Source organism: Anomaloglossus baeobatrachus, chromosome 2 (genome assembly GCF_048569485.1).
Source record: "Anomaloglossus baeobatrachus isolate aAnoBae1 chromosome 2, aAnoBae1.hap1, whole genome shotgun sequence".
NCBI classification, from domain to species: Eukaryota; Metazoa; Chordata; class Amphibia; order Anura; family Aromobatidae; genus Anomaloglossus; species Anomaloglossus baeobatrachus.
The window spans coordinates 341,742,937-341,815,025 of NC_134354.1; positions in this window are offsets into that span (position 1 = coordinate 341,742,937).

Here is a 72,089-nt window from a genome sequence, read left to right on the forward strand (position 1 = left end):
TTGTGCGGCTATGTTACCTGCAGGTTCCACCTACCCTCACTGTGAGCAATGCTCGGCCCCTGTTGCACTCGCTCAGCCGGAGCCTCGGGCACTGGTGGGACCCTCGGCTCAGGTAGAACCGCCGGCTTCCCCTGTCCAGGTGGCAGGGACAGAGTTTGCAGTTTTGGCTGAGAAACTCTGAGTCTCTTTCACAATCCATGGCTCAGTCTATGGACAGATGGTCTGCTAAGATACTAGAAGCCTTTCAGTCCAGATCGGTCCTTACACAGGCCCCGGGCACTGTGGGATCATCGCCCCCAGGCCCCTCTCGGTCTGCGCCGCAGCGTGCTCCTGGGGTGGCACCTAGGTCTCACGGGGAGGACTCCGACACGGACCGCAGTTCCAGACCGGCTAAGCGGGCTCGCTGGGATTCTTCCCCGACTTCATCACGCTGTTCGGGGTCTCAGCTTGAGGACTCTCTGGAGGATGAAGCGGACGTCGCAGCTCAGGGCTCGGACCCTGACGTTGCTCTCAATCTTGATACACCTGAAGGTGACGCCATAGTAAATGACCTTATAGCGTCCATCAACCAGGTGCTAGATCTTTCTCCCCCAACTCCACCTATAGAGGAGTCGGATTCGCAGCAGGAGAAACACCAGTTTAGGTTTCCTAAACGTACACGGAGTGCGTTTTTCGATCACTCTAACTTCAGAGATGCTGTCCAGAAGCACAGAGCATTTCCGGACAAGCGCTTTACTAAGCGCCTTAATGACACACGTTACCCCTTCCCCTCTGATATAGTTAAGGGTTGGGCTCAATGTCCCAAGGTGGATCCTCCAGTCTCTAGACTGGCGGCTAGATCCGTAGTATCAGTGGCAGATGGTTCATCGCTCAAGGATGCCACTGACAGGCAGAGCTCCTGATGAAATCCATCTATGAAGCCACAGGCGCATCTTTTGCCCCGGCCTTTGCAGCCGTGTGGGCACTCCAAGCTATCTCAGCTTGTCTGTCTGAGATTAATGCGGTCACACGTACCTCGGCTCCGCAAGTTGCGTCTTTGACTTCTCAGGCGTCGGTATTTTCATCCTACGCCATGAATGCCGTCCTGGACTCTGCGAGTCGTACAGCGGTAGCGTCCGCCAGTTCGGTGGCAGTCCGCAGGGCCATATGGCTACACGAATGGAAGGCAGACTCTGCTTCCAAGAAGTTCTTAACCGGTTTGCCATTTTCTGGCGACCGTTTGTTTGGCGAGCGATTGGATGAAATTATTAAGCAATCCAAGGGAAAGGACTCGTCCTTACCCCAGTCCAAACCAAACAGACCTCAGCAACGGAAAATTCAATCGAGGTTTCGGTCCTTTCGGCCCTCAGCCAGGTCCCAATCCTCCTCGTCCAACAGGCCACAGAAGGGCCAGAGGAACTCTTATGCATGGCGGTCTAAGTCACGTCCTCCAAAGACCGCCGGAGGAACCGTCTCCAAGGCGGCCTCCTCATGACTTTCGGCCTCCCCAAACCACATCCTCGGTCGGTGGCAGGCTCTCCCGCTTTTGCGACGCCTGGTGGCCACATGTCCAAGACCGATGGGTGAGGGACATTCTGTCTCACGGTTACAGGATAGAGCTCAGCTCTCGTCCTCCGACTCGTTTCTTCAGAACATCTCCGCCCCCCGAGCGAGCCGATGCACTTTTTCAGGCGGTGAACACTCTGAAGGCAGAAGGAGTTGTGATCCCCGTTCCCCTTCAGGAACGTGGTCGCGGTTTTTACTCCAACTTGTTCGTGGTGCCAAAAAAGGACGGATCATTCCGTCCCGTTCTGGACCTCAAACTGCTCAACAGACACGTGAGAACCAGACTGTTTCGGATGGAGTCTCTCCGCTCTGTCATCGCTTCGATGTCCCAAGAAGACTTCCTAGCATCAATCGACATCAGGGATGCTTATCTCCATGTGCCGATCGCACCAGAGCATCAACGCTTCCTGCGTTTCGCCATTGGGGACGAACACCTTCAGTTTGTGGCACTGCCTTTCGGCCTGGCGACAGCCCCACGGGTCTTCACCAAGGTCATGGCATCCGTTGTGGCGGTCCTACACTCTCAGGGCCACTCGGTGATCCCTTACTTAGACGATCTCCTAGTCAAGGCACCCTCCCGGGTGGCATGTCAACACAGCCTGACCATTGCTCTGGAGACTCTCCAGAGGTTCGGGTGGATCATCAATTTCCCAAAGTCAAAATTGATACCGACCCAATCACTGACTTACCTCGGGATGGAGTTTCATACTCTCTCAGCGATAGTCAAGCTACCGCTGGACAAACAACGTTCGCTGCAGACAGGGGTGCACTCTCTTCTTCGGGCCCAGTCATACCCCTTGAGGCGCCTCATGCACTTCCTAGGGAAGATGGTGGCAGCAATGGAGGCAGTCCCCTTTGCGCAGTTTCATCTGCGTCCACTTCAATGGGACATTCTCCGCAAATGGGACAGGAGGTCGACGTCCCTAGACAGGAACGTCTCTCTTTCCCTGGCAGCCAAAACCTCTCTTCAGTGGTGGCTTCTTCCCACTTCTCTGTCGAAGGGAAAATCCTTCCTGCCCCCATCCTGGGCTGTGGTCACGACGGACGCGAGTCTGTCAGGGTGGGGAGCGGTTTTTCTCCACCACAGGGCTCAGGGAACCTGGACTCCGACAGAGTCCTCCCTTCAGATCAATGTTCTGGAGATAAGGGCAGTGTATCTAGCCCTAAAGGCGTTCCATCGGTGGCTGGAGGGCAGGCAGATCCGCATACAGTCGGACAACGCCACGGCGGTCGCGTACATCAACCACCAGGGCGGCACACGCAGTCGTCAAGCCTTCCAAGAAGTTCGGCGGATTCTGCTGTGGGCGGAGGCCAATGCCTCCACCATCTCCGCAGTTCACATCCCGGGCATAGAAAACTGGGAAGCAGACTTTCTCAGTCGCCAGGGCATGGACGCAGGGGAATGGTCTCTTCACCCGAACGTGTTTCAAGAGATCTGTTGCCGCTGGGGAACGCCGGACGTCGATCTCATGGCGTCTCGGCACAACAACAAAGTCCCGGCATTCATGGCACGGTCTCAAGATCACAGAGCTCTGGCGGCGGACGCATTAGTTCAGGATTGGTCGCAGTTTCGACTGCCTTATGTATTTCCTCCTCTGGCGATGCTGCCCAGAGTGTTACGCAAGATCAGGTCCGACTGCCGCCGCGCCATCCTCGTCGCTCCAGACTGGCCGAGGAGGTCGTGGTACCCGGATCTGTGGCACCTCACGGTGGGTTAACCGTGGGCACTCCCAGACCGACCAGACTTGCTGTCTCAAGGGCCATTTTTCCATCTGAATTCTGCGGCCCTCAACCTGACTGTGTGGCCATTGAGTCCTGGCTCCTAGCGTCCTCAGGGTTATCTCAAGATGTCATTGCCACTATGAGACAGGCCAGGAAACCAACGTCCGCCAAGATCTATCACAGGGCTTGGAGGATCTTCTTATCCTGGTGCTCTGATCAGGGTTTTACCCCCTGGCCGTTTGCCTTACCCACTTTTCTTTCCTTCCTTCAATCCGGAATGGACAAGGGTTTGTCTCTCGGCTCTCTCAAGGGACAAGTATCGGCGCTTTCCGTGTTTTTTCAAAAGCGTCTAGCCAGGCTTCCGCAGGTCCGCACGTTCCTGCAGGGAGTTTGCCACATAGTCCCACCTTACAAGCGGCCGCTGGAACCCTGGGATCTTAACAGAGTGCTAAGGGCTCTTCAGCAACCACCTTTCGAGCCGCTGCGGGATGTCTCTCTATCACGTCTTTCGCAGAAGGTGGCTTTTCTAGTGGCAGTTACATCGCTCCGTAGAGTGTCGGAGCTGGCAGCGCTGTCATGCAAAGCCCCCTTCCTGGTTTTTCACCAGGATAAGGTGGTTCTGCGTCCGGTCCTGGAATTTCTCCCTAAGGTGGTATCCCATTTTCATCTCAATCAGGATATCTCCTTACCTTAATTTTTGCCCTCATCCAGTTCACCAATGTGAAAAGGATTTGCACTTGTTAGATCTAGTGAGAGCACTCCGGCTCTACGTGTCTCGCACGGCGCCCCTGCGCCGTTCTGATGCGCTCTTTGTCCTTGTCGCTGGCCAGCGTAAGGGGTCGCAGGCTTCCAAGTCAACCTTGGCTCGGTGGATCAAGGAACCGATTCTTGAAGCCTACCGTTCTTCTGGGCTTCCGATTCCTTCAGGGCTGAAAGCCCATTCTACCAGAGCCGTGGGTGCGTCCTGGGCATTGCGGCACCGGGCTACGGCTCAGCAGGTGTCAGGCGGCTACCTGGTCTAGTCTGCACACTTTCACGAAACACTATCAGGTGCATACCTATGCTTCGGCAGATGCCAGTCTAGGTAGGCGAGTCCCTCAGGTGGCGGTTGCCCACCTGTAAGAGGGGGCCGTTTTCGGCTCTTTTTATCGAGGTATTTTTACCCACCCAGGGACTGCTTTTGGACGTCCCAATTGTCTGGGTCTCCCAATGGAGCGACAAAGAAGGGAATTTTGTTTACTTACCGTAAATTCCTTTTCTTCTAGCCCCTGTTCCCTTCGGGCTGTTGTTCTTTTGTGTACACCTGTTGTTCATGTTGAATTGTTCCTTTGGTTCATGGTTTCAGTTCTCTGAACATCCTTCGGATTGAATTTACCTTAGACCAATTTATAAGTTTCCTCCTTCCTGCTTTTGCACCAAAACTGAGGAGCCCGTGATGCACGGGAGGGTGTATAGGCAGAGGGGAGGGGTTACACTTTTTAAAGTGTAATACTTTGTGTGGCCTCCGGAGGCAGAAGCTATACACCCCAATTGTCTGGGTCTCCCAATAGGAGCTAGAAGAAAAGGAATTTACGGTAAGTAAACAAAATTCCCTTCTTCCCCAAGACGACTCCTCCCATTATACGCCTCTTTCCCCAAGACGACTCCTCCCATTATACGCCTCTTTCCCCAAGACGACTCCTCCCATTATACGCCTCTTTCCCCAAGACGACTCCTCCCATTATACGCCTCTTTCCCCAAGACGACTCCTACATTATACGCCTCTTTCCCCAAGACGACTCCTCCCATTATACGCCTCTTTCCCCAAGACGACTCCTCCCTGAAGGGTTCGCAGCATGGGGGATGAAACACGATGGGGGGTGCCCAGAATGGGGATGGAGCACACACACACACACACAGACAACACACAAACACCGCGGCATACATAAATATACGCACATACCGCACAACACACACATTGCACAAAACATACCTCCCCCCAAAACACACACACACCCCACACAAACCGCGCAACACCCACAGCACCACACACACACACCGCTACAGACACACAGCGCTCCACATACAACACTGCTCTCACCCCCCCAGATAACACCCCAGAACATTTACAGCGCCCTACACAAACACTCGGCATCTACACACAACAACCTTATAATATATATATTTATTATATAACAAAAATCATACATTAACTACACAATACATAAATCCTAGAATACCCGATGCGTAGAATCGGGCCACCTTCTAGTATATATATAAAGGAGCTGTTCAGATACACATTACATAGTTTACAAATCAATTAAAACCCAAATTGTGTTGAAGCATAGAAACAATATTCTTGTTACTCTGTCATCAAGCCTAACGTATAAGATCAGAATTTACACTTCTCAAATCTAACAATAAAACTTTTTGCTGCCCATTTAGAGATTCCCCACCTGCATATCCAAACTATATGTAACTTTTAACTGGTACTATAAATATCTCCATATTGAAAGTTCCATATGTCCTATAATTTTTCAAATTTCTCAGGGTGTCCTCTATTATGATACTGTTTTTTGATATGGGACTATGTTGTTTATGAAATGAACACAGACTCTTAAGATGGATATCAGGGAATTTAGGAAGGTGACTATACATTGCCTGAAGGAGAGAATAATTGGACGAGCCAAAACCATGTGCCAGATATCACATTTAAAGGGAAACTGTCAGCTGATAAATGCTGCCAACCATTGACTCTATGATCAGAGCCATGTATGTTTAACTCTGAAGCGCTGTGACATTTCAGAGAAAAACCTTCTTTTAATAGCCACTGATGAGAGCTGTGCTACTCCCTAGTCATACAGGCAGGTCCCTGGCAGCTTGTCCCTACCCGCTGACCATGAGTGACAAGTCTCTTCCTTGAAGCACTGACAGGTAGACCTAAAGGGAGGGATTCCAAGATCTGATCCCTGTCCTCCCCACTAATATTGAAAATAAGCAGCTCCCCTTTGTTTTTCACACTCTGAGGTCCCCTTCACACAAACGTGAAAAATACGTGCGTGTCTTACGTTCTGTTTTTCGGGTCCGTGTTCTGTATTTTATGTCTGTTTCTCCAGTACGTGTGATGGCGTATGCTAGCCGTGTGTGCGTGAGATACGTATGTGTAATGTCCGTGTGATGCACAATGATGTTGCTACATGCCCGCTGACAACAAATGAGAATGAACTCGTGTGAACTTCACCCGACCTCATTGTCGTACCGTGGCTTTGTCTGTGTGGCGCGTCCTGATTAGCAGTCACCCGTGAAAGACTCACCGGTGACTGCTAATCCCCTGAGTGACTGAAGTGAGCAGCGCGATTAGCGCTCCTGTCAGGCTACCTGGGGCTAGCTGGAGTCCTCCACCCGAGATCGCAACTCACCTGTGACTTCATCGCTGATCGTGCAGCTCACTTCAGTCACTCGGGTGACTTGCTGTCACAGTTGGAGTATCCAGCGGTGGCCGCGAGTAACCTGAGTGATGTCATCGCTAATCACACAACTCACTTCAGTTGCTGTGTGGTGCTGGCAGGAGCGGCAGTGTTCTACTGCAGCTCTTGTCACCTTCATGTAGCAGAGCTGAGAGTGTTGCGGGACCTCTGTGGATTACACCGGACTTGGAGGAGTTTTTGGGGTTTAATAAAGTGGTGAACGAGGGTGTTTGTTGTTTATTATTTCAAATAAATATTTTTTTGACTGTGTTTATTTACTTTAACTTACAGGTTAATCATGGAAGGTATCTCGGGGAGATGCCTGCCATGATTAATCTTGGACTTAGTGGCACCTATGCGTTGCTGTCATTAACTCTTTATTACCCCGATTGCCACCGCACCAGGGCAATTCGAGATGAGTCGGGTAGAGTTCCGGAACTGTCGCATCTAATGGATGCGGCAATTCTGGGCGGCTGCTGGCTGATATTGTTAGGCTGGGGGGCTCCCCATAACGTGGAGCTCCCCATCCTGAGAATACCAGCCTTCAGCTGTGTGGCTTTACCCTGACTGCTATCCAAATTGAGAGGGGGGGGGGGGACTGCACGTTGTTTTTTTTAATTTTTTTTTCTGCTCGATATAGACACGCCCAACGGCGGCTGTGATTGGTTGCAGTGAGACAGTTGTCACTCAGCGTGGGGCCGTGTCTCATTGCAACCAATCATAGGCGCCGGTGGGCGTGGAAAGCAGGGAATACGAGATTGAATAATGAGTGGCTGGCATTTTCAAAATAGTAAAAGCCGTTGGAGCTTTTTTAACAGCTGTGCAGCGTCGCACTGGTGATTGGTGATCGTGAGTATGAGAGAGGGGGAGAGACTGACCGACGGACTGAGGGAGATTGACTGACCTACACAGAAAAAAAAAGTGACCGACATTGCTTCAAAAAAAAAAAAAAAAAAGCATAAAACTGACACTGACCATACGGAGATGCATCCGTGTCACGTACGTCTGCTCACGGACCCATTGAGTTTAATGTGTGTGTGTGTGTGTGTGTGTTCGTTCCGTGAGGAAAACTGACATGCATCCGTGTTTTACGGATAAACTTATCATGCACACGGACACACGTACTGTATGGAATAACGGACATGTAACTCCATACATTGATTAACATTGGAGTACGTGTGTCCGTGTCTCCGGTACGTGCAGGAACGGACCTAACACGTACCGGAGATACGTGTGTGTGAAGGGGTCCTGAAGCAGATCTAAATGCTGTGTTTGTGTACAGGGCTGATATGAAATTTTGTGGGCCTTGTGACTTAAGAATACCTATCAATGGGAAGGTTGATATAACTATTACATTTTTTAATGCAATTATGATTGGACAGCAGACCTTAATTGAAGATGTATATGCACTACAGTTCAAAAGTTTGGGGTCACCCAGACAATTTTGTCTTTTCCATGAAAAAAAAAAAATCATACTTTTATTTATCAAATGAGTTGCATAATGAATAGAAAAATCTAGTCTAGACATTGACTAGGTTAGAAATAATGATTTTTACTTGCAATAATAATTTTCTCCTTCAAACTTTGCTTTCATCAAAGAATGCTCCCTTTGCAGCAATTCCAGCTTTGCAGACCTTTGGCATTGTAGCTGATAATTTGATGAGGTAATCTGGAGATATTTCACCCCATGCTTCCAGAAGCCTCTCCCACAAGTTTTATTGGCTTGATGAGCACTTTTTGCGTACCATACGGTCAAGCTGCTCCCACAACAGCTCAATAGGGTTGACATCAGGTGACTGGGCTGACCACTCCATTACAGATAGAATAGCAGCTGCCTGCTTCTTCCCTAAATAGTTGTGTAATTTTGAGGTGTGCTTGGGATCATTATCCTGTTGTAGGATGAAATTGGCTCCGATCAAGCGCTGTCAACAGGGTATGGCATGACGTTGCAAAATGGAGTGATAGACTTCCTTATTCAAAATCCCTTTTACCTTGTACAAATCTCCCACTTCACTAGCACCAAAGCAACCCCAGACCATCACATTACCTCCACCATGCTTTTGGCGTCAGGCACTCTTCCAGAATATTTTCAGTAGTTCTGCGTCTCACAAATGTTGTTCTGTGTGATGAAAGCACCTCAAACTTCGTCTGTCCAGAACACTTTTTTTTTTTCTTCTTCCAATCTTCTTGGTTGTCTCTCCCTCGTCTCTGGATATTTTGTATACGGATTGAAATCTAGCCAATAAGAGCATAGTCTTATCCACCAATTGTGAAGACCCCGATGGTCTTAATGGAGAGCTCAGGGGTATAAGAAAGAGGACTATCCATTGCCCGGGTAGACTCTTGCTACATGCTACCAATCTAGGACCTGCGGATCTGATTTGCAAGCCATAACCGAATCTTGATTATAATACGATATGGACTTCAGCATTGAATGCAAGGATTCGGCTGAGCTATGAAGGACTACGTAAGGTAGGAATGCAGCTTGGGACAAGCCAGTCACCGGACTACAGGATTTGCGGTTCTCAGACAGCTTCCTAAATCTGGCGTTCTCGGTGGGTGCCCGCCGAAAGCTGGATGCTGCTGGTTTGGAGTAAGTAGCCCTGGAAGCTCTGAGGCACGGACATTCTAATCCCTGGTGAGCCAGTGGAAGGGTGAGGAACTGTTGCCGGTTACATTTTGTGGTTTTGTTGGTTATGTGCCATATGCCGTTAATTGTTTGGGGATGCAATACATTCTTAATATTGTGATTCCCTCATCCTGTCTTGTCTGAGTAGTGGTCTGCCCACGGTTAAGGAAGTTGGGCGTTCAGCTGGGATGAGCCCTGGGCCATGCTGTCTTTCTAAAGGCGGCCGGGCCAGCGGACAAGAGCACCCACTGACCCCTGTGTCTCCACAGTTGACACTGGCATTTTGCAGGTACTATTTAATGAATCTGCCAGTTGAAGACCTGTGAGGTGTCAATTTCTCAAACTACAGACTCTAATGTCTTGTTGCTCAGTTGTGCAACGTGGCCTCCCACTTCTCTTTCTACTCTGATTAGAGCCTGTTTGTGCTCTCCAAAAGGGAGTAGTACACACAGTTGTAGGAAATCTTCAGTTTCTTGGCAATTTCTCGCATGGAATATCCTTAATTTCTAAGAACAAGAATAGAATGTCGAGTTTCACATGAATGTTCTCTTTCTCTATCGCTTCATTGGGGGACACAGGAAACCATGGGTGTATGCTGCTGGCACTAGAAGGCTGACACTATGCAAATAAAAAGTTGGCTCCTCCCCAGTAGTATACACCCACTGACCGGAGCTGAGGAGATCAGTTTTTGCTTAGTGTCCGAGGAGGTTGGACACGCAAGGGCTGCTCTCAGCCCCTCAGGTTTGTATTTTTGTGTTTTATTAATGTTTTCCCTTTTGTTTTTCAGACACAGCTCGTCGGGCGACAGGGTGTAATCGCTCACCCTGCTCTCCCACCTAGAGACCGGTCGCACAGAGTGGGGTCCGTCCGCCACTACTGTTGTCTTCCGTGTCTGTCTGGCAGTGTACCCGGCCCCTCCAACACAGAAGAGTGTTCGAGGTGCATCCGCAGTGAGGAAAATTGCGACGTTGTTGATAAAGGCGGAGGGTCCTGCCCCCCTCCCCAAACTCTCTCGCTCCCGAGCCTGATTGTGGGGTAGGAGGACGAAGACTGTACCTGGGATGAAGAGGTACCCCTCCGGTCTCCCTTTGGCTTTGCCCGGGACGACTGTCAAGATGTCTTCACTTGCCTTCCAGGATGGATCCAGGATCACCTCAGGACACGCTGGGACCTTCAAGATAAGTGCTCTGCACTCCCCCTCCTCCTTCCCCATCCTCGGTCAGGGGTGGAAGGATCCTGTTTATATAATCCTCACAGACCCTTCTCCACTTGGGTCAGGGGGTCCTGATATCTCCCTTAGAGCCATCCACCTCAGGCCCCTCTCTAGCTTGCCCTCCCCGGTAGTGTGGCCTCCCTGCACTCCCCTGATCGGCCCCCTGCGCTCATCCTCCGGCCGTGGCGTTTACGAATTGGCGTTCCCTCCGGCGGCCTACCTTTAAAAATGTAGCCCCTGGCTCCATTGCAGCCTCCTTCCCCAGTTGCGCCACGCCCCCTCCAGCGTCCCGACCTCTCAAGTGTCTGTGCGCAATCCAAGCCACGCCCCCAGCTAGGGATTCTCCTGTTCGCGCGGGCTTTTCAAACGCTGGCCCGCCTCCTCTGTCGCGCGAGCGCCTATCCCTGCCATCCTGCTTCCTCGTGCAGGCGCCGCCCCCCTCCTTCCTGGCGCCTGACGTCACTTCCCGGTGCCGAGACCTCCGGGGGACGTCATTTCTGCCTGCCCTTCCAGCCCCACAGACCAAGCCTCCCTGCTTGGTAAGTAGCACTGCCGCCGCCGCAGCTTCAGCGCTCCCCGCAGGCAGCCAGAGCGATTCAGGGCCCAGCGCACGCTCGCAGCCAAACACCTCTGCCTACCTGCAGCCAAGCGCCCCCCGCGGTCACCTCCGGGCTGCCCGGGCACCACTGGCCTCTCCTGGGCCTCTCCTACCTGCTCCCAGTCTCTGCGAGACGGATGTAATAAAAAAAAAAAGACACCTTTAGCATGCCTCTAAACCCGTTTTCCTCCTATTTGTTGGTAGCACTATTTGCTACCTTAGGCATCTACTCCTGATCCCGGAGTTCCCGTTCACTTTCATTGAGCTGTCTCCCCTGTTACCCATATAATATGTTTACAGAGCTATTAGCTACCTCATACTACTGCATGCCCAGATTCCCCCCGCTTCTACAAGTGCGGGATAGCACCCTTCTACACGCATTCTTGGCTAGGGACCACTGGCTCTCTGTCAGGTCACCCTTCTCCAATGTGCTGTCCCTGACCTACCCATTTCTAGGAGTACTCCAGTGTTCTGTGGTCCTTTCCACTTCCACTGTCAATGTATCTCAGGCTTCTGCCTACTCTCCTGTACCCACTATCTAGCGTGTCAGTGTTCCTTATGTACCTATCTACCGCAGGGTGAGTGTTCTTTGACCTGTCCACTTTTTATGTCAACCTGTCCACTATCCAGTGTGCCAGTGTCTCCAAGTACCTGTCCTCTACCCAGTGTACCAGTGTTTTTTCTACGCACCGGTCTACACCAGTGCGCTAGTGTCTCCAGGTTCCTGCCCTCTATCCAGTGTGTCAGTGTCTTCATGTACCTGTCCACTACCCAGTGTGCCAGGGTTTCTCTCTGCCCTGGTCTACACCAGTGTGCCCGTGATCTCCACCTGTGTGTCAGTGTCTTTACGCACCTGTCCACTGTCCAGTGTGCCTGTCTTTTCTCTATGCACTAGTCTTCACCAGTGTGCAAGTGTCTCTATGTACCTGCTCACTATCCGGTGTGCCAGTGTTTTTCTACGCACTGGTCGACATCGGCATGCCAGCGTTTCTCTACGCACTGGCCTACACCAGTGTGCCAGTGTTTCTCTATGTACAAGCTTTCATCGGTGTGCTAGTGTTGCCTCGTACTTATCCACTATCCAGTGGCCCAGCGTTTTTCTATGCACTGACCTACTCCTGTATGCCAGCGTTTCCCTGTACCTGTCCACTATCCAGTGTGCCAGTGTCTGCGTCATGCCTGTGTACTCCAATACCCAGGTGCTTTTGGGATCCTGCCCGCTGTTCCGTGGGTCAGTGTTTTCTACGTGCATTTGTTTACTCTGGTGTACCAGTGTTTTCACAGGCCCTTACACTACTCAGTGTAACAGTGTTTTCTATACGCACCTGTCTTCACCACTGTAACAGTGTTGTTGTGAACCTAACCACTGTTCAGGGGGTCGGGTTCTACTTGCACCTGTCCGTGTCAGTGTGCTAAAGGTTTTTCTATCAACCTGTCCACCATCCAGATTGACAGTTCCATAGACCTGTCCACTTGCTTGTGTGCCAGTGTCTCTATATGTCGGTCCATCTTCCAGGGTGCCAGTATCCACTATCCAGTGTTTCTCTATGCACCTACCCACCATCCGGTGTGCTAGTGTTTCCAGAATGTGCTCTCTGTCTTGTGTGCCAGTGTTTCTGTATGCACCGGTCTACTACAGCGGGACAGTGATTTGATGAGCCTGCCCACTTGCCTATGGGCCAGCACTTATCAGAACCAGAAGCCGAATACAGCAACAGGCTCGAGTGCTTTGTTCAGCTTTTTCGCTCATCTTCAACTGAGGCGAGAGCTCCATCCATCACTGGACCATGAGGCGGCACGGCAGCAGCTGTCACATTCAGTGCCAGTATTCAAGCTCGATGATCCTGCCCGCTATCCAATGGGCTAGCGTTTTTCCAGACCAGAAGCTGGATACCGTAATAGGTATGTGTTGCTCTGCTCACTACCCAGTGAGTCGAACAGACTACCTCACCTAGTGGGTCATGTATCTCCTTCATCTTCGACTGAGGCGAGGACTGTGGTCTCCATGGAACCCTAACGCGGTACGGCAGCAACTGTCATTAAGTTGCTTCCCAGTGACCCGGGGGTTTTCTCCTACTTCAAACCACTCATTCAGGTAAACAGGAGGTAAGCCATGGTCCTCTGGCCAGTTCATTGTCTTCTCTTTCTGCAGCAGTTATTTACTCAATTCTCAGCGATCTGCATCCATCTCCTACCTCACACTATACGTGTAACGTGATCTCGAGGTAAGGTAACACGCGACCTTCTGACTGGAGGGTCGTGTGATTCACTCTCTGCAGCAACCATGGACCCCATGACGCAGCACAGCAGCAGCAGCTCTCATTTGGTCGCTTCCCAGTGGCCCGGGACCTTCTCCTACCTCGCACCATTCATCTAAGGTAGCCACGAGGTTAGGCTTTTCTCTCTTGACCGTACGTTGGCTGCGTCGTTTCTTGAAGCAGCAGTCATTTTGGTTCTCCAATAAGGTAAGCAAGGTACAGCTCTGTCTGCTAACCAGTATGTTGTCCGTTTTACTTCCTGCCACCTTCCTCGGGTGGTTCATAGTGCTTCTGGTATCCGCCTATTCTTTGGCCTAGACCAGCCTTGGCTGCGCCCTCCACTAGTGTTTCAGCCAGGTACTGTATAGGTTTAAAACCATAGGTCGTTACTTACATTCTCTCACTTTCAGATAGAGATCAGATTTCCTCAGTCCCTTCACAGGCAACAGATGAAGTTAAGAACCAGACACAGGATCGTCTAACCAGTATTGATTCCACGGAGGACCAGTTTCACCAAGGGACTTCTAGTATCCTGACGGCCCAGTCATTGGGCTCACTCTTCCGGACAAGCTGTAGGTTTCAAAAATTGTCTTCTGTCTACTTTCCGCAACAGAATTCTTCAAGGAGCCCTGAATGCTCAGGCCACTGGGTGTTTCCACCCGAACACTCAACACTACAGCGAGTGGTCCCCGTCTGATCTGCCAATCTTCGCTAACTCCTAGACATGACCTGCTTCAGTTTCAGGCCAAGGGGGTCTTCATTTCCCCTGTCCCGGGTCTGCCTCCCTTTCCCTCTCTCGTAGCCATTCTTGATGGCTCTTGGAGATATGCTAGATCTCTCCGAAGTCTCCGCCATACCAAATTCCACGACCACTCTCCACCGCTTGGTCTCAGACGCTTGTGCGTTCCTGCACTTTTCTAGCAGAGTTCCTGCCAGACCATTTGAACTCACATATTCTTGGTCATTTCTTTCCCTTCGTCGTCACTTCTGGTTGTGACGTGGTGACGCGTTTTATAATAATAATAATATTTTACTCATTCTTCCGTCACTCTTCCGTTTTCCTTGCCACCTTTCCAAGGATAGGCGTCGCTCCTCTGGTCGGTTAGTGCTTAGGCCGGTGACATAGCCCGAGCCCTTCCTTGAGTCCCCCTTGAAAGGGTTCTTCCTTCTCCCATTCCAGGTCATACATCCCAGGTCTTGTGCCTTTTTTTCATTCACAAGAGCCCTCCCCCATAGGGGGTTCTCCTTCCAGTAATTCACTTCAATGCTCATCTAGTACCCGATTCCAGAGTTCGAGTTTTCCCAGTCACGCCATTGTAGATGCCCGGACTCCCTTCTCCTGTCTGTCACGTCATAGTGGAAATTGGTTATTGAATTTCCTTGGCTCCTTAACCTTCTCATTTTTCTCCGGACGTCACAAGATCTCCGGACCTCTTCTATACACAGGGGAATTATCTCCCGTATTATTTCCCCGCCCGCAGGCTGTTTCGTCCACTAGGGTCAGATCACTTCCCTCAGGTGCTGTGTAATCAACAGGTCAAGTTCCCCTATGGCGGAATTCCCTTGCACTCTTCTCGAGTATCTCGGCTCCTTTGCACCATTATTAGGCCGTCGGTTTTCCCCTTTAGTCATCCTGCGGCAGTAAAGGGCCAAGGCTCCTTTGGCCTCCGCTTACCTGGCACCTACCTCTACCAGGTGCCCTAGTTTTTCGCTCATTCTTCCACTCTCAAACGTAGTACCATGGCCTGTCGGGCTTTTTTCCCTAAGCCCGACCTATTGCTGTCAGTCGCCTTAGATTCTTGGCTTTCTTAGGTACAGATCTCAGAGGATGCAGTTTTTCCCTGATCATCTTAATCCCCAGCACACGCGTTTTACACTAGTTCTTAGTACTCCCTAGTACTCTAACTCTTCACCCTATACTTCGGCTCCTGGCCGGGTAGGGGTTGCCTACGGTGTCTAGGACCAGGTTCCGGTCACAGAATCTTGTCTCTGCTTACCCTGTTTTCGGGTCTTACTCTTCCCCACCCTTGGGGACTGCTTTAGGACGTCCCATGGTTTCCTGTGTCCCGCAATGAAGCGATAGAGAAAAGTAGATTTTGGGTACTCACCGTAAAATCTCTTTCTCGGAGCCTTCATTGGGGGACACAGTTCCCGCCCTTTTCTAAGACTTCAGTGGATCCGGAATGTTCTGGATTTCAAGCTTCTCCTCGTACTGCTTATACACAAACTGATCTCCTCAGCTCCGGTCAGTGGGTGTATACTACTGGGGAGGAGCTAACGTTTTATTTGCATAGTGTCAGCCTCCTAGTGCCAGCAGCATACACCCATGGTTTCCTGTGTCCCCCAATGAAGGCTCCGAGAAAGAGATTTTACGGTGAGTACCCAAAATCTACTTTTTTTCTGGCCATTTTGAGAGTTTAACAGAACCAACAAATATAATGCTCCAGATTCTTAACTAGCTCAAAGGAAGGTCAGTTTTATAGCTTCTCTAATCAGCAAAACTGTTTTCAGCTGTGTTAACATACTTGCACAAGGGTTTTCAAGGGATTTCTAAACATCCATTAGCCTTCTAACACTGCAAACAATGTACAATTAGAACACTGGAGTGGTGGTGTTTGGAAATGGGCGTCAATACACCTATGTCAATATTACATTAAAAACCAGACATTTGCAGCTAGAATAGTCATTTACCACATTAACAATGTATAGAGTGTATTTCTGTTTAATTTAATGTTAGCTTCATTGGAAAAAAAAGTGCTTTCCTTTTAAAAATAAGGAAATATCTAAGTGACCCTAAACTTTTGAACTGTAGAGTGTGTGTGTGTGTGTGTGTGTATGTATATGTGTGTGTATGTATGTATGTATGTATGTATATGTAATATATATATATATATATATATATATATATATATGTGTATGTATGTATGTATGTATGTATGTATGTATGTATATGTATATATATATATATATGTGTATATGTATATATATATATATGTGTATGTATGTATGTATGTATGTATGTATGTATGTATATATATATATATATATATATATATATATATATATATATATGTATATATATATATGTATATATATATATATATATGTATATATATATATATATGTATATATATATATATAGATATAATTAGCTGTAGTACCCGGGCGTTGCCCGGGATAGTAACTGTCTCTCTGTCTCTCCCAGTCTGTCTGTGTGTCTCTGTCTCTTTCCTTGTCTGCCTGTGTCTATCTCTCTGTCTGTATCTGTCTGTATCTGTCTCTGTGTCTGTCTCTGTGTGGGTCTTTGCCGGGCTGTCTCTTTGCCGGGCTGTCTCTTTGCCGGGCTGTCTCTTTGCCGGGCTGTCTCTTTGCCGGGCTGTCTCTTTGCTGGGCTGTCTCTTTGCCGGGCTGTCTCTCTCGGTCTCACCACCAACATCTTATTACCTCACACATAAGCTTCTTATACTAACAGTTTATTTTGTTCCACTGACAGTTGCTATTAGTAGCCTACAGCTCCCAGCTCCTTTCAGTTTAATGCATGCAGGATTTTGCGAGAGTGACTGTAAAGCGCAGGGTTAAATTTTCCCGCCCAAACACAGTCTATGACGCTCCCTGAGTCACATGGAGTGTCTGTGCAAAATTTCGTGATTTGTAAATGCGACGGTGCGGATTCCTTTAGCACACACACACACACACACACACACACACACACACACACACACACACACACACACACACACACACACACACACACACACTCAGCTTTATATATTAGATATAAAGCTGAGTGTATGTATGTATGTTTACAATCACAAAATTTTGCAGAGACGCCTCATGTGACTCAGAGAACATCATAACTATGTTTTGACAAGAAATTTTAACTCCACGCTTTAGTTACTCTCCAAAAAACCTCCATTAAAGTGAATGGAGCTGCGAGCTATAGCTTATTAATAGTAGCTGTGATTGGCTGCTATAGGAACAAAGGACATTCATAGTATAAGAAGCTTATGTGTGAGGTCATATGATATCGGTGGAGAGACAGAGACAGACTGGGAGACATAGACAGACAGACACAGACTGAGAAAGAGGCACACTGAAAGAGACAGAGACAAACAGACAGAGACAGGAAAAAAAAGACAGACAGACACACGGGGAAAGAGACAGACAGAGGCAGACAGGGAAAGAGACAGACAGACAAAGACAGATTGGGAAAGGGACAGACTGGGAAAGAGACAGACAGAGAGACAGAACAAAGACAAACAGGGAAAGATGGGGAAAGAGACAGACCGGGGAAAGATACAGACAAGGAAAGAGTCAGACAGACACAGAGAGAGACAGACTCAGAGATAGAGACATTATAGAGAAGGGGGAGCCAGCACTGCCTATGAATGGCATGCAGCAAATAAAAAATGTAAATTCACAAATTCATTCCTACTGTACTATAATACAAAATGAGATTTTTAGCAAACGCCACCCCTGCCACGTCAAGTCAAATCTCAATAGGGTAGTCCTACTCTATATTATATAATTTACCGTTGTGCCATATGGCCTCCTAAATATTTTAATAAGCAGAACCATATAAAACCAACACATGTACCTGTGACATCTCAGAACCACTCCCATGTTGCAAAGACAGATAACTGCGAATAAAGGCAGTCCAGGTGCCAGCATATGCAGCAAGGCCACACACACCAGCACAATGTCAGAACTGGCCCTCAGTGTCTGACTAGCAGCCATAGATAAAGGCAGAGCAGGCCCAAATAAATGGTGCTTCATTAATGATGCCTGTGGAACAGGGTGAGGTAGTTGAATGTGAACAGGCTCCAACATTAGTTTTGATAGTAGCAGAAGGAATTTGCAAACCACACTTGGCATGCAAGTCATAGTGGGGGTCAGCCACCAGACCAATAAATCATTATAGAGAGGGGGGAGCCAGCACTGCCTATGAATGGCATGCAACAACTAAAGTGTAAAATTCACAAATTCATTCCTACTGTACTATAATGCAAAATGTGATTTTTAGCAAACAAGTGATCAATAATTTGAGCCGGTTTTGATGGTGGGATATTGTGGGTCATGTACTATTTTGTGTGGGTTTATGTTTAGGCGTGGTTCACTGTCCATTATTTGTTCTGCTTATGTGTACATTGTATTGTCTGTAAGTAAACACCCCCTATAGTGCAAGGTTATAGCTTCTTGAAGCTGGCTTCTATCCCTAGGTGTGAGGGGAGGTGGGCGTGGAATCCACCCACCTTAAACTCTCTGCTTACCTGGGGGGGAAGTGTCAGTCTGTTGAGAACTTCAGGAGAGAAGGATTGATCCTCTGGGAGAAGCTGGGACTTCTCAGAGAGACCGGGACATTTACGCCACTACTAGACAATTTTACTCTGTTTTGTGGATTATGTTATGGACTGTTTGATTTGCTTGGAATAAATGCTCTTTGGATTGTACAGCCATCTCTCGCTCTGTTGATTCTGTGATATCGGATAAGGACCCTGTGACAACTGGTGGCATCGGTGGGATCAACAGAGCGCAGCCTAATGGAGAGCCAGTCCACCTCCTCCCAGATGTCTGACGGACAAACACTGGGGATGGAGATCCCTGCCCCAAAAAGCCAGTGGGTGGTGTGGTTTGAAGAAGAGATATCAGCTCTTGGCCCCAGTGTCTCAGCAGTATAAGAAGGTGGCTGCTCGCCGAGCACAGAGGAGACAAGAAGCAATGGAGTCCGACAGAGAGAATAATGTGAGTTGGAGCGTAAACCTAGCAATCCAGGAGCCTGTACGGATTACCTGGGCAGACTTCAAGCCATTTGATGAGGCTTCTGGAGATGTGGAAGGGTTCTTCAAGGACTTTGAGCAGCAGTGTGTCATGATGGAGGTTCCCCACTCAGGCTGGATGCGTTTGTTAGTGGGACTCCTGAACGGAAGCCTGGCAGAGGCTTATCACACCATTGACTCTCAGCAGAACCGAGATTATAACATTGTAAAACGGACTATCCTGGATTATCATGCTATCACCCCAGACTCACATAGGGCACAGTTCCGAGACCTCCCATGCACCACAGGGGGGACCGTTTAGGATGTATGCCCATAAGATGTCCCAGGCATGTCGGAGAGGGCTGGAAGCAGAAGACACCTTTACTGTGGAAGACGTTATGCAGGTATTTCTTATAGAACAATTTTTTTACAAGTGTCCCTCAGAAATACGTGAATGGGTCAGAGAGTGCTCGCCGTACACCTTGGATAGAGCTGCTGCCCTAGCTGATGAGGCCCTTACTATCCGACTGCAATGGAGGGGGCTTCTGGACAATAAGCCACAGCCGCCATCTGCTCCCTGGCCCTCTCCAGTTATATCTGCCCTTCCAACCAGCCACAGGCCAATGACCACTACGGCTTACAATCCTGGGCCCAAACAGTTCCAACCACGCCCTGGGGGAATCACAGAGAGGAGATGTTATGGGTGAGGGCAGCCTGGGCACCTGCAATCCAGTTGTCCCGCAAGGACTCTGAGGGACCCCCATGCACCGCCATCTCGTCTGGTGGATTTTGTGCATTCCATCCCGGCTGAGGAAGAGTTACCACCACCTCCACCAGAGTGTACCGCTGACCCCTGCACCATAGATGCCCCTGTTGGAGTGTATGGCCTCCGGCCTTTGTCACCAGGTTCTCCTATTTCCTTCTCCAGAATGCACCTTATAAGGAGTATGATGCAGAGGAGATGTTATCAATGTGGGCAGCCTGGGCATTTGCAAAACACTTGCCCTGCTGGTCGATTGAGGAATGACCTTGCACCAAATCGACTTGTTCATTCTCTACAGCTGAATACAAGGTCGGAAGAGTTCTCACCCCTTCAAGTTGACTTTCCTAGTGACTCAGAAACTCGTGGTCGACCACTAGGGTTTTATGGGGTGCGAGCCACAGCCCCAAGTTCCTCTCACCATCAAAGTAAGCACTTACAGGAGGTTGTGCTGAATGGACAGAGTCATTTGGATTTTGTGACTCTGGGGCATATCTCACAATAGTTGATCCACGGGTGGTTCGGTCAGAGGTGATACATCATGGACCAGGGATTGTTATTGAATTGGCTTGAGGACAAAGGAGGAATATCCCAAAGGCGACTGTAGATCTGGACTTTGGCTTTGGAGTCAAGCAATGTGTGGTTGGGGTGATGAGCGGCCTGCATGCGGATATTCTCCTTGGAAATGATGTGGGAGATCTGCAGTGCCGATTTGTGAGTGAAGGAGACACAGTTTGAGTGAGGGATGACACAAGGGGAAACTTGTCCTTCCAACCCTATTGCTGTACAAGAGACTACCTACAGCTTCTCCATCCAATACGGGCGTGGAGGTCGACACCAGGGCGCTGATGGACTGTCCCTGCAAGAAGAACTGTGGACTATCCACAGCTGAGCAACATGGACTTAAGTGAGGTGGCCAGAGGTCTGTGTAGACCTCATGGCGTACTCACTTATTAAAAAGGAGGGAGAGGTTGTGATGGTGGGATATTGTGGGTCATGTACTATTTTGTGTGGGTTATTGTGTAAGTGTGGTTCACTGTCCATTATTTGTACTGCTTATGTGTACATTGTATTGTCTATAAGTAATCACCCTCTATAGTGCAAGGTTATAGCTTCTTAAAGCCGGCTTCTATCCCTAGTTGTGGGGGGAGGTGGGCGTGGAATCCACCTACTCTAAACTCTCTGCTTACCTGGGGGGACATGTCAATCTGTTGAGAACTTCAGGAGAGAAGGATTGATGCTCTGGGAGAAGCTGGGACTTCTCAGAGAGACCGGGACATTTATGCCACAACTGGACAATTTTACTTTGTTTTGTGGATTATGTTATATACCGTTAGATTTGGTTGGAATAAATGCTCTTTGGATTGTACAGCCATCTCTCGCTCTATTAATTGTGTGATATCGGGTAAGGACCCCGTAACATCACCCCTGCCCCGTCACGGCAAATCTCAATAGGGTAGGTCCTACTCTATATTATATAATTTACTATTGTGCCATATGGCCTCCTAAATATTTTAATAAGCAGAACTATATAAAACCAACACATGTACCTGTGACATCTCAGAACCACTCCCATGTTGCAAAGACAGATAACTGCGAATTAAGGCAGTCCAGGTGCCAGCATATGCAGCAAGGCCACACACACCAGCACAATGTCAGAACTGGCCCTCACAGTGTCTGACCAGCAGCCATAGATAAAGGCAGAGCAGGCCCAAGTAAATGGTGCTTCATTAATGATGCCTGTGGAACAGGGTGAGGTAATTGAACGTCTTCAGGCTCCAACATTAGTTTTGATAGTAGCAGAAGGAATTTGCAAACCACACTTGGCGTGCACGGCATAGTGGGGGTCAGCCACCAGACCAATAAATCATTATAGAGAGGGGGGAGCCAGCACTGCCTATGAATGGCATGCAACAAATAAAAAGTGTAAAATTCACAAATTCATTCCTACTGTACTATAATGCAAATGAGATTTTTAGCAAACAATTGATCAATAATTTGAGCCACCCCTGCCACGTCACGGCAAATCTCAATAGGGGGGTCCTACTCCTATATTATATAATTTACCATTGTCCATACGGCCTCCTAAATATTTTAACAAGCATAACCATTATAAAAGTAACAATTGCACCAGCACAATGTCAGAACTGGCCCTCACAAAGTCTGACCAGCAGCCATGGATAAAGGGAGAGCAGGCCCAAGTAAATGGGGCTTCATTAATGATGCCTGTGGAACAGGGTGAGGTAGTTGAATGTGAACAGGCTCCAACCTTAGTTTTGATAGTAGCAGAAGGAATTTGCAAACCACACTTGGTGTGCACGGCCTAGTGGGGGTCAGCCAGACAGAGATAGAGACAGACTGACAGACACAGAGATAGAGACAGACAGACGCAGAAATAGAGAGAGAAAGAGACTGATACAGAGACCGACAGAGAGATAGACACTGACAGACACACAGACAGACAGAGACTGGGAGAGAGACAGCGAGGCAGTTACTATCCCGGGCAACACCCAGGTACTACAGCTAGTATATATACAGTACAGACCAAAAGTTTGGACACACCTTCTCATTCAAAAAGTTTTCTTTATTTTCATGACTCTGAAAATTGTAGATTCACATTTGAAGGCATCAAAACTATGAATTAACACATGTGGAATGAAATACTTAACAAAAAAGTGTGAAACAACTGAAAATATGTCTTGTATTCTAGGTTCTTCAAAGTAGCCACCTTTTGCTTTGATTACTGCTTTGCACACTCTTGGCATTCTCTTGATGAGCTTCAAGAGGGTGTCACCGGAAATGGTTTTACTTCACAGGTGTGCCCTGTTAGGTTTAATAAGTGGGATTTCCTGCCTTATAAATGGGGTTAGGACCATCAGTTGTGTTGTGCAGAAGTCTGGTGGATACACAACTGATAGACCTACTGAATAGACTGTTAGCTGCTTTTTTCTTGCCATAATACAAATTCTAGGTAAAGAAAAATGAGTGGCCATCATTACTTTAAGAATTGAAGGTCAGTCAGTCCGAAAAATTGGGAAAACTTTGAAAGTGTCCCCAAGTGTAGTGGCAAAAACCATCAAACGATACAAAGAAACTGGCTCACATGAGGACCGCCCCAGGAAAGTAAGACCAAGAGTCACCTCTGCTGCGGAGGATAAGTTTATCCAAGTCATCAGCCTCAGAAATCGCAGGTTAACAGCAGCTCAGATTAGACTACGTCAATGCGTTGGAAGCTGGTGGGCGAGGAGCATTGTTTCCTCTGTGCTGGTAGATCACCCAGATGATGGGCAGTGGTGTGTGTTGGAGGTGGAACGCTGGGTAACCTGTGGTGGCAGGTGTCCCAGCGCTGTGTGTTCTGCATTGTTGTCTGCCCCTGGAATTCTCCGACGGAGGAAGCTGGAGGAAATACGCTAGTGCAGGACATCACTGGTGCCATGCTGAGGGTGCTGGGGACAGGAGTTGATGATTCACCGCTACAAGGTGATATCTCAACCTCCAGTGCAGTCAGGAGGTCTTCCCATACACTGGGCTGCTATCAGCAGGAGGTTGATTATTTTGACATTTGATTATTGCATTTAATTAGTTGTTTGATATCTTCTGTAATAATCATAAGGCTTTCAGGTTCTAAAGTGGCTAGCGTGAAAATCCAGTAATTTTCCTTGCAGATCAGCATTCTGAATCGCTCTGAAATATGTTCCAGAATAATGACTTTCAGGCCTATTGGGTTATTGATACTAATCCTGTTGATGAGTTAAGTACAAGAAAATGGCCATAATGTATAGCACCAAGGGAATAACTCAGTAGTATCCCCCGGGAACAATGCCAATGCCAAAGAGCATATCACAAAAAAGGAGGAAAGGAGATGAGGCAAAAAATATTGTTAAATAATACATTTTATTAATTAAAAACATGTAGGAAAATATTATTATAAAACATGCAATGATTAGGATAGGTCAAGCAGAATGTGGAGAACAAAGGGAGGGTTTGTTGAGGTAAAGGAATTACCACACAGAACCAACCAAGTCGTAGGTATCTTGTAGTTAGGATCTACACACCAACATGGCAAAAATTAAAAATTAAATGGGGTGGTGAGCCAAAAGGGCACATATTGAAGAGAGTGGATGTGTATATGTATATACATATATATATAATATATATATACCTGTAGTCAGGCATAAAAACGTGCCCTCTATAGAAACCACTGCCAAGTATGTAGAGGGTGGAAATGTATCCCTGGCAACTACACAGATCGCCAAATAGGGGCACACTCAATTAGAGTAAGCATTAGATAGTAAATGCCCGAGGCTGAAGAGCTGTGCAGGTAAAGGAGAATGCACCCTGCAGAACAACAGGGATACAAATACGGAAGTCTTTTCTTAAAAAGCGTGTTGCGAAACAGCTGTCAGGATTACATTACCACCAGAACCAACCTCCTCACACACCATCAGGTACCGTACTTGTATCCCAGTTGTTCCGCAGGTTGCTTTCTCCTTTACCTGCACAGCTCTTCAGCCTCGGGCATTTACTATCTAATTTTTACTCCAATTGAGTGTGCCCCTCTTTGGCGATCTGTGTAGTTGCCAGGAAAACATTTCCACCCTCTACATACTTGGCAGTCGTTTCTATAGGGAGCACTTTTTTACGCCTGACTACAGGTGTGTATATATATATATATATATATATATATATATATATATATATATATATATATATATATATATATATATATATATATATATATATATATATATATATATATATATATATATATATATACACATCTACTCTCTTCAATATATGTGCCTCTTTTGGCTCACCACCCCATGTTGGTGTGTATATCCTAACTACAAGATACCTATGACTTGGTTGGTTCTGTGTGGTAAATCCTTTACCTCAACAAACCCTCCCCTTGTTCTCCACATTCTGCTTTACCTATCCTAATCATTGCATGTTTTAGAATAATATTTTCCTATGTGTTTTTAATTAATAAAATGTATTTTTCAACAATATTTTTTTGCCTCATCTCCTTTCTTCCTTTTTTGTAATCCTGTTGATGGTCTTGTCACCACCATTGGGATTGGTTGTTATTGTGTTTAGTCAATCTAGATTTAAGAAAGATGTGTGAGTTAAGTGGTTGTTCCTGATGTCTATTGTTCTTGTTGGGAGGGGTTGAGGTGGACACGCGAGATGCCATTTCCCCTAGGAAGGGGTGACTGATAAGTTACACAAAATACCTCTATTATTTCAGCATAGAACATGGGAAAAAGAAATCCTTCATGTCCAACATTGTCACAAAAAATGCCTGTGTTGTTCCAGCATAGAACATGGGAAAAAAAATCCTTCAGGTCTAACATTAGTGAACATTTTCCCCATCAAACAGTTTTTTAACTGTAACACTTACTATGTTATCTATATGCTGGAATGCAACTGTGGCCTACAGTATGTGGGCCGCACAATACAGACCTTGAGGAAACACCTAAACAAACAGGTCGAATATTAGACAAGTTGTTTGTACCCATAGTGTATTCAAGCACTTCTTCTTGGAGCATGGTAAAAACCCTGTAGGCTTGAAAATCCATTTTCTCGATCGCTTTCATTGTGGGACACAGGACCATGGGTGTATGCTGCTGTGACTAGGAGGCTGACACTAAGTAGACATAAAAAAAGTTAGCTCCTCCCTAGCAGTGTACACCCTGACCCGGAGGCAGATCCCTGCCAGTTTTTTGCTTAGTGTCGTAGGAGGCTGATGTGGGCCCATATCTCTGTGGGCCAACCTCAGCCTAGGCTATTCCTTTTTTCCGTTTTTTTCGTGCTATACGGCGCCGCTCAGCCTTCTCATCTCTTCTAGGTTTTTTGTCTCTTCTGCAGGGTTAAAGTCCCTGCATCAGAGAGAACCCTCGCCTTCTCCTCCCCCACGGGGTACCGTCCCCAGGGTTGTCTGAGGGCTCGAGACACCAGGCCCTATCCCCCTCCTGCCCCATGGTACCACCCCAGGGGCTGCTTGGGGACCGACATTGTAAATTGTTTAAGGGCACACACTCCCCGTCGACCCCTATGGTACCGTCCCAAGGGGTGCTTCTGGTGGAGGCGACGAGGGATCTCTGGACCCGATGTAAATCGCAGGCTGCAGCGCAGGAGCGCTCACAACACCAGGCCTCCCCCAGCGTTCTTCCTCCTACCCTGGGCCCAGGCAGTGGATTTCTTCAGGCAGCGCAAGAGCGCTCTGCAGCATTTCCCTAGCTCTCCAGCGCTTCCCCCTGGTGGCTTCCAGGGGCAGACTGGACTCGCCGCAGCATCAGAGGATGGGGCCGTGGAAGAGCGACGCCGCCAGGACGCAGGTAGGATCTTCTCCAGCAGCGCTGCGCTCCCGGCGGCCGTTCACTAATTTAGCTCCCGGCTTCGGGCCTACCTCGGGCCGGTGCGCTCCACCCCCCTGTTTGCGCGCGCGCCTTTTTTCCGGCCACGCCCCCCTCGACTTCTGCCCAGAGACAGCCAGCCTAGTGCTGCAGTACGCCCCCATTCCTCCCAGCATCCCCTACGATGCAGGATCCAGGGAGAGGATCACAGCTACAGCGCAGGAGCGCTGATCAGCACCAGGTCTCACCAGCGTTCAGAGGGGTTCGTGGCTACACAGTGAAGGAGCGCTCAGCAGGCCGGCAACTCTCCAGCAGGCAGGATGGGACCGAAGACCACAGCCTCGCCGGCAGAACGCAGGTAAGACTACGCTGCGCGCCCGGCGGGCCGTCCTCTAATCTAGTCCCCTGCTTCGGCCTACCTCATCAGGCCCCCGCCTCAGTGTTGCGCGCGTTTTCTTCCCATGCATAACCTCTGCAGGTCCTGCCCGGTCCCAAGCTTTCTCCTGTCTCCCCCCTAGCGTCACTAGTGTTTTTTTCTAAGCACCTCATAGCTTTCTATGCATGCACAGCCTGCTAGGTAAAATCCTCCCATCCAGGCTACGCCCCCCGCTCGGCTTGCGCCCCATGTCACCGCCAGCACCCGAGCTCCGCTGCATGCCCTTATCCGGAGGGGTAGACCCTCTATCCCAGTCTGTGGACTCTCTCTCAAGGGCGTCTAGGACCATAGCGCAGGCGTTGCAGTCGCTTCCTGCGCCCGGCCATGCTCCCCTGGTCCAGCTGGCTCTGGACAACAGTCGGTCTGATCCGGACCCGATCACTGGAGCGCAGAAGGGGACCTGCTAGGCCTCCTTTCAAAGCCTCCCGGAGATCTCATCACCTCCAGGCCCCGAGTGTTCTTAGTTCCCGAGGTCGGCTGACCCTTTATTCAGGAGAAGAGTCGGATGCAGCCTAAATACTGATTCCAGATCAGAGGACTGAGGTCAGAGGTAAAGGGGATAGTCCGGCTAAAGCGGTAAGTTATACGCTAGAGCTCCAGACGGACTCTGTGGATACCCAGTGCTTGCATGTCTCCTTAAAACAGGTTAAGCGGGCACACAGGCAATTCGGTGACCATCCAGTCGTTGCTGAAAGTCTGTACAAGCACTGACGACAACCGGTCAAGATATTCAACAAGGGTAAGTAGTTTGTTTTTCTTGTTCCCTCTTCCCGATGCTCTCAAGAGGGAATGGGCGGGCTCGCCTATGGTCGCCCTGCTGTTTTTTTCTGGCGGTCACCTTCCAGCACTATTTCTCCCGCACGGGGCATCGCTCTGAGACGCCACAGGTCAAAACACCTGGAGAGTTGCCCGTTCAGTTTTTCTTCAGACGGCAGACACGGTACTCCTACTGCCCTCGCCGCCATCTAGCTGGCAGCATCCAGGATGGCCAGGTCCGATAACCTCCACAACGTTTTTTTCGCGCGGGATCGAGCAATCCGGAGTTCACAACCTGGCACACAGTTTGCTCTAGCGGGTGAGTACATACTCATTGCATCTCTGTCAGCAGCTTACTGCCCAGTGAAAGCGGCTAGCAGCACGGGGACCATCTGTCGGGCGATCTGGCTCAGAGCCTAGTATGCAGACGCGCCTTCTAGGAGATCACTTACAGCCCTCCCCTTTACAAGAGGTCGTTTGTTTGGGGACTGGCTGGATCAGGTTATACACGAGATCACGGGAGCTTCGGTTCCACATGCACGAGAAAACCAGGTCCTCGCAGAGGAACAGGAAGATTCCGTACCTCAACGCACGCCCTTTCTGTTTTTTCTCAGCCACGCCAGCCATCGACGACGACGTCCGGAAGCAGGTCTATCGTCGGACATATAGGTCGCACCTATTTTTGCCAACGACACAGATGTCCTGCGTCTCGCAATAGCAGACGATCATTTTTGGTGGTTCCGTACCTGGTCGTCTTGTTGATCAGGGGTTCTTCTTCTTTTTGACGACTGTCGCCTAAGTGCTCAGGTGACCATCGATATCCTGTCCCGACTCGGCTAGCTCTTCAATCGGAAGAAGCCCTCTGGCCCCGGCCAGCAGGATTACCTGTCTAGGCATGGAGTTCGATACCATCCAAGGACGTGTGTCCCTCCAAAGGGACCTCCAGATCCTCTGTCACTCCAAGCCAAAGAGTCATCAGTTGGATGGTGGCGGCAATAGAGGCGGTTCCGTTTGCCGCTTCCACCTTCGTCTCCTTCACCTGACTTGGCCGAACAGATGGGCAATTCTCTAGTCACCTTGACTCGTAGGATCCAATTGACCAGCGGCTCTCATCGGTCCAGTGGAATGTTTTTTCATACCAATACACTGGTAGGCAGTCAACACCGATACCAGTCTTCTGACTGGAGAGCGGTGTTCCGAAACACACGGCTCACGGTCGTTGTTTTTATCCCAGGAGAGCCAATTTTTTTTTAGGGATCAGAGTTTTTTCTCCGAGCCCTACAGAATTTTTTTCTTTTCAGCCTTTCATACAAGAATCGCCATCCAGTATTCAGTCGGACATCACCTGGGCAGAACAAGGAGCGTCATGGCGATGGCATAGGTGAAGAAGATTTTATAGTGGGCATAGCCTCACCACTCCAGATTTTGTCCGCAATCATTTTCCCCGCCGTGGAGAATTGGGCAGCAGACTATATCAGCAAGGTCGGGCGGCAGGCGAAGGATCCTTCAACAGAGAGGTTCTTCAAATGGATCTGCCTCAGATGAGATATTCAGAATGTGGACCCGATGGCTTCTCGATTCAACAATCAAGTCACAAGAGTCCTCAAGAAATTCAGAGCAGGGGGCATCCCAGTGACTCTCATTGCCATAGATTGACTCAGGCAAGCGTTGTTCGCAGAGCTCGCGCAGTTCATCAGACACCCATGGTGGCGTCCAGATCTTCTGAACCTCCTGTCGCAAAGTCCTCTTTGCCATCAATATTCAGGGGTTCTCAATTTGACCGCATGGCTGTGGAACCATGGCTATTAGCCCAGGCAGGCTTTATTCCACAGGTGTTACAGGCCATGGTCAGAACTCAGAAGCCTCCGTCTTCAAACATCTACTATCGCACCGAAAAGGTCTCCTTTCAAGAGTGTGAGGTCAACGTCAACTCATCTCCACTGGATCTGTCACTCCCAGAGTTACTGGCCTTCCTACCGTTAGGCTTACAGGCGGGTCTCTCGCCAGCAACCTTCAAAGAGCAGGTGTCGGCTCTATCTCTTTTTTCCAGAGAATTGTTGCATCTGGGCCTCAGGTCAGGACGTCCTTCCAAGGAGTCGTTCATCTGGCATCGCTGGATCGTTCCCCGCTAGAACCATGGAACCTCCAGCTGGCTCTAGGTTCTCGTCAATTAGCCCCATTCGATCCTCAATCTCACGCCTATCCGGGAAGGAGGCTTTGTTGAGGACAGTCACCTCAATCAGGGGAAGGTCTGCCCTGTCAGCCCTCTCATGCGGGTCACGTTTTGTCTCGTTCCCTCACCAAGACGAGATTGTTTGGCACCCGTCTCAGGTTCTTTTCCTACCGGATGTAGTATCTGAACGAGGTGATGGTGACTCCATTCTTCGGTCCAGCCTCCATTCCATCCTTGGAGAGGTCACGGCTTACACCGGATCTAGTGCAAGCTCGGAGGAGTTACGTTTCGAGATCCACGCCCTTCTGCAGGTTGGACAACCTTTTTGTCCTGTCTACTGGACCCAGGAGGAGCATGCCGGCGTCCAAGGCTACCACTGCGAATTGGATCAGGCCGACCATTTCAGAGGCCTACAGGATTAGTCAGCCGAGGGGTGTAAAAGCCTTTCCACCTGTGCAATTAGGGTGTCTAGGACAATCGGACGCCAGGCGTCAGTCGAACAAGTCTACAGAGCCGCCGCGTAGTCAAGTTTTTCTTACCTTTTCCAGGTGTTCCAGGATACAGCAAGGGGCTGTCGCACACCTATGATAACCCGGTTTACTTTTGCCCCGAGCATTCTTACACAGTTTTTGGATATGTTTTGAATCTGTATGATTACTTCTGTTCCCACCCAGGGACTGCTTTTGGACGCCCCATGGTCCTGTGTCCCCCAATGAAAGCGATAGAGAAAGAAGGATTTTTGTGTACTCACCGTAAAATCTTTCTCTGAGTCTTCATTGGGGGACACAGCACCCACCCTGTTTGGATATTGGGTTGCTCTTAGTCGCCGGATGTTACTGGTTCTTTATGGAAACACGTTCTTCGGTTCCCGGCTTATGTATGTTTTTATATACAGTATATGTTTAGATAAGATACTTTGTTTCTTGTTATTATCTTGATTAGTTATGGTTGTTCAGGTTTCTCCTACTACTGCTTGTACACTAAACTGGCAGGGATCCGCCTCCGGCTCAGGGTGTACACTGCTAAGGAGGAGCTAACTTTTTTTATGTCTACTTAGTGTCAGCCTCCTAGTCACAGCAGCATACACCCATGGTCCTGTGTCCCCCATGAAGACTCAGAGAAAGATTTTACGGTGAGTACACAAAAATCCTTCTATTCTCGAACATATTCCAGACTCTAATTCAGAGCGATTCAGAACTTTGATCCACCGAGAGAATTACTGGATTTTCAAGCTATACCCCAAAGACCTTAATATTCGTACAGTACAGAAGATATCAAATAACAAAATTTAAATAATCAAGTTTTTAAATCAAATTAAAAAATTAGCATATTAAATTAATAACATCACTTTTGATAATATTATATGGTCTATACGCCATTATTCCTGATGTACTACAATCCTCCATTCTCCAACACTCCAATATATGGGGAAGAGGTAACAGGAATATTGTACATATGAATTTAATAAATTATATATACAAACATATAAATATAATGATATATACATAAAGAAAATATATATTTTTATATGTATAACCCTAGTCACTGATTTTTAACCCAAATTACCACCATTGTTTTATAAATCATCCATGCTCCATCTAGTATGTCCATTTCGATTAATAACTGTTGGTGCTAACACTCAATTGTTTGATTTTAATTGTTTTATTTGCTTTTCCCGCTTATTACTTTTATTTTCAATTTTTTTTCTTCATTTTTATCGTCTATATTTCTATGATTTTCTAGTGTTTGCATATTAATGTTTTTATATGCTCTATATTCCTAATCAATTGGTCCTATTACTATACTATGTGCTTTTGGATTTGCAGGGGGCCAGAGCACATCCACTCACACGTTGATGAATGGTGATAGAGAGCTGTGCACACTGTCAGGATTCCCCTGTATTACCAGAATAGGTCATCAGTCTGCTGTCCCATAGTGACAACAGAAATCTGGCTAGAGCTCAGAAAACCATGTTGGAAAAAATTGTGTGGCTTGGAAATTGCATATTGTCCTCAGAATTGATTCAGATATACATAGCGCCATTGTAAAACAACCAAACCTGTCCATTTAAAGATGCCGCACAGTAACTTATCTAAACCTGTGTAAATGTTAGTGTAGTGTTGGTGTGTTACTATACTCACCGATCAGTGTTGTCTCCAGTATCCAGCGCCGCTCCGGTCCTTTCCTGAGTCACTTGATGGCTCTACAGAATCTCCAGGTCACACTCTGCTCTACACAACACAGAAGTCGCTTTTACAACGTAAGTCTATGTAGTGTCAAAATGAGGCCCAGAACAAGGCTTCATAGACTTACACGGAGAGAGACTTCACTTACACACAAAGCAAAGTGATCCACAGTCTGAACTGGCGTCACGTGACTCAGAAGAATAGCGCAGTGGTGCTGGACACCGGATAAGGCACTAGGTGAATATATTAACTCACTGACACTGCAGTACACTAACATTTACACAGGATTTAAGGGGGTGGGGGGAATGTACTATACAATGACCACAGACAATAAGATGTCATCTTGTATATAGCACCGGATGTCTGTACTCACAGCAGATCATACACCAGTCATGTATTCTCCTGTATACTGGATGTAATATACTACTGTATGTGCACAGACATCAGATGGTATATACAGGATATTATGCACTGGTAATATCTAATATTCTGTACTCAGCATAATATGTAACAGTCACATATCCTGTATATAACTTCAGATCTCTGGATACCTATCTCCTTCAAAGATAGATCAATATTAGGGATGATCGAATACCCTATTATTCGCTTCGACGGATATTCGGCGAATGCCTCGCCGCTATACGAGTATTTGCGAATATTCGACCCCCCCAATGTAAGTCTATGGGAAACCAGAATAATTTCACGTCGGACCTGTGGTGACTGAGGAAAAGGCTGAAATGGATGGGAAAAGGCTGAAACAGTATGGGCACAACCTGTAGAAGGTGCCTCACTGCATTTCTGGTGTCTTTGAATAACGTGGTCAGAGCAGCACGCTGCATTTACGTAGTCACCAGAACAGCTCTGAAATCAAAGTAAAAGAGGGGAAATTGCTAAGAAACAGTTTCTAGTGCCTAATAACTGTAATAAAACATCAAATCAAGCCCCGACCTCCAAAAAATAACACTTTAGCATATGTTCACATGTTTAGTTTTTACATTTTTCCTTTTTCGATTAAAAAGGGCTGTAACTTATACATTTATATTGGTGTCTGTCTTGCACTTCCTCTGTTGGGACATATTTGACAGCACTTTAAAAGGTCAGCTACAATGCGCCCGTTGGGATGTTGACCTTGCCCTCCTCCTCCTCCACCAGCACCACTGGCTGTTCTCAAATCTCATACTTCTTAGGGCTCTCAGGTGGGCACTGTAACATACATTGGGGAGGGATGGCAGTCATTTGTAGTTTTCTGCGTTCCCTATGTCATTAGTGTGAAAGTTGTAATACGTACTCCATAACACTTTAGAGTGCTATTGCCAATGTGGCAATTTGGATGTTGGCCTTGCCCTCTTCCTCCTCCACCAACACCACCGGCTCCAGTGGCCCTCTATTCACATTCTATTCAAATGATTCATAAATGTATGTTTTATGGACAAATGAACGCCACACGGGGACATCGAAGCTGATGTCGTTGATGATGATTGTATCTGACCAAAAGCAGGTTGGGAGTAGGAGGCATCATTGCCTTCTTCCTAGACTGCAGTTTGTGAAGCATGCAGCACCGTGGAAGTGGCAGTTGTTTCACTCTGGAACTCAGGCTTTATTCCACAAGCTAACACCGAGGATTTCACAAAATTCCATTTCCCCAGGGGTAAATGGTTCAAAGACCATGTAGCACAGCATCAGAAGTTACTCCCAACAGCTTCAAGAGCTTATTTTAAAAAAAAAAAAAAATGGTAGGATAAGCAACAGGGCATAACATGCCAAGGAGTTTAATACATTCAGTTCCCCTAGGGTGTAGTGGTTCAGACACCATGTACGTAAGCATCACAAGGTACTCCCAACAGCTTCTTTTAAAAAAATTGGTAGGATAAGCAACAGGGCATAACATGCCAAGGAGTATAATACATTCAGTTTTCCCAGGGGATAATGGTTGACACTATGGAGCACTGCATCAGTAGGTACTCCCAACAGCTTTTTATTAAAAAATTGGTAGCATAAGCAACAGGGTATAACATGCCAAGTAGCTAAAAAAAAATTCTGATTTGGCAGAGGGCCATGTGTAACACACCGTGGAGCACAGCATCAATAAAGAACATAAATAGAGACTGCCTGACCAATTTTTCTAGACAGTGTAGCCTCGACAGTGCTTGTGCCAGTGCATAATGTACAAAGGCTTGAAAAATATTGTCCTGGGTGATTGGGCCAAACAATTACATGGCAGCAGCATAACAAGTTACATTAGTCATGCGGTGTCATTAAATGATAGAAAACAAAATAGTCTTGAATGAGAAGCAATGGAACTTATTTGAACTTAAGAAATCCAAATTTTGGGGCTACACTTATTATTGGGTCTTGTTAACAGGTAGCCTGAGATACTCTGGGGCAATCCATCTATGGTTCATTTTGATCATCGTCAAACTGTCTGTATTTTCCGTGGATAGTCGTGTGCGACTATTTGTTTTTATTGTCCCCGCAGAACTGAAAATACGCTCAGACAACACACTCACAGCAGGGCAAGCTAGCACCCCCAAAGAATATAACGCGAGGTTTGGCCAAGTGTTGAGCTTGGAAACCCAATAGTTAAAGGGAACAGTAGACTCAGAAAACACGCTGATACGGTCACCTACATAGTCGCTCACTATCTTACTTAACTGTTCCCTCCTTGTCATAGTTCCCCCAACCGGTATCTGATTCGCAGTTGATGGCTTGTGGAAAATAGACCAGTTTTGGCACATTAGTCCCCCACCTGTGTTGATCCTACTATGTGTAGCCCTCTCTTGTAATGAGGTTGCGTGAGATGACACGCTACCTCTGACGCCAGCATGATCTGAGGGTAATCGTTTCATCAACTGCTCATCTACAACCCTCTTGAATGTTTCCGTAATACAATCCTTATTTGCCTGCACAAGTAGCGAAGCAAATTTTTCGTCTTTGTAGCGTGGGTCAAGGAAGGTACATAACCCGTATTTCTTGTCTGCCAAAATGTGGACTAGCCGACAGTCATGAGAAAGGCAGTGTGACATAAACTGTGCCATGTGTCCCAGACTCCGAACTGGAAACCTTTCTCTGTCACAGCTAAGAATACATTCTGTCTCCCTAAACCTTCTCTTCTCCTCAGTCTCTCTCACCTCCTCCTGCTCCTCCTCAGGCCATCTATGCTGGACAGCCCTGAAGCTTGGGTTGTCAATTCCTTGGTTACCAACTTCAAAGCATTCCTGTTCTTCATCAGCCTCCTCATCCTCATCCTCATGATGCTGAACAAAGGTGGCCTGAGCTTGTTGGCCAGGTTGTGTGGATTACTAGCAACCATTGGGAAGTCTGGATCCACAAACAACTCGGGTGCATGAATACTTTGGTCAGTCAGACCATCCAGAGAGCATTTCAATAAACAAATAAGTGGAATGGTAATGCTGATAACAGCATTCCCCCTGCTCACAAAGTTGGTACAGTAATCAAAATTCTCCAAGACCTGACAAATGTCTGCAATCCACACACACTCGGCAGTACTTATGTCTGGATGCTGCTTCTGACGGGCATGTTCCAGCTGGAATTGGGATACTGCCATCTGCTGCTCATGGATCCTGGCCAACATATGATAGGTTGAATTCCATCTCGTAGGGAGGTCACATATTAGTCTGTGACGAGGCAAGTGTAAGTGGTGCTGCAGCACTGCCAGGCCAGCAAAAGAGGGAGATGACTTGCGGAAATGTGCGCTAATACGTCGCACCTTGGTAAGTAGGTCTGGTATCCCAAGGAATTTCTTCAGAAAGTGCTGAACTACTAAATTTACAACGTGGGCCATACAAGGAACGTGTATAAGCTTTCCAAGCTTTAAAGCCGCCACCAGATTACGACCATTATCGCACACTACCATCCCTGGACGGAGATCCAAAGGCTCAAGCCACTCATCTGTCTGCTCAGTTATTGCTTTCAAAAGCTCAGGTGCCGTGTCCGATTTGTTACCGATACAAATGAGCTTCAATAGAGCGTGTTGACGCTTAGCCGAGGCAGTGCCGCAGAGATCCCAGCTGGGGAATGATGTCGACGGTTGGACACCGGCAGATGTTAAGGATGATGCACAGGAGCCAGATGAAGAGTAGGAGGAGGAGGGAGGAGTTGTTGCTGTGTAGGAGGCTACTGAAACTGTGATTGAAGTGGGGCCTGCTATTCTGGGTGTGTTAATTATATGGGATGTTGCCGGCTCAGACTCTGTAGCAGACGCCACCAGGTTCACCCAGTGTGCCGTCAGTGAGATGTAGTGTCCCTGTCCACGTCCGCTTGTCCACGTGTCTGTGGTTAAGTGGACCTTCCTTGTTATGGCGTTGGTGAGCGCCCATTTGATGTTTATAGAAACGTGATTGTGGAGCGCAGGGACGGCACAAGGAAAAAATAGTGGCGGCTAGGCACAGAGTACCGATGATCTAACACCGCCAAAAGGTCGTGGAAAGCCTCTGTTCCCACAAGCCGATACGGCAACATCTCAAGGGCTATCAATCGTACAATGTGTGCAGTTATGGTTTTTGCCCTTGGGTGCGTAATGGTGTATTTTTGCTTCTTTTCAAAGGTTAGTGGTAAGGACAACTGAACAGAACGCTGGGACATCGAAGCTGATGTCGTTGATGATTGAGTTTGGCCAACATCAGGTTGGTAGAAGGAGGCATCAGTGCTATCTTATAGCACACCAGTTTGGGAAGCAGGCAGCTCAGGGGAAGTGGCAGAGTTTTGAGTCTGGAAATCATGTTTTTCCCCTAGAGCTGTCAACCACCTAGTGGTGTGCTTGGCTAACATATGGTTTCTCATGCTGGAGGTGCCCAAGCTGGAAGTATTTTTGCCTTTGCTAAGCTTGGTCTGACAGATTTGACAAGTGGCAACCGTTTGGTTTGAAGGACTCTTGGAAAAAAAACTCCCACACAATCGCACCACGGATCCTTGGACTCTGAGATGGCACAGGTGGTGCACGGACCCTTGGACTCTGAGATGCCACAGGTGGTGGTGTCATGTGCACAGTTGATTGACCTCTGGCAGTGGTTGAAACCCTATGTCTTACAGCCTTTTTGCGGACTAAGGGCTTATACTTCTCTGCACTGCTGCTCTCGCAATCCATGCCACCCATCCATGTTGGATCAGTCACCTCATCATCGACCATGTCGTCTTCAAATTCCTGAAGGTCGATATCTTTGGGAATGGAGGTTTAAGGCTGACCTGAGGGCAACTGTGTCTCATCATCCTCCAACACTTCCACCTGATTGCCCAGCATGTCATGGCCAACAACATGGCTTTCTTCTGGCCTTGGGTGCTCAAAGATCTGTGCATCACTGCACACCACGGCCTCACCTGCGTTGGTGGTGTTGCGTGGTGAGAGGCAAGAAAGGTCAAAGGGTCCCATAAACAGTTCCTTAGAGTAACCTGCTTTGGTGTCATATGTTTCCTTAGAATACTGATGTGGTGAGGAAGGAGGACCAGGCTGAGGATTCGATGGGCCAGCCTCTGGGCTACTCAAGTCTGTCTGTGTGGACTCTTGGGATTTGCTACTTGACAAGTAACTGGAGGCATTTTCTGCTAGCCAACTCGTTACCTGTTCGCACTGTTCAGGGTGCAAGAGTGCTTTCCCACGTGGACAAGAAAATTGGGATCGGAAGGCAGAGATAGATAAAGCAGGAACCTTTTTCTTTGGCTTAATAACACTGCTTGGGCGACCACCACTGTCACTATCACCTCGTCCACGGCCCTTACCCCCTCTTTTTACCATTTTTTTTGTTTGATTATTTGAAGGTGAATACTGTAAAGTGACTTTTTCTACAGGCAGTGGAACAACACTTATGCTGGGTTGTTAAACTTGTGTTAATAGTTTCTCACGATAGCTGTTTCTGAAAGTCTAAAAACCAAAAGGTACCTTTATTGGACAAACTACCACTTGGAGGAGTTGACAAAGATGTTGTGAATGTCTTTCATCCCCAAAAGTAAACAGGGTTTGACAACACTTATTTTAGTATTGATTTTTGGCACTTAGACTGTATGTTAGTTGCAGCAAGCCACTAGGTAGGGTCTGTAAGATATGAAGCCCCCCAAAGTATGCTAGGGACCCTGACACTAAGTATTAAAAAAAATTGGGTAACACTAAAGCCTGCTTTACATGTTACGATTTCGCATACGATATCGTATGCGATCATAACCGCCCCCATCGTATGTGCGGCACGTTCAATTTGTTGAATGTGCCGCACAAACGATTAACCCCCGTCACACGTACTTACCCGTCCATACGACCTCGATGTGGGTGGTGAACGTCCACTTCCTGGAGTTGGAGGGACGTTCGGCGTCACATCGACGTCACGAGGCAGCCGGCCAATAGAAGCGGAGGGGCGGAGATGAGCGGGACGTAAACATCCCGCCCACCTTCTTCCTTCCGCATTGCCGGCTGGAGCCGCGGGAGGCAGGTAAGATCTGTTCAATGTTCCCGGGGTGTCACACACTGCGATGTGTGCTGCCTCGGGAACATTGAACAACCTGACGTGCAATTCGTCAGGATTCAATGACGTGTATGCGATGAACGTTTCAACGTTCAATCGCAATCGCAGGTAGCTGTCACACACTACATTGTACCTTACGATGCCGGATGTGCGTCACTTACGACGTGACCCCGCCGACACATCGTAAGATATATTGTAGCGTGTAAAGCGGGCTTTAGACTGTGTGTTAGTTGCAGCAAGCCATTATCTAAGTTCTGTAAGATATGTAGCCCCCCCAAAAAACTAGGTAGCAAATAGGAAGGTACTGTCCTTGAGGCACAAGTAGTGACCCTGACACCAAGTATTAATAAAAATTGGGTAACACTGAGACTGTGTGTTAGTTGCAGCAAGCCACTATGTGGGTTCTGTAAAATATGAAGCCCCCAAAATTACACTAGGTGGCTGATAGGAAGGTACTGACCTTGAGGCACAAGTAGTGACCCTGACACCAAGTATTAATAATAATTGGGTAACACTTAGACTGTGTGTTAGTTGCAGCAAGCCACTATGTGGGTTCTGTAAAATATGAAGCCCCCAAAATTACACTAGGTGGCTGATAGGAAGGTACTGACCTTGAGGCACAAGTAGTGACCCTGACACCAAGTATTAATAATAATTGGGTAACACTTAGACTGTGTGTTAGTTGCAGCAAGCCACTATGTGGGTTCTGTAAAATATGAAGCCCCCAAAATTATGCTAGTTTGCTGATAGGAAAGTACTGGCCTTGAGGCAGAAATAGTGCCACTGACACCGATTATTAATAAAAATTGGGTAACACTGAGACTGTGTGTTAGTTGCAGCAAGCCACTATGTAGGTTCTGTAAAATATGAAGCCCCCAAAATTACACTAGGTGGCTGATAGGAAAGTACTGGACTTGAGGCAGAAGTTGTGTACCTGACACCAAGTATTAATAAAAATTGGGCAACACTGAGACTGTGTGTTAGTTGCAGCAAGCCACTAGGTAGGTTCTGTAAGATGTGAAGCCCCCCCAAAAAACACTAGGTGGCTGATAGGAAGGTACTGGCCTTGAGGCATAAGTAGTGACCCTGGCACCAAGTATTAATAAAAATGGGGTAACACTGAGACTGTGTTTTAATATGAGCAAGCCACTATCTAACTTCTGTAAGATATGAAGCCCCCAAAATTATGCTAGTTTGCTGATAGGAAGGTACTGGCCTTCATGCAGAAATAGTGCCACTGGCACTGAGAATTAATAAAAATCGGGTAACACTGAGACTGTGTGTTAGTTCCAGCAGGCCACTATGTAGGTTCTGAAAGTTATGAAGTCCCCCAAAGTATCCTAGCTTGTTGCTAGGAAGGTACTGGACTTGAGGCAGAAGTTGTGCACCTGGCACCAAGTATTAATAAAAATTGGGTAACACTGAGACTGTGTTTTAATATGAGCAAGCCACTATCTAAGTTCTGTAAGATATGAAGTCCCCAAAATTATACTAGTTTTCTGATAGGAAGGTACTGGCTTTCAGGCAGAAATAGTGCCACTGACACTGAGTATTAATTAAAAATTGGGTAACACTGAGACTGTGTTAGTAGCAGCAAGCCACTATGTAGGTTCTGTAAAATATGAAGCCCCCAAAATTATGCTAGTTTGCTGATAGGAAGGTACTGGCCTTGAGGTACAAGTAGTGACCCTGACACCAAGTATTAATAAAAATTGGATAACATTGAGACTGTGTGTTAGTTGCAGGAAGCCACTATGTAGGTTCTGTAAAATATGAAGCCCCCAAAATATGCTAGCTTGTTGCTGGGAAGGTACTGGACTTGAGGCAGAAGTTGTGCACCTGACACCAAGTATTAATAAAAATTGGGTAACACTGAGACTGTGTGTTACTTGCAGCAAGCCACTATGTAGGTTCTGTAAGATATGTTTGACGCCCCTGGACTATCAGGTCGTCACAGGGTACTGCACAAACTGCCCTTCTGTGCAGTATTCCAAGTCCCTCATGGTTTTGGATCCAAATCTTACAGTATTGCCTCCAACAGCAAATCAAATCCTAGATGCACACTGCACTACACCCACCAGGCACACCAGTGGACGGCTAGTGGAATAGAGTCGCTCACCGGTGGGGGGGGGTCAGGGAGGGGAGGTGAGTAGTGTAGTCAGTTAGCTAGTAGTAGTCAGTGAGAGGAGGTTGGGAGTGGTGGCTCTCAAGAGAAGCTGTCTAGGTTGCAGACTATGGTCTGGACCTAGAGGAGTTGGACCCGCGGTCGCAGGGGATTGCGGCTAGGTGCCTGGACCTGTCAAGGAGGATGGTCAGCAGCCTGGCACTGTCACCAGTTCGGGACCGAAGGCACGGCGGGGTACATTGGACCCTAGGTCGGGGAGAAGCTTCAGGCAACCCGGCAATTATCCTGAGGAGAACGGAGTCTTTATGATCTGTTCCCACCCACTCCAGAATCGGGGCACTAGCACAACAAGGGGGATAGGGCCTTCCAAACAAGCGGTCCAAGAAAATCTCAAGCGTGAGCCCTGAGAGCAGGCTCCCACACTTAGCCACAGTGGGGAGCAGGGCCCGACAAGTTTCAGACCACTACTTTCTGGGCCACTACGTTGAAGTTAAACTTAGTGCCAGGAGGCACGTCATGGATTACCAGGCAACACTGTAGGGGACGGGACCTGGACGAGCTCCCCTCAAGTGGCAGCGATACCCCGAGATTTGGTTTACCCAGTTGTCAGCGTCTGCTTATTGACTGAGTGAGTACGTGAGTGATCCCTGCACCCTACGGCATCCCACCGAGTCCCGGGGCCTTCCCCTACCTGTGGAGGGCAATGACACCTTGCTGCCCCACTCCATGACCCCGGGTACCCCCATCAGCAGCGGCGGTATCCCTTCATTACCGTACACGACAGGTGGCATCACGAACTATACCTCCCCTGTAAATAACGCCCCCCTTTACATTTAGAAGTGGCCCCAAGTCCCCGGTATAACAGACACAAGGGATGTAGCAGTGCTGAGATTGTTGATTATTAGTAGCAGATGTCAGGATAGCTTTAAATCTCTCCCTGCCTGTGCGTAAGCTATCCCTATATCACACACTTTAGTAACAGACCGTATGCACCACCAAGAGTTTTTTTTTTTTTGTAGCAGTTTTATGATTTACACAGCTGCTAGCACAGTGGACACTGTCTTCAGCCCTTATAAGGACTATTTTGGATTCTGCAGCAGGAACACTATCTCATAGAACAAACTGCACTGTCCTTATACCTGTTTCTATGATTTACACAATTGCTAACAGCTAATGTTAAATATCTTCAGCCCTTAGAAGGATATTTTGGATTCTGCAGCAGGAACACTATCTCATAGAACGAACTGACTGTCCCTATACCTGTTTCTATGATTTACATAGTCGCTAACAGCTAATGCTAAATAGCTTCAGCCCTTAGACGGACTAGTATTAGTTGGCTGGAAAAACGCTCTACCGCACACAGTACAGTCTAGCTACACCGGCAGCTCTGGAATGAATGCGTGCACACAAAATGGCGGCAGCCTTATGTAGCCCCAATGACGCTGTGCGGCCATGCCAATCACAGTAACACCATAACAAAGATGGCTGCGGCATTACTGTGAGGGCAAGCAACGTCAGATGTGTTCATTGGCTGGAAAAAGGCGCCAGGAAGTCCAGAAACGAAACGAAAATGAAAGTATCGGAGCGAATACCATATTAGCTGTCGGATAGCGAATACCTCGAATACCCCATTATCCGTTGGGTACCGAATGGTGGAGAATATATTCGCTCATCCCTGATCAGTATGTGATATGCAGTGACTACAGACATTAGATGTCAGATATAGGATATGTTTTAGTATATAATATACTATGACTGCAGAATATCAGATATTACACCAGTCACATAATATCTGTATATAACATCTGGTGTCTGTGTAGCGCCCCACGGAGCAGGTGCGTTTAACCAACTCGTCGCCGGGCTATCGACTGTCATGGTCACAGGTGGCCCAGCCCGGCTCTATTGCTCCGAGGTGTACAGAGGATGGCAGGGGAGAGATGTTGGGGGTAGTAGTGAGGTAAATGTCGTGACGCTACCTGTGGTATGCGGCCAGGGAATGGGCCGGCGCTGCTGTCGCTGTCCTCCGGGGCAGATGGTAGTAGCAGCCAGGGATGGTATTGCTCCCCACACGTGGAGCAGGCCCCGGGGAGGATGATGAGGGGATTAGTAATGACAGCGCGGAGTGACAGTACCGGTAATAAAGAGTCAGTGTCTACGGCTGCGGTTCCAGGTTGTTTACTCACTTTTGTGCGGTGCCGCTCACCCAGGTAATACCGGTCACTTGCTATGATGGGCTCCGTCGAACCCGAATTCCTTTACAGATCAGTCTGGTTTGGTGTTCGGTGGGTTCCCTCCTTATAGTGCCTGTCTGTGGTTCCCCTGGCTTGAAGCTATATGGGGACCCGGGTTTTCACGAGTAGTACTCTTGTCCCTATATGCAGTTGCCGCGGTTCCGATCATAGGTCCGGCTTGATGCGAGGCCCCGGATCCTCTTTGGAACTGTGCTGTTGGACACTGTGTGGTCAGGGAAGCTTGAAACTTTCCCCGTCCAGGCAGATTTTGGAAAACCAACGTGAAGTATGATCTTCCCTAGGGTCCTGCTGCCCTGTATGGCGCCAGTTCCGAGGGGGGCAGATGCACTCTCCCCACGACAACCATGTGAACTCTTCCTCCTTCCCACCGGAGCACCTGTACATGCGACTGCTCCCTTCCTCTCCTGCTGGAGAACTCTCCAACTGTTGTGTTGGCTCCTGACTCCCCCTGCTGGCCGCTCCTCCTCCCTCCCAGGTCGTAAGCTAGTGGGACTGGGGCCCCTGTTTGAGGGCATCCTGTAAATGCCACTCTGTCGGCGACCCCTTTGTTACCCGACTCTAGTGCAGTCCCCAGTGGGAACAAGGCAACCTGATGTGTATTTGAGCGTGTAATGTAGTGAAACCGGGACTGACCTAATCAGGAACCGGGTTTAGCATTACACCCAAATTTGGGTACAATACTCTGTGGCGACTGAAACCTCAGGGGCGCCACATCTGTATATAGGATATTGCACCCAGTATACAGGTGAATACAGGACTCTTGTGTCTGTGTGTGCGTGTGTGTATATATACAGTACAGACCAAAGGTTTGGACACACCTTCTCATTCAAAGAGTTTTCTTTATTTTCATGACTGAAAATTATAGATTCACATTGAAGGCATCAAAACTATGAAATGACACATGTAGAATGAAATACTTAACAAAAAAGTGTGAAACAACTGAAAATATGTCTTATATTCTAGGTTCTTCAAAGCAGCCACCTTTTGCTTTGATTACTGCTTTTGCGCACTCTTGGCATTCTCTTGATGGGCTTCAAGAGGTGGTCACCGGAAATGGTTTTCACTTCACAGGTGTGCCCTGTCAGGTTTAATAAGTGGGATTTCTTGCCTTATAAATGGGGTTGGGACCATCAGTTGTGTTGTGCAGAAGTCTGGTGGATACACAACTGATAGTCCTACTGAATAGACTGTTAGAATTTGTATTATGGTAAGAATAAAACAGCAAAGTAAAGAAAAACGAGTGGCCATCATTACTTTAAGAAATAAAGGTCAGTCAGTCCGACAAATTGGGAAAACTTTGAAAGTGTCCCCAAGTGCAGTGGCAAAAACCATCAAATGCTGCAAAGAAACTGCCTCACATGAGGACCGCCCCAGGAAAGGAAGACCAAGAGTCACATCTGCTGCGGAGGATAAGTTTATCCGAGTCATCAGCCTCAGAAATCACAGGTTAACAGCAGCTCAGATTAGAGACCAGGTCAATGCCATACAGAATTCTAGCAGCAGACACATCTCTAGAACAACTGTTAGGAGGAGACTTTGTGCAGCAGGCCTTCATGGTAAAATAGCTGCTAGAAAACCACTGCTAAGGACAGGCAACAAGCAGAAGAGACTTGTTTGGGCTAAAGAACACGAGGAATGGACATTAGACCAGTGGAAATCTGTGCTTTGGTCTGATGAGTCCAAATTTGAGATCTTTGGATCCAACCACCGTGTCTTTGTGCGACGCAGAAAAGGTGAACAAATGGACTTTACATGCCTGGTTCCCACCATTATACTAGCAAACACTGAGGAAACTTAGTGGCATCCTAAAAGTGGCTGTTGGACTTCCATTAGTGTCCCACTGGTGCAAATCTATGTGCAGCACCTCTGCATTGCACACTCAAACTCATTGTTACTAAGCCATTATACTAGCAAACTATGCTGCCAGTTTAAGGGCCATAGTTGCATTGTCAGGGATAGTTATTGTTGTTTATTCTGCTGTTAATAAAGATAGACCACCACTGCAATCTACACCACCTCTCAATTTTTACTACCACATTTTAAGTGCACAATCTTGTCGCAATCAAAATGAGTGGCAAAATGACAGATGCTGGTGGAAAGGAGAAGAGGCGTGTTGGAGAAGGAAAAAAAGGGTTTGTCCGTGGGGAAGGTGGCAAAGCTCCATTAACATCTGCTGAAGTAGACCATCTTCCAGCAAAAGTAAAATGTCTACTACTTACCGTGGACAATCCGATGTGCTCCCTTTTTTACGGACACGAACAACTGGAACAAAGGTAGATGATGGCCAAAAAAAGAAAATGCTTGAATGGATCTCAAGTGGTCAAACAAGTGCCCTCTCCTCCACCTCAACTACCGCATCCAAAAAACATCAGTCCTCTGAGTTGTCATCCCAATCACACTTGCTTTCTGCCAGCTCTGAAGTCTCCATCCGCCCTGCACAGTATGGTGGAACTGAGATGGCTGAGTCTGCAGAGCTGTTCAGTCACACTATAGCCTGGGAATCAGAGGTCTGCTCCCAAGCTACAGTGAGTACAGACCAGGAAATGGTCTGCAGTGATGCCCAGAACCTTTGTGACTCAGATTCAGGCCGTGATGACCAAGTTTCATAATGTTGACCCTTATTCACAAACTGAAACACCTGTTGTAATAGACAATGAGGAACATACTGATGACGATGAGACGCAGATACCAGATTGGGATGACAACTTAAATATTCGGTCAGGGCAAGAAGAGGCTCGGTCTGAGGGTGAGGGGAGTGCAAACACAACAATTGATGAGGAAGTTCTAGATCCCACCTACTGTCAACCCACAGTCAGGCCCTCGAGGAGGTCAACAGAGACGGTGGAGGAGGATGCAACTGACGACGAAGTTACCTTGCGCCTTCCTGGACAGAGTCTGAGTGCTGGTAGCACGTCTACAACTGCATCCTCAGCCACCACTGTGCCTCTGAGCACTAGTCGGGATGGATCAGCAGGTCGCATGCCCTCTAAGCCTTGCCTAGCCTGGTCCTTTTTTGACATAGCAAAAGATTGCCCAAATTATGTGATCTGTAAAATTTGTTGTGATTCTGTTAGTAGAGGGCAAAACCTCAGCAGTTTGACAACTTCTTCCATGAATCGTCACATGAATAAATATCATATGTCCCAGTGGGAAGCTCACCGTGCTGCAATGCGGCCTAGCAGAGCGAACCATCCACCGCCTGCCCCTTCCAGTGCATCCGCGCGCTCTTCATCTAGGACTGTGGGGACAGCTGTCACACCTGGTTTTCCACGCACAACTTCCACCACTGTAACCGCAACAGGCAGTTTGCTTGGCAGATCGTCAGTTGGTTTGGAAGGAGAAACAAGTGCGTGTGTACAGCTCTCTGACATCGATAGCACCAACGTTGGATGAAGGTAACATTGTGGAGACACGGGGCTCAGTGGGTGCTCTCGTCCACTAAAACCTGCCACCTGTAGAAAGACAGTGTGGCTCAGGGCTCATCCCACCTGAACGCCGGCCTCCTTAACCGTGGGCTTAACACTACTCAGACAACACAGGGGGAGGGAACCACAATAATTAGACTTTATTGGATCCCCAAAATATTAACAGCACATAACACATAACCAGCAAAACACAAATGTAACAGGCAACAGTCTCACCCTTCTGCTGGCTCACCAGGGATTTAGAATGTCCATGCCTCACAGGTTCCAGGGCTACTTACTCCAATCCAGCAGCACCCCGCTTTCGGCGGGCACCCACCGTGACTGGAATAACGCCAGATTTCGGAAGCTGGCTGAGGTCTGCAAAGTCTGTAACAGGTTACTGAACTGTCCCAACCTGAGTGTCCTCCTTAGGTAGTCCTGGTATGATGATACAATCCTGGCAGCCGGAGTCGAAATCCCTAGGCTGTGGATATGGTCTCCAACCGGAACCGGAGTCCCTAGATTGAAGCCATAAGATATCCTGATCCTCTAGTCAGCTCCAAAGAGCTTAGACTGGATCCATCAGCATCCATCAACCTTCATCAACCTGGTGGCTTAAAGAAATCCCTTTTATAGCCACAGCCTTCCACTTGGATACACTGCGTCCTCATCGATTGGTTGGACAAGAGCGCCTCTCCCATTGGATGAATCTCAAGCTGCATGGACAATGTTCATCCAAATGATGTCTACAGAAAGACTGAGGGTATACATGTAGTCTGGGAGTCAACGACTAGACAATGGCTACTAAGGTAATCACATTAGCAATACACAACTACAATACAATGATTACTGGAAAAGTCTAGAGAACAATACGTCTGGCTTTCAGTGGCCAACACAATTACATGAGTCCAAAAGAGTCTTGTAGAAACAATGAGGGACTTATGCCCCGTCTATAAATAATCTATCATCCTGTCTGGCTGAATTTTAAGAAACTTTAACCCATGAGAGTCCATGCCGTCACATTCCTCCCCCTTCTTAATATTAGCCAGACATGATAGGCTTCCGATGATCCTTCTCCTATTGACGGCATTGTCCTTTTTAATGGTGAGGTCAGCAACAGAGGCTCGCATCTATACACCTCCCCCTGATTACCTCCCCCAAGTTGAGCAGCCATATTGTGGACAAGCACTAAGGTGAGGTCCATGAGTTGGGCCTGCACAAATCTCCCACTATCAATCCTCCCCCAGGCAATAGCCACAGTGTGGTTAGGCTTACTTACGGTTCTTGGCTCAGAAGTGGATGATGGAGACCGGGAATGCAAACCATCCCTGGAAAAGATGTTAGAAAGACTGCTTCAAACTGACTGGATAGTCCTTGTCCTAGGCCATTCTCCAAAATGACTGGTGTGAGCAGGTAATTCACAAGCCCCACTTTCACTTCCCTTTGAGTGGTATCCGAAACAACAGGCTTGGTGGGGCCATCTATGAACCCCACTTCAACTTCCTCCTGGCTAGTCCCCGAAACAACAGGTGTGGGGAGGCTGTCCATAAACTCCATATGGACCTCTTCCTGGTCAGACTCCAAAGTAACTGGTGTGGGGACGGTGTCCATAAGCTCCACATCAGCCTTGCTGTGGTCAGTCTCCACAATGCCAGGTGTGGGGAGGCTGTTCACAAGTCTCACATCAACCTCTCCCTGGTCCTTTCCCGAAATAACTGGTGTGGGGAAGGTGTCCATAAGCTCCACATCAGCCTTGCTCTGGTCAGTCTCCACAATGTCAGGTATGGGGAGGCTGTTCACAATCCCCACATCGATCACTTCCTGGTTGGTCCCCAAAATACCAGGTGTGGGGAGGCTGTCCACAAGCTCCACCTCGACCTCTCTCTGGTTGGTCCTTAGGTCCAACTGCACACATGCAAGAGGGATGTCCGAGCGCTGGCCCTCAGCCAAGGAGATGGATAATTGGGAATCTGGTACAGGGTCTTCTGGGGAAACAATAACTGGACTTACCAGGGTAATGGAGGAAACAGTGTCTCGTAGTCCCTGGCTCTTGACCGGCTGAGCTGGTAGATGGGCTCCAAGCATGCGGCCTCGGTTTTGGAGACAATCTCTTTCTATATGTCCATGGCGCCCACATGTATAACAGCGCCATAGATTGGGCGAGTCACAGGCCCTGTTTGTAGTCCTTTGTTTTGGCGCAGCTTCTGCTGGGTAACGGAACCATCCTTCTCGACCGGCTGGTGTTAGCAGTACTGCAGCTGGTATCCCATAAACATATTCCAGAACATAAGCCTTCTCTTCTCTTGAGGATCTAGGCCCCAATGCATTCAACAACGCTGTGGCTTGGGCCATTTTGGACAAAGTTGATTCCCGATTGTCACTAGATCCATGATGTGGCACATAGTTTAAATCCTCTGGGTCAAGATCGGCGGGATCCTCATCGTCCTTTGCATCATTCTGGGCATCCCAACGGACTAATTTCTGGATCAAGTCTGACCGAGTCTCAGCGTTCCAGTAGATAATCTTTCGCCTCTGGCACAGATCCTGTAACATCCATTTACTGCAGCGGTCGTAACTCCTCTCTTGTCCTTGTCCCATGGCTGAGCTGGTGGGGTTGGACATGGCAGCGTCCGAAACCTGAATGCCTCCCCTATGGCCTGCTGGGTATGCTTATGTGCCACCCTGGTTGTTGAGCCCTGGACAGTGTCCACGAACACCAGTCCGCTGCAGCTCCCCTGGGTAAACCAGGCTGAGTAGGATCCCACTGCTGCCACCGATTGTGGAGACACGGGGCTCAGTGGGTGCTCTCGTCCACTAAAACCCGCCGCCTTTAGAAAGACAGCGTGGCTTAGGGCTCATCCCACCTGAACGCCGGCCTCCTTAATCGTGGGCGTAACACTACTCAGACAACACAGGGGGAGGGAGCCACAATAATTAGACTTTATTGGATCCCCAAAATATTAACAGTAGAGATGAGCGAACCGGTCGCGGTTCGGCTCGAGTTCGGTTCGACGAACCGAACTCGAACCGCATAGGAAACAATGGCAGGCAATCACAAACACATAAAAACACCTAGAAAACACCCTCAAAGGTGTCCAAAAGGTGATAAACAACTCACAACACATGGGAAAGTGACAAGGACATATACTCATGCGAAAACAAAAGAGCTAGACAAGGAAAAAGAGGAGGAGACACAGATATATGAGTATATGCAAGGAAACATCGATGCCATTACTGTGCAACTTGAGCCCTGCTCATTTTAGGCTTCCAATCTGGATAAATTGCCTTAGCTTGCCACGTACGCCTTGGGGATCTTGTCGTGTCCTGCAGCCAGCCTTCTCTCGGAACCTGTCTTCAGTGCTGCTGGGGGTCTGCTGGCAGATAGGCACACGTGTCTGTCCACTGACAATGTGGACATGGCTCTCAGAGGACTTTTCTTCCCCTGGGTCATCCAGGGGACGGGAAAGGCACGCGTATTTTTGAGAGTGCTTCATGCAAAGCATCTGTTTCATTTTGAAAAGGGGGATCAAGTGATGCCAGTTAAGTGGGGTGTGTGTGGCCCAATTAGTGGAAACGAGGGAGACTGTGGTTGGAGTCCCCTCGCTTTTGAAAAAAGAACCAAGATGAACAAGTCATGGCTCTCAGAGGACTTTTCTTACCCTGGGTCATCCAGGGGACGGGAAAGGCACGCGTATTTTTGAGTGCTTCATGCAAAGCATCTGTTTCATTTTGAAAAGGGGGATCAAGTGATGCCAGTCAAGTGGGGTGTGTGTGGCCCAATTAGTGGAAACGAGGGAGACTGTGGTTGGAGTCCCCTCGCTTTGTTTTACATGATTTTCGAAGGGCATGACATGCCTAAGAGGTTGAGTTTCATCATCTGCAACTTGTTGGCAACAGAAAGGCTGCCTTTACACCCTTTTGAGACCGAGGATTCTCGAGACCTTATGCCCATCGCAGTGCCCCAAGAGCCGATGGCCAGTCGTCACTCCTTCTCCAAGAAAGGCGTGCCCGCGCTACCACAGCAGGTCGCACACAACCTCACCGATTCCTTGAGAAACTCTGTGTGTGACAGGGTGCATTTCACCACAGATACTTGGACCAGTAAGCATGGACAGGAGAGTTACATGTTGCTGACTGGGCACTGGGTAACTATGGTGAGAGATGGAGAAGGGTTTGCTGTACAAGTCTTGCCGTCCCCACGACTTGTGTGTCCTCTGTATGTACAAGTTCCTCCACTGCTTCTGCCTCCTTAACCTCGTGTGGGTCCTCCACCTCGGCCCAAACCCTGTGTGGTCAGGCCACCCTTCCTTGTAACTGCGCCCAAGGAATCCCACACACCTCCTTACTATGCTGGCAGCAGAGCTCAAGGCCATCAGGCGGTCAAATGTTTACTTTGAAATGTAGGGGAAATGTGAGACACCGCTGAGGAATTGTGGACGGTTAGCTCTGGAGAGTGAGACCGAGTTTCAGCAATGGTTGTCTCCACTCAACCAGCAGCCAGGGAAGGTCGGGTGCGACAATGATGCAAACCAGTCTGCGACCCTTCTTCAGGGCAATGTGGCACACGTGCCTTGTATGGCTCACGTGTTGAACCTGGTTGTCCAGCAATTTTTAAAACACTATCCCGGCCTACAAGGCCTTCTGCAGAGGGCACGGTGTAACGCCTGCCTGGATCGACACACTCAGATAGGCTGTAAAGGATAGGCTAGAGGCAAGCCACTCACCAAGCTGGACACCCAGAACCCTGAAACCCTTTAACCCCTATACAGTAATTTGGAATTACACAGGGCCCAAGTTGATCAATACCTGTGGAAGGCTGCAGTTCCAGAGAATAGTAGTCATGCAGGGTCAAAAACATTAATTGAGGAAGAGGAACAGAATGGGATGGCCAGGACTTAATCAGAAAACAAGCAGAGGTGAAATGCGGATCGACCAACGAGGTACATAAACAGCAAGCAGGAAAAGTAGTCAGGTAACAAGCACACAAACTCATAAAACTGAACTGGGGGTAACAGTAACAAGAGGTTCATAGCTTTGTCTGGCAGTGGTCTGCAGACAGGAGGGGCCTAAAAAAGGGTGTGGTGTCTTCCCATTGGTTGTAGCTGAATGATGGTACTTCATCTGTGAGATACCCACCACCTACATTCAGCCTGTGGTTCTGTATCTGTCAAGGTAACGCAACCCAGTGGGTGACCATAACCTGCGTCCACCTGCGCCACAGGCATCGACTCCTTTCCCATCATCAGCACTATGCACGAAAGGAACACGTTGTCACCTGACGACCGGAGTACAAATTGATTGAGTGGACTACGTTGGTGACTTAACAGCCGTGTGCGGCAATGATGCAAACCTGTCTGCGGCCCTTCGTCAGGGCAATGTGACACACGTGCCTTTTATGGCTCACGTGTTGAATCTGATTCTCCAGCAATTTTTAAAATACCATCCCGGACTACATGGCCTTGTGCAGCGGGCACGCTGCTATGTGCTCACTTTCATCCTTCGCACCCAGCAGCTCAACAACTTTCATCGCTCCTGAAGTCTTAGGGTCTGGCGGTTAAACTCCTGAAATGCGATGTTCCGACACGCAGGAATTTGAATCTGCACATGTTTCAGCGTCTGTGGCAGCACCGCAGAGCCCTGCTGAAATATGGTATGACGTATACCCTGGGCTAACTTGATCCAGAGGTGGTGCAGATCACGCTGCTGGAGTGGTGTCAGATCAAGGACCTATGCACCCTTCTACACAGTTTACAAATATCGACGAAGATCTTTAGCACTGGCGATGCCATTCTCAGCGTGACAATTCTGGTCATCTACAAAATGGAGCACACTGTATGCATTATTCGGAGTCAGGTGTTGGCCCAAGAGGAAGGGGAGGAAGTACAGGAGGAGTCATATGCAGAAGGGATAATAAGATCTACAAGGTCCAGACGGTGAGCGGCACCTAGGCGGAAGTCAAGGGACGGTGGGGGAGAGGGATTAACAAGGGCGCATAGTATCAGCAAAAATTGTTGAGGAAGGTGCAGGAGCCCATGAAGAAATGGAGGACGAACTGGCGATGGGCATGGAAGACTCAGCAGATGAGTGAGAGCTTGCTCACATTTCGGTTGTGCGAGGTTGGGGGGAGAGGGCAGAGGAAGGAGGCAAGATTCTCATCTCTTTGCCACCAACACACCAAGGACTTGGTCCTCCTGGATGCACAAGACACATGAGCGCCTTCTTGCTGCACTACCTACAACATGACCCTCGGATTGTACGAATTCGAAGTAATGCTAACTACTGGGTTTCAACACTGTTAGATCCCCGGTACAAGGCAAAATTTGGCGAAATAATTCCTGCCATAGAAAGGGACGCACGTATACAGGAGTATCTGCAGAAGGTGGTACGGATTCTTAGATCTGCTTTTCCAGTAAACACCTGTGCTGCACAGAGTGAATCTCAACGCTTTGTCATGGATAGGAGGAAATGGTCTTTTACTTGTCCATATCTGAGGGACAGAAGGCTGGCTGGTGTGCTGAGATGGCATTGAGTACGGTGTCCCTGCAGAGTTGCACTTTTGGTCATATACCAAATGAGTTGAAAAAGGACAAATGCTGGTGGAAAGGGGAACAGGTGTGTTGGAAAGGGGAAAAAAGTTTTTGTCCGTGGGTTTGTTGGTTAAGCAAAAGTAACATTTGATGAAGAAACACCATCTGTTGCGGTGGGACTGGCAGATTTGGATAAGGTGGTATATACTATGTTACCGTTATATAACGAAAATTAATAAGAAAAGAAAGAGAAAGGTGTATCCCCATCAGCAGTCAATGTCCACCGTGCTCCCAGATGGAAAAGAAGAGGTTGGCAACTGGAAGGTTAGGTGGAGGATACAGATCTGTGTGGCTATGAAACTAATAGTTGCCTGAACCGAGTTAGACGCCACTCGGATCTTGAGACTGGGAGCCCTGTTAGCGTCACAGGGTCCACACGCCCACCAAGCCCAGGAACTCCCTGTTAACATCACAGGGGCCATTCAGTACGCTGACCGTGTGCATTGGGGCCACACCTGTGGACAGCAGGCGCATCAGCAGCAGCAGGCCTGTTAATGCCACTGGGCTGCACAAGCAGGACTTGTAGGACAGGAGCTGGTCTTAACCGTTCTGCGTTACCAACTGTGGTGGCGGCCTGCATCGACGCCCTATCCCTGCCTACCTCTGGCCTAAAGCCGCAATGGGTTCAACACATGGAGGTGTGCTCTTTCAGCGCATAATAGAAGACTGCGCACCTCCTTGTTGGCTCCAGCCCGTTTTATAACCTGAGTCCGCCCCAAACCAGGGTGGACCACAATGCACCTCCTGGAGACAAACGCAGAGTGACACGTCATGAGTGGCATAACTAGCGTCCTATTTGGACCTCATGGCTGCCACGACACAAACACCTCACCAGTCATCGTCTGACCATCAATAATGAGGTGACAAGTCATAGGGGCGGGCCTCTGCAAGCCATTTGGGAGTGGCGTGGCCACATCGTCAGGACACCTGATGCCCTGTGGTCTATATGGGCCCCCCCACATCAGGGGCAGGGCCAAAGAGTTCATTACCGGACCGAGTCTCTGATGCAGTAAGTGCCTGAGCATGGTCAGTTGCATGAAATAGAGTCTCTGAAAAAAGACTATCAGCTTTAGCATGGTGTTTCGGCATAAAACAGGACTTAGACCCGGCATGGAATGCAAGTACCTGTGCAAAGAGGCTTTTCACACTAAGTGTGGGAGCATGCGCTGTATCACGAAGTGAAAACTTAGCCTCAGGAATGGCACAGTCAGGCTGAGCATACTCACTAGGCGAAACACTGTAGTTAGGCTGCAGCTGGGGTAAATCGTCACACGCATGCGCACTAGCTGCCTCTCCACACTTACACGTGGAGGAGAAATTGCTCTTCGGGTGTGGACTTGGAGATGCTGTCTATGAACAGAAGGAAAAGCTAGAGGAAGCCTCACTTTCTATCCCTCCGAATGATCAAATGCAGCAAGGAATTCCCTGAGTTTGCTATAAAATTAGTGTAGCAAAGTGTGCATGAGGGTGTCATGCAGAGGTGCTGCAAATAGATTTGCACCAGTGGGGCACTAATGGAGTACAACAGCCACATCTTGTATGCCACTAAGTTTACTCAACTTTTGGTATTATAATGTCTTAGTAAGTAACAATGAGTTTTAGTGTGCAAAGCAGGCAGAGGTGCTGCAAATATCTTTGCACTAGTGGGACGATACAGAAGTCCAACAGCCACGTTTAGGATGCCACTAAGTTCACTCAGTGTTTGCTAGTATAATGGCTTAGTAACAATGAGTTTGAGTGTGCAATGCAGGCAGAGGTGCTGCAAATATCTTTGCACTAGTGGGAAGATACAGAAGTCCAACAGCCACTTTTATAATGCCACTAAGTTCACTCAGTGTTTGCTAGTATAATGGCTTAGTAACAATGAGTTTTAGTGTGCAATGCAGGCAGACATGCTGCAAATATCTTTGCACTACTGGGGCAATACAGCAGTCCAACAGCCACGTTTAGGATGCCACTAAGTTCACTCAGTGTTTGCTAGTATAATGGCTTAGTAACAATGAGTTTGAGTGTGCAATGCAGGCAGAGGTGCTGCAAATATCTTTGCACTAGTGGGACGATACAGAAGTCCAACAGCCACTTTTATAATGCCACTAAGTTCACTCAGTGTTTGCTAGTATAATGGATTAGTAACAATGAGTTTGAGTGTGCAATGCAGGCAGAGGTGCTGCAAATATCTTTGCACTAGTGGGATGATACAGAAGTCCAACAGCCACTTTTATAATGCCACTAAGTTCACTCAGTGTTTGCTAGTATAATGGCTTAGTAACAATGAGTTTTAGTGTGCAATGCAGGCAGACATGCTGCAAATATCTTTGCACTACTGGGGCAATACAGCAGTCCAACAGCCACGTTTAGGATGCCACTAAGTTCTCTCAGTGTTTGCTAGTATAATGGATTAGTAACAATGAGTTTGAGTGTGCAATGCAGGCAGACGTGCTGCAAATATCTTTGCACTAGTGGGACGATACAGAAGTCCAACAGCCACTTTTATAATGCCACTAAGTTCACTCAGTGTTTGCTAGTATAATGGCTTAGTAACAATGAGTTTGAGTGTGCAATGCAGGCAGAGGTGCTGCAAGTATCTTTGCACTAGTGGGACTATACAGAAGTCCAATAGCCACGTTTAGGATGCCACTAAGTTCACTCAGTGTTTGCTAGTATAATGGCTTAGTAACAATGAGTTTGAGTGTACAATGCAGGCAGAGGTGCTGCAAATATCTTTGCACTTGTGGGACGATACAGAAGTCCAATAGCCACGTTTAGGATGCCACTAAGTTCACTGAGTGTTTGCTAGTATAATGGCTTAGTAACAATGAGTTTGAGTGTGCAATGCAAGCAGAGGTGCTGCAAATATCTTTGCACTAGTGGGACGATACAGAAGTCCAACAGCCACTTTTATAATGCCACTAAGTTCACTTTATTATAATGATGATAGGACAAGTACTTGTAGTACGCCATAAAATCGGTTCACCTGTATCCTGAAGGCGTGTGTTTGTTTCTTTTTTTTCTTTTTTTTCTTTTTTTTTTCCTTCTTGACCTGTTTACCTGCGTGTCAGGTGGCCAGGCATGCGCAGTACTGACAGTTCGCCGATGTTATAGACCTGCTAGAAAATTTACCTGTTTACATCTTGGTGGACATAGAATTTGGGTGTACGATTGTGTGGGGGAATATATAATGATTTATTATATTACATGAGCACGCATGGTACAGCTGATTTTCTGCTCCGTTAGGCCTCCGACACACATCCGTGCCGCCGGTACGTGTTTGCCATTTTTTGCACGTACCAGCGGCACGGAGACACGTTCAGCAATGCTACCATATTGTAGCAGGCACACACACGTAAAACCACACGAAACGTGTGTCCGTGTGCACGGCCCGCACCCGTACCACACGGGTGTAGTGTGGATGCGGTCCCGTGTGACACGCGCCGGAGAAAACACACATGTCAGTGAAAAAAACCCAAAACATTTACACACCTTCTCCAGCCCTCCTGTCTCTGCCGCTGCCGCCACTTGCTGCCGCTCATTATGCTAATTTAATATTCACTTCACTGTGGCCGGCAGCAGCAGCAGCGGGGAAACGGCAGGGCTGGAGACCGAAGCTCAGCACCACGGACAGCAGCAACAACCACGTGAGTATGCAAATTACCGGTTCTATGTGTGCTATCGAGGATAGCACACGTAGAACACACGTGGACCGCACGTACCTGAGACACGTTTTTACCACACGCAACACGCAGGGTAAATACTTGTCTCGCGGCACGTGCGTGTTTTTAACAGAAGTGTGTTTCAGGCCTTACCTACATAGGAATATTCGCTGCCTGTCTTTGCTTCACTAAGGCCAGTTTCACACATCCTTCTTTTTGCCGGTTTGGCGGATCCGGCGGGCTCCCGTACAGTGAATACAGTACAATGACAGCGCAACAAGCGCCGGTCACATGCTGTCATGTGACCGGCGCATGTGACCCGGAAGTATCAGCGCTGTCATTGTACTGTATTCACTGTACAGGAGCGCGCCGGATCCGCCAAACCGGCAAAAAGAAGGATGTGTGAAACTGGCCTAACCTAATTATTCCTAGGTCTCAGCTTGACTTCTCATACTGCACTCTAGCATGATTAGGCACAGCTGGTAAGTGCTTGGCTCATAGGATAAATAGCACTAGGAATGGTGTTGAGATTGACATTCATTTTTTGGCCCTTGAGGAAGCCACACAGTGGCGATACGCGTGGGGCAACACCCCATACTTGTGCTGATCCTGAAGCCTCACACCACCTTAAACTTGGGACTTTTAGCAAAGGGTAAACATCTTGGTGATGATGACTTTCTGGATTATTCTGGATAGTCTGTGGCTTACCTGGTTTAATTATTGAACTGGGTGTATTGATTCCCTCATTATAAGGTTATCGTCATCCCCTTCTTTTGCTAGTATTTTGTACTTATTATATTGTATTTATTGATGGTGGTGCCAGATGGGGTACGATTCTCTAGAGTACTATATGGCATAGGGTTTGCAGTGAAAATTTGCACACAGGTCCTGCATTTATGCCCTTGAATATTATTGATTTGTACATCTAGTGGAATTTCATTCAGGATCATGGTGCTGGGTTCCTAACATGGAACTATGTATTGGGGTGTTCATTGACTGTTTTTAGATGGTTTTTATTTGCTATTTTTCACTGTTCTGTGTGGATATTTTTGTATGTATAAATTTGTGCCAATAAAATACATTTTTGATGATTTGAACAAAATCTTTATTGGTTGATCCCTATATACAGCAATTCTTTTTCTTTCTTGATAGGTGCCACAGACCTCCACAGGGTTCTCACACTTTGAACTTTTGTATGGCAGACATCCCAGGGGCTTGCTGGATATCGCCAAGGAAGCATGGGAACAGCAGCCCACTCCACACAAGTGTTATCGAGCACATTGCAAAAATGCAGGAAAGAATGGAAACAGTCCTTCCACTGGTCTGGGAATACATGGAGGTGGCACAGCAGGCTCAAGGTCGAGTCTATAATCGAGACGCACGGGTCAGGACCTTTTAATCCAGGGGACCGGGTATTGGTTCTAGTACCCACACTAGAAAGCAAGTTTCTCGTCAAATGGCAGGGTCCTTATGAGGTTATAGAAAAAGTAGGCCCTTTGAACTACAAGGTTCATCAACCTGGACGGAGAAAACCTGAGGAGGTATACCATGTGAACCTTCTAAAGCTATGGAAGGATAGGTAACTTACTGATGGTGATAATCCGCTGCCAGCATTCCTTGTGGAGACGGCTCCATCATCTTCAAGGGTCTCGGAGGGAGCCTCTATCACAGTGAAGATAGCGTCTACCCTGTCGCCTAAACAGGCTCAGGAAGTTCGGGAGTTCATTAGTAGGAATACGGACGTGTTTTCCGAACTCCCTGGTCATACCTCAGTCATCTGCCATGACATTATCATGGAGCCCCAGGCCAAAGTCCGACTGACGCCATATCGGGCACCTGAGGCTCGGCGACAAGCCATCTCGGACAAGGTTAAATATATGCTACAGTTGGGGGTTATTGAGGAATCTCGGAGTGAGTGGGCTAGTCCAATAGTTCTCATACCGAAGCCTGATGGGTCACTAAGATTTTGTAATGATTTCCGTAAACTAAATGAGCTATCCAAATTTGACGCTTACCCCATGCCTCGGGTCGATGAGTTAATCGAACGGTTTGGGCAGGCCCGGTACTTTTCCACACTAGATCTCACCAAGGGGTATTGGCAGGTTCCCCTGACAGATGCGGCTAAAGTGAAAACAGCCTTTGTGACCCCCAAGGGACTATACCAGTATAAAGAGTTATCCTTTGGTTTGCATGGCGCATTGGCGACATTCCAGTGCATGATGGACATAGGCCACCACGAATCGCAGATGAGGACAAGGGACTATCTCGACGACATTATTATATACAGTGCGGATTGGGAAAGCCACTTACCAAAAGTGCAGGTGGCGGTAGACTCCCTCCGACAGGCCAGGTTGACAGCCAACTCGAAGAAATGCTCCATAGGGTTAGAGGAGGCCGGGTACCTGGGGTATGTTATTGGGAGAGGGGCCCTGAAACTGCAAATCAACAGAGTAGAGGCTATTCAGACATAGCCCTGTCCCCTCACAACCAAGCAGGTGAGTGCGTTTCTGAGGTTAGTGGGGTATTATAGTTGGTTCATCCCTAATTTCGCTATGCTGTCAGCCCCATTAACCGACTGTTTAAAGGGAAAGAAGTCCATGATGGTCCGCTGGCATGATCAGTTAGAGGAAGCTTTGGTGATATTAAAGGGGGTACTGTCTGAGACACCAGTTCTTGTTACTCCCAACTTTGTTACTCCCAACTTCCCCAAGGAGTTCGTGGTGCAGAAAGATGCATCAGAGATGGGTCTGGGGGCTGTCCTGTCACAAGAGGTAAATGGGGAGGAACACCCAGTATGTTATATAAGCAGGGGCATATCTAGGGGGGGGGGGCTGGCGGAGCATCTGCTCCGGGCGCAACTGTGAGGGGGGCGCTGTCGGTCACCTGATGCAGCGCTGTGAAAGTCTCCACATGGGCTGCGGTGGGAGCCGCTATTCTCTGAGCACGGCGGTCACACTGACAGCCGCACTTATAGAAAGTGCAGCGCGTGGCTCCCACTGCTCAATTTTCCTTGTATCTGTCAGACGCGAGGACAAGTGAAGTGGTGATGCCTGGCGCTGACTTCCGGGTCAGAGCGATGCCTTTCATGTGATCATGTCAGCTGATCACACTGCTGACCCGGAAGTCTGGCCCGCAACGCAGAGGCGGCAGAGAGCACTGATAAGTGCTCCACTGTGGAGCTGAAGACACAGACGGAGGAACATTATGGGGTGAGGGGGTGGTATCTATGCACACGGAATGGGGGGACAGAGGGTGGAGAGAGGGAACTATTAGTGGACACATTATGAGGGGATAGAGGGTGGGGAGGGGGCAGTATCTAAAGACAGTATGGAGGACAGAGGATGGGAAGGGAGCAGTATCTATAGATACAGTAAGGGTGAGGGGGAACGATCTTTTGACAGTATGGTGGGAAGAGAGGTTGGGGAGGGGGAAGCACCTTTGGGCACAGTATGGGGAGAGATGAGGGTTGATGTATGGGGAGAGAAATGATGAGGGTTGATGTATGGGGAGAGAAATGATGAGGGTTGATGTATGGGGAGAGAAATGATGAGGGTTGATGTATGGGGAGAGAAATATATGAGGGATGATGTATGGGGAGAGAAATATGAGGGATGATGTTTGGGGAGAGAAATGATGAGGGACGATGTATGGGGAGAGAAATGATGAGGGACGATGTATGGGGAGAGAAATGATGAGGGACGATGAATGGGGAGAGAAATGATGAGGGACGATGAATGGGGAGAGAAATGATGAGGGACGATGTATGGGGAGAGAAATTATGAGGGACGATGTATGGGGAGAGAAATGAGGAGGGACGATGTATGGGGAGAGAAATGATGAGGGACGATGTATGGGGAGAGAAATGATGAGGGACGATGTATGGGGAGAGAAATGATGAGGGACGATGTATGGGGAGAGAAATGATGAGGGACGATGTATGGGGAGAGAAATGATGAGGGACGATGTATGGGGAGAGAAATGATGAGGGACGATGTATGGGGAGAGAAATGATGAGGGACGATGTATGGGGAGAGAAATGATGAGGGACGATGTATGGGGAGAGAAATGATGAGGGACGATGTATGGGGAGAGAAATGATGAGGGACGATGTATGGGGAGAGAAATGATGAGGGAAGATGTATGGGGAGAGAAATGATGAGGGACGATGTATGGGGAGAGAAATGATGAGGGACGATGTATGAGGAGAGAAATGATGAGGGACGATGTATGGGGAGAGAAATGATGAGGGACGATGTATGGGGAAAGAAATGATGAGGGTTGATGTATCGGGAGAGAAATGAGGCATGATGTATGGGGAGAGAAATGAGGGTTGATCTATGGGGAAAGAAATGATGAGGGATGATGTATGGGGAGACAAATGATGAGGGGTGATGTATGGGGAGACAAATGATGAGGGGTGATGTATGGGGAGAGAAATGATGAGGGATGATGCATGGAGAAAGAAATGATGAGGGTTAATGTATGGGGAGAGAAATGATGAGGGGCCATGTATGGGGAAAGAAATAATGAGGGATGATGTATGGAGACAAAAATTATGAGGGATGATGTATGGAGAAAGAAATGATGAGGGACGATGTATGGGGAGAGAAATGATGAGGGACGATGTATGGGGAGAGAAATGATGAGTGTGCAATGCAGGCAGAGGTGCTGCAAATATCTTTGCACTTGTGGGACGATACAGAAGTCCAATAGCCACGTTTAGGATGCCACGAAGTTCACTCAGTGTTTGCTAGTATAATGGCTTAGTAACAATGAGTTTGAGTGTGCAATGCAGGCAGACGTGCTGCAAATATCTTTGCACTAGTGGGACGATACAGAAGTCCAACAGCCACGTTTAGGATGCCACTAGGTTCACTCAGTGTTTGCTAGTATAATGGCTTAGTAACAATGAGTTTGAGTGTGCAAAGGGCAGGAGGGTACAGTGGCAGGGTTTTGGGTCTCTGGGTAGAGGAAAGAAAGCCTGCTTTTCTATCCCTCCTAATGGGGAAATGCTGCGAGAAAATCCCTGACCTTAGCTACACAGACGCTGTCATTTTGTGTAGCTTTTAAACTCTGTTTTAAACTCTGTCACCTATGGCTCTGACCCTGCCAGTATGAGCCCTTAAAAGGACTGATAGAAAGTGCTATCCCTAAGCTGTCCACCGCTGTGTATGGAGCGTATAAAGCAGTATCGGCAATAGGAGCTGCGCCAGTGATGTCTGACACCAAGGACGCAGAAGGCAGATAATGGCGTGCTGGAGGAAATTGTCCAGTTTTATAATGCAGGGACATGTGACATGGACATCCTATCACACATGCCGTTGCTTCTCTGGCTAAAAGTCCACTTAGCTGTGTGTGTGTCTGGGATTGGCTGACATGCTGGCCCGATCCACTACACGCGCGCGCTTAGGGAAGGAAGACAAGGAAAAAAATAAAAAGGCGATCGCCATTATCCATACAGCAGTGATCTGAATGCGCTGTTCCCGCACACTATACACTGAAATGTCATAATAGTGTGAGTCACAGAGTGACTTACACTATTACAGCGGAAAGCCAGCTAGGAATTAGCTGTTTTTTTTGCTGCTAGAACCGTTCTCGAACGTATCTAGAACTATTGAGCTTTAGCAAAAAAGCTCGAGTTCTAGTTCAATCTAGAACAGCCCCAAAACCACTCCAGCCGCGAACTGGAGAACCTCGAACCGCGAACCGCGCTCAACTCTAATTAACAGCACATAACAATTAACCAGCAAAACACAAATGTAACAGGCAACAGAGTCTCACCCTTCCACTGGTTCACCAGGGATTTAGAATGTCCATGCCTCACAGGTTCCAGGGCTACTTACTCCAATCCAGCAGCACCCCGCTTTCGGCGGGCACCCACCGTGACTGGAATAACGCCAGATTTCGGAAGCTGGCTGAGGTCTGCAAAGTCTGTAACAGGTGACTGAACTGTCCCAACCTGAGTGTCCTCCTTAGGTAGTCCTGGTATGATGATACAATCCTGGCAGCCGGAGTCGAAATCCCTAGGCTGTGGATATGGTCTCCAACCGGAACTGGAGTCCCTAGATTGAAGCCATAAGATATCCTGATCCTCTAGTCAGCTCCAAAGAGCTTAGACTGGATCCATCAGCATCCATCAACCTTCATCAACCTGGTGGCTTAAACAAATCCCTTTTATAGCACAGCCTTCCACTTGGATACACTGCGTCCTCATCGATTGGTTGGACAAGAGTGCCTCTCCCATTGGATGAATCTCAAGCTGCATGGACAATGTTCATCCAAATGATGTCTACAGAAAGACTGAGGGTATACATGTTGTCTGGGAGTCACCGACTAGACAATGGCTACTAAGGTAATCACATTAGCAATGCACAACTACAATACAATGATTACTGGAAAAGTCTAGAGAACAACACGTCTGGCTTTCAGTGGCCAACACAATTACATGAGTCCAAAAGAGTCTTGTAGAAACAATGAGGGACTTATGCCCCGTCTATAAACAATCTATCATCCTGTCTGGCTGAATTTTAAGAAACTTTAACCCATGAGAGTCCATGTCATCACAAAGATCATGTCTACGCCTGCACTTTCCTCACAAACCTGCATTTTTCCAGGGACACCCTACTCAACACCATCTACACACAGCAGCCAGATCTCTGTCCCTCAGATGTAGACAAATAAAAAACCATTTCCTGCGACCCATGACAAAGCTAAGAGGTTGACTTTATCCCTCTGTAAGCTCTTGGCTACCGAAATGCTGCCTTTCCGCCTGGTGGACACACAGGATTTTAGAGACCTTATGTCTGTCGCTGTGCCCCAGTACCAGATGCCCAGTCGCCACTACTTCTCTAAGAAAGGTGTGCCCACGCTACACCAGCATGTCGCACACAACATCACCGCTTCCTTGAGAAACTCTGTGTGTGAACGGGTGCATTTCACCACCGATACTTGGACCAGTAAGCATGGACAGGGACGTTACATGTCGCTGACTGGGCACTGGGTAACTATGGTGATAGATGGTGAAGGGTCTGCTGCACAAGTCTTGCCATCCCCACGACTTGTGTGTCATTCCTCTGTCCAAGTTCCGCCACTGCTTCTGCCTCCTCCACCTCATCTGGGTCCTCCACCTCCGCCCCAAGCCTGCCTGGTCAGGCCACCAGCGTTCTCACAGCACAGAAGGAATCACGCACCCCTCATTACTATGCTGGCAGCAGAGCGCAACGGCATCAGGCAGTCTTTAGCTTGACATGTCTTGGAAATAGGAGTCACACAGCGGATGAGTTGTGGGCAGCTCTGGAGACTGAGTTTAATAAATGGTTGTCTCCACTCAACCTGCAGCCTGGTAAGGCCGTGTGCGACAATGCTGCAAACCTGGGTGCGGCCCTTCGCCTGGGCAAGGTGACACACGTGCCTTGTATGGCTCACGTGTTGAACCTTGTTGTCCAGCAATTTTTAACACACTATCCCGGCCTAGATGGCCTTCTGAACAGGGCACGAAAACTGTCTGCTCACTTCCGCCGTTCAACCACCGCTGCTGAGCGACTTGCTTCACTCCAGACGTCTTTCGGCCTGCCGGTTCATCGCCTGAAATGCGATGTGGCGACATGCTGGAATTCGACTCTCCACATGTTACAGCGACTGTGGCAGCACCGCCGAGCCCTGGTGCAATACGTCATGACGTATAGCCTGGGCCAACGAGATGCAGAGGTGGGGCAGATCACCCTGATGGAGTGGTCTCAGATCAAGGACCTATGCACCCTTCTGCACAGTTTTGACATGGCGACGAATATGTTTAGCGCTGACAATGCCATTATCAGCATGACAATTCCAGTCATTTACATGCTGGAGCACACGCTAAACACTATTCAGAGTCAGGGGGTGAGACAACAGGAAGGGGAGGAACTACAGGAGGATTCATATGCGCAAGACACAACAACATCACCAAGGTCCAGACGTTCATCATCACCAACGCGGCAGGCATGGGACCATGGGGGACAGGGATCAACAAGGGCACATGGTAGCAGGTGAAATGTTGAGGAAGGTGCAGGAGAACATGAAGAAATGGAGGACGAACTGTCCATGGACATGGAAGACTCAGCGGATGAGGGAGACCTTGGTCAAATTTCAGTTGAAAGAGGTTGGGGGGAGATGTCAGAGGAAGAAAGAACGGTTAGCACCTCTATGCCACAAACACAGCGTGGACTTGGTCCACATGGCTGCGCAAGACACATGAGTGCTTTCTTGCTGCACTACCTCCAACATGACCCTCGTATTGTCAAAATTAGAAGTGATGATGACTACTGGCTTGCCACACTATTAGATCCCCGATACAAGTCCAAATTTTGTGACATAATTCCAGCCATAGAAAGGGACGCACGTATGCAGGAGTATCAGCAGAAGCTGTTACTCGATCTTAGCTCGGGTTTTCCACCAAACAACCGTGCAGGTGCAGGGAGTGAATCTCCCAGTTGTAACTTGACAAACATGGGACGGTCTCGTCATCTTCAACAGTCTACCCGTACCAGTAGCACCGTATCTGGTGCTGGTAACAGCAATTTTATTGAATCTTTTCATAATTTTTTTAGACCCTCCTTTGCAAGGCCACCAGAGACAACAAGTCTGACATAGTCAACGGCTGGAGAGGATGATACAGGAGTATCTCCAAATGAACATCGATGCCATGACTTTGCAAATGGAGCCTTGCTCATTTTGGTCTTCAAATCTTGAAAAATGGCCAGAGCTCTCCACTTACGCCTTGGAGATTTTGTCGTGTCCAGCTGCCAGCGTTGTCTCTGAACGTGTCTTCAGTGCTGCTGGGTGTGTGCTGACAGATAAGCGCACGCGTCTATCCAGTGACAATGTGGAAAGACTAACGTTCCTCAAAATGAACAAGTCATGGACCCACAAGGAATTTACTACCCCTGTGTCATCCTGGGGAGAGTAAATGCTTGTGTATTTTGAATGTGCTTGATGCAAATCCAGCTGTGAAGTGTACAACTAGGGCACAAGTGCTGCCACTGATGGGGTGTCTGTGTGGCCCAATTTTTGGAAAAAAGGGAGACTCTTCTTGGAGTAACCCTTGCTGTGTTTTTAAAAATGATCCAAGATGCACAGCGCTGGGATCAGGAAAGACTTTGCTACCTACCCCGGTGTCATCCTGGGGACGGTTAAGTATGGCGTATTTTTGAATGTGCTTGATGCAAATCTAGCTGTGAAGTGTACAACTGGGGCACAAGTGCTGCCACTGAAGGGGTGGGTGTGTGTGTGTGGCCCAATTTTTGGAAAAAAGGGAGACTCCGCTTGGAGTAACCCTTGCTTACATTGTTTTTAAAAATGATCCAAGATGCACAGAACTGGGATCAGGAAAGACTTTGCTACCTACCCCGGTGTGATCCTGGGGACGGTTAAGTATGGCGTATTTTTGAATGTGCTTGATGCAAATCTAGCTGTGAAGTGTACAACTGGGGCACAAGTGCTGCCACTGAAGGCGTGGGTGTGTGTGTGGCCCAATTTTTGGAAAAAAGGGAGACTCCGCTTGGAGTAACCCTTGTTTACATTGTTTTTAAAAATGATCCAAGATGCACAGAGCTGGGATCAGGAAAGACTTTGCTACCTACCCCGGTGTGATCCTGGGGACGGTTAAGTATGGCGTATTTTTGAATGTGCTTGATGCAAATCTAGCTGTGAAGTGTACAACTGGGCCACAAGTGCTACCACTGAAGGCGTGGTTGTGTGTGTGGCCCAATTTTTGGAAAAAAGGGAGACTCCGCTTGGAGTAACCCTTGCTTACATTGTTTTTAAAAATGATCCAAGATGCACAGAGCTGGGATCAGGAAAGACTTTGCTACCTACCCCGGTGTCATCCTGGGGACGGTTAAGTATGGCGTATTTTTTAATGTGCTTGATGCAAATCTAGCTGTGAAGTGTGCAACTGGGGCACAAGTGCTGCCACTGAAGGGGTGGGTGTGTATGTGTGGCCCAATTTTTGGAAAAAAGGGAGACTCCGCTTGGAGTAACCCTTGCTTACATTGTTTTTAAAAATGATCCAAGATGCACAGAGCTGGGATCAGGAAAGACTTTGCTACCTACCCCGGTGTCATCCTGGGGACGGTTAAGTATGGCGTATTTTTGAATGTGCTTGATGCAAATCTAGCTGTGAAGTGTTCAACTGGGGCACAAGTGCTGCCACTGAAGGGGTGGGTGTGTATGTGGCCCAATTTTTGGAAAAAAGGGAGACTCCGCTTGGAGTCACCTTGCGGTGTTTTACATGATTTTAGAAGGGCATGCCATGCCTATATCTGTGTCTCCTTCTCTTTTTCATTGTCCTGCTCTTTTGTTTTCGCATGAGTATATGTCCTTGTCACTTTCCCATGTGTTTTTATTGTGTTGTGAGTTGTTTGTCACCTTTTGGACACCTTTGAGGGTGTTTTCTAGGTGTTTTTATGTGTTTGTGATTGCCTGCCATTGTTTCCTATGCAGTTCGAGTGGTTCGTCGAACGTTCGCTGAACCGAACTCGAACGAGACCTCTGTTTGGCGAACCGAACTCGAGCCGAACCGCGACCGGTTCGCTCATCTCTACAAAGCAGTAATTAAAGCAAAAGGTGGCTACTTTGAAGAACCTAGAAGAACACTTTTTTGTTAAGTATTTCATTCCACATATATTAATTCATAGTTTTGATGCCTTCAATGTGAATCTACAATTTTCAGAGTCATGAAAATAAAGAAAATTCTTTGAATCAGGTGTGTCCAAACTTTGGTCGGTACTGTGTATATATATATATATATATATATATATATATATATATATAAATGATCCACATACCGTGGGCATCCAGTCCATTATAAGTCCATAGTGGAAGTTTTAGCAACTTCCCCACTCTCTGGCTCCTGCCAGCATACAGCTCTAGCCAAGGTTCCTTCCAGCACCCAGGGCCCTCTGCAGACCCCTGTCTGTCTCTCCTCCAGGAGAGATTCGGCCCTACAGCCCTGGCCTGGCTGCACTCACCTCAGTCTCAACTCAGACTCAATTTTAGATCCCTGTGTTCAGCCTCCACACAGGCTGATACACCCAGAGCTCCCTGCTCTGCTCTCACTCGTCTTCAGCACACACACTGGAAGTCTAGAGCCAGTCTCTCTCTAGACTGCCCTAGACACACTCCACCCAGGTTCAGAGACAGGATTGCTTTAACCTCTGGAGCCACACCCACAGGTGGTAAGGAGTGTAATCAGCATCACACACCCTTCCATGGCTCTGCATGTAATGCAATCCTGTGGAACCACAGGTCCCAGCCAACTTCACATTGCAGAGCACCCACGCTTATGCAAAACATACCGGCCCTTTGTAATAAAGCCGGTTGATACCTCACAATATATATATATAAAATAGAGCACAGGTGACCTCTATCAATGGCCTAAGTGTTTCCCAAAATAAATTTATGTCCTGGTGAGTTTCATGTACAGCTACAAGAACATTCCAGTTGATCAGGAACTCTATCATTGGGGCCTATGATTGTCAGCAACAAGGAATCAAGTTTCCAGGGAGGCCTATGCTCTGGTTGATCAATTAGAAGCGTAAGTATTACCGGGCTATAGTATTTATTCCCTATGTGACCATGCTCCACCAGGATAGCCACACCAATAGAGCCACAAACATAGTCTATCCAAGATGAAGTATGCCTTCATAAGAAGTTCCAAGTGAATTCTAGAGTAGTATTAATTCTAGAGAATTATCTTAACCCCTCGAGGCGAGAACTTGCATGGAGTTCAGAGTGAGAAAGATTAACAGTCATCTTGTGTTTCTTCCATTTTCTAATAATTGTGCTAACAGTTGTTGCCTTTTCATCAAGCTGCTTGCCCTGTCTGTGGCCCATGCTGCTGTATCACGGAGGCTGTGCACATCTTACAGCCTTCCTGGTTCTGGCTGATGGGCACGCGCGGCAAAGCCAGCATACCCCAACCCAAAAGTGTTTCTCATGTCAGCTGAGAGGCTGCAAGTACTTAAGGCACATCTGTCCTATGTGAGGTGCTTGGGCAATGAGATAGTTACATTGGTGTTGGTATTGGAGCTTTTTCAGCGTCATGTTTGTATAAATTTATACACCTTAACGCAGACCACTTTCAAGACTAAGGGCTTTGCCCGAAACACGTAGACTGGTCTGTCCATACTGTCTATGCTTGATTTTATCATGTTTTAAACTGATTAAATAAAGGTGTGATTTTTATTTATGGATGCTGGATACAAATCTTTTTTGCCTTATCCTCAGTGCTGCTTCTTGTGTTTCTTTCTGCTGCTAATTTGTACCTCTGTTGCAGTGCAGTCCCTATCTACTGCTGCTGCTGATACAACAATCTACGCCAGCGGTCTGCTATGGTACAAGCTGCTGCAAGTATCCATCCTGGACAGATCCACTACTGTGCCTGCTGCTACGGTACACTAATAGCAAAAACAATTACAGTATGACCGAATTGAGTTCAATTAGTAAACGGAGAAAACCTCAAATTCCAATTAAAATAATTATCTTTATTAGTATGTATTAAAAAGATGAAAAAAAAACAACCCCAGTGGTATTGCACACATAAGGACGCATGAGAGGAGGAGCTGAAATATATGGGGTCCCTACTAGAGATGAGCGAACCGGTCACGGTTCGGCTCGAGGTCGGTTCGCCGAACGGAGGTCCTGTTCGAGTTCGGTTCGTCGAACGTTCGACGAACCGAACTCGAACTGCATAGGAAACAATGGCAGGCAATCACAAACACATAAAAACACCTAGAAAACACCCTCAAAGGTGTCCAAAAGGTGATAAACAACTCACAACACAACACAAACACATGGGAAAGTGACAAGGACATATACTCATGCGAAAACAAAACAGCTGGAGAAGGAAAAAGAGGAGGAGACAGATATATGAGTATATGCAAGGAAACATCGATGCCATTACTGTGCAACTTGAGCCCTGCTCATTTTAGGCTTCCAATCTGGATAAATTGCCTGAGCTCGCCACGTACGCCTTGGGGATCTTGTCGTGTCCTGCAGCCAGCGTTCTCTCGGAACCTGTCTTCAGTGCTGCTGGGGGTCTGCTGGCAGATAAGCACACGTGTCTGTCCACTGACAATGTGGACATGGCTCTCAGAGGACTTTTCTTCCCCTGGGTCAGCCAGGGGAGGCGAAAGGCACGCGTATTTTTGAGAGTGCTTTATGCAAACCATCTTTTTCATTTTGAATAGGGGGGTCAAGTGATGCCAGTCAAGTGGGGTGTGTGTGGCCCAATTAGTGGCAACGAGGGAGACTGTGGTTGGAGTCCCCTCGCTGTGTTTCTAAAAGAACCAAGATGAACAAGTCATGGCTCTCAGAGGACTTTTCTTCCCCTGGGTCAGCCAGGGGAGGCGAAAGGCACGCGTATTTTTGAGAGTGCTTCATGCAAAGCATCTTTTTCAAAAGGGGGGTCAAGTGATGCCAGTCAAGTGGGGTGTGTGTGGCCCAATTAGTGGCAACGAGGGAGACTGTGGTTGGAGTCCCCTCGCTGTGTTTCTAAAAGAACCAAGATGAACAAGTCATGGCTCTCAGAGGACTTTTCTTCCCCTGGGTCAGCCAGGGGAGGCGAAAGGCACGCGTATTTTTGAGAGTGCTTCATGCAAAGCATCTTTTTCAAAAGGGGGGTCAACTGATGCCAGTCAAGTAAGGTGTGTGTGGCCCAATTAGTGGCAACGAGGGAGACTGTGGTTGGAGTCCCCTCGCTGTGTTTCTAAAAGAACCAAGATGAACAAGTCATGGCTCTCAGAGGACTTTTCTTCCCCTGGGTCAGCCAGGGGACGGGAAAGGCACGCGTATTTTTGAGAGTGCTTCATGCAAAGCATCTTTTTCTTTTTCAAAAGGGGGGTCAACTGATGCCAGTCAAGTGGGGTGTGTGTGGCCCAATTAGTGGCAACGAGGGAGACTGTGGTTGGAGTCCCCTCGCTGTGTTTCTAAAAGAACCAAGATGAACAAGTCATGGCTCTCAGAGGACTTTTCTTCCCCTGGGTCAGCCAGGGGACGGGAAAGGCACGTGTATTTTTGAGAGTGCTTCATGCAAAGCATCTTTTTCTTTTTCAAAAGGGGGGTCAACTGATGCCAGTCAAGTGGGGTGTGTGTGGCCCAATTAGTGGCAACGAGGGAGACTGTGGTTGGGGTCCCCTCGCTGTGTTTTACATGATTTTCGAAGGGCATGACATGCCTAAGAGGTTGAGTTTCATCATCTCCAACTTGTTGGCAACAGAAAGGCTGCCTTTACACCCTTTTGAGACCGAGGATTTTCGAGACCTTATGCCCATTGCAGTGCCCCAAGAGCCGATGGCCAGTCGTCACTCCTTCTCCAAGAAAGGCGTGCCCGCGCTACCACAGTAGGTCGCACACAACCTCACCGATTCCTTGAGAAACTCTGTGTGTGACATGGTGCATTTCACCACAGATACTTGGACCAGTAAGCATGGACAGGAGAGTTACATGTTGCTGACTGGGCACTGGGTAACTATGGTGAGAGATGGAGAAGAGTTTGCTGTACAAGTCTTGCCGTCTCCACGACTTGTGTGTCAATCCTTCCTCTGTATGTACAAGTTCCTCCACTGCTTCTGCCTTCTTAACCTCGTGTGGGTCCTCCACCTCGGCCCAAACCCTGTGTGGTCAGGCCACCCTTCCTTGTAACTGTGCCCAAGGAATCCCACACACCTCCTTACTATGCTGGCAGCAGAGCTCAAGGCCATCAGGCGGTCAAATGTTTACTTTGAAATGTAGGGGAAATGTGAGACACTGCTGAGGAATTGTGGACGGTTAGCTCTGGAGAGTTAGACCGAGTTTCATCAATGGTTGTCTACACTCAACCAGCATTCAGGGAAGGTCGGGTGCGACAATGATGCAAACCAGTCTGCGACCCTTCTTCAGGGCAATGTGGCACACGTGCCTTGTATGGCTCACGTGTTGAACCTGGTTGTCCAGCAATTTTTAAAACACTATCCCGGCCTACATGGCCTTCTGCAGAGGGCACGGTGTAACGCCTGCCTGGATCGACACACTCAGATGGGCTGTAAAGGATAGGCTAGAGGCAAGCCACTCACCAAGCTGGACACCCAGAACCCTGAAACCCTTTAACCCCTATACAGTGATTTGGAATTACACAGGGCCCAAGTTGATCAATACCTGTGGAAGGCTGCAGTTTCAGAGAATAGTAGTCATGCAGGGTCCAAAACATTAATTGAGGAAGAGGAACAGAATGGGATGGCCAGGACTTAATCAGAAAACAAGCAGAGGTGAAATGCGGATCAGCCAACGAGGTACATAAACAGCAAGCAGGAAAAGTAGTCAGGTAACAAGCACACAAACTCATAAAACTGAACTGGGGGTAACAGTAACAAGAGGTTCATAGCTTTGTCTGGCAGTGGTCTGCAGACAGGAGGGGCCTAAAAAAGGGTGTGGTGTCTTCCCATTGGTTGTAGCTGAATGATGGTACTTCATCTGTGAGATACCCACCACCTACATTCAGCCTGTGGTTCTGTATCTGTCAAGGTAACGCAGCCCAGTGGATGACCATAACCTGCGTCCACCTGCGCCTCAGGCATCGACTCCTTTCCCATCATCAGCACTATGCACGAAAGGAACACGTTGTCACCTGGCGACCGGAGTACAAATTGATTGAGTGGACTACGTTGGTGACTTAACAGCCGTGTGCGGCAATGATGCAAACCTGTCTGCGGCCCTTCGTCAGGGCAATGTGACACACGTGCCTTGTATGGCTCACG